The sequence below is a fragment of the Acipenser ruthenus genome, chromosome 11 (assembly GCF_902713425.1).
Source record: "Acipenser ruthenus chromosome 11, fAciRut3.2 maternal haplotype, whole genome shotgun sequence".
NCBI classification, from domain to species: domain Eukaryota; kingdom Metazoa; phylum Chordata; class Actinopteri; order Acipenseriformes; family Acipenseridae; genus Acipenser; species Acipenser ruthenus.
The window spans coordinates 3423045-3493372 of record NC_081199.1 but is presented as its reverse complement, the minus strand read 5'-3'; the positions used below and the strand labels follow the sequence as shown (position 1 = coordinate 3493372).

Below are 70328 nucleotides of genomic sequence, written 5' to 3'. Positions count from 1 at the left end.
ACAGACTTGGCTCCGGTTCCGTATTACAATGATCCGGGACTCTTGGAGGAAACTAAGAGCTGGCAAGTTTACAAGGAAAGGAATGATCAGCAGTGCTCTTTTCCCCCAGTGCTCTCCTCAGTAGACAGGCTTGTAGAAGATCTCTCCGCTCAGCAGCCGGCGCTGGAGCTCAGTCCAGAGCAGCAGCCTCTCCCGCTGGGACCCCTTCATGATGCCTCGGTTCTCCTGGGCTCGTCTCGACAAGTAGGGCAGGACCTCGTTCACCGGGCCGTACGGCACGTACTTGTACACCGGATATCCAGCCTGGCCTGTTACAGGAAACAAGAATACAGCAATAACTGTACGATCCACACCACCTTCATCCTGTACAGCCTCGTCCCCCAGGACCAGGACTCAACGACAGGACATTTCAACCACTTACCCAGAGGGAAGCTGATCTGATCGCACATTCCCAACAGCTGGCCAAAGTAGACCTTGTTTTCCGACGGGTGGATCCCGAATTCATTCATCCTGTTTAATAAATAAACAATGACAGCACAGATGATTTCAGTAGCATGTGCAGAAATCAGCATGAATAGAATGATGGAATATTGCATTTCTTCTGACGTGTGCATGGCTACACAATACATGATATGCCCAGTTTATAAATATATTCGTCTGTCTGCTATGCCTGCAGTACCTCTGCAGAGTGAACTTGACAGTGTTTTCATTGTGCGACGCCACCATCACATTGGCCTTCCTATGGTGCTTAATCTCTTCGAGAACGTAATCCAAGCACCTGAGGGCAACAAGACAGAAAGAACAGGGTCTCAGCGAGACGTTGACAGGTGCCGTAGACACAATGGGGACACACATATATTGTGTTTCTTGATTAAGCTCCAAGTGTTTTCTTCACAGTGAGATCTGCTGTCATCACCACCACCTTACCTGTGGTACATTTGGTTGGTCGCCTCGTAGTCTGGGTTAATGGGATCCGCGTAGCCAATCTCTGCCGCTCTGCTCCTCTCCTGGTCCATGTAGGCACCTCGTACCAACTTGGCACCGAAGTACCAGCCCTCGCGGCGAGACAGCTCCACATCCAGCGACACGTTGTCATAGGCCTCCTGTGAGAGCGAGGAGAGGGTCACTGAAGGAACGCGCCTAATTTCACATTTATATTCGATCGCAAGAAGTCTTTACTGAGTAAAATGGTTTGGTGTGAAAGAACTTAATTCCTTCCCAAACTCTAGCTGACTGTCCTTTAAATACGTTCTCACAAGCCCCGACTCTATCCACTGATCATTAAACCTGAACTACCTCACGCTGTATGAAACTGTTTGGACTGTGTAAGGGACTGTCCATTGCCAGTTCAATGGACAGTCCCTTACACATTACTGGCTGTGTAGTGGTTCTCTCCAGAGCTCTTACTCTGAGGTAGCACTGGTAGGTGTTGAAGATGATGGGTTTCTCTTTGTTGAATTTCCGCTGCATCTCCAGGGTCAGTCTGCTGATGGCCGGCTGGAAATAGGTCTGCTCTGCGTCCACCATCAGACGCACGCCGTGCTGTAAAGCTTTCTGAAGAAACAAAGCACAGCAGGATACGTTACAGTACTTTCAGTTTTCTGTATTCATTTGTCCATAGTTAGCTAGCTACAGTCATCCCCAGCCCTTGGCCTGTGTAATCTCAGACTGCAGGGTGTCACCTCACCTTAGCGAGGACGTCCATTCTCTGCAGCATCCTCTTCATCTGCATCTCCTCCTCGTCAGTGAACTTGCTTAGCAGGGGCTCCAGCTGACCAGTCTGAGGGGGGTGAGAACTCTGTCAACACTAGAGCTGTGCTCAAAACACCACTCGCAAATGCACACCGCTAAACTAATCCAATACAGTCGTTTGTACATGTCTGTAAATTTGCATGCATTTATCAGTATGATACTGAAACTATTTAATTGCTTAGCCCATGATATACTGACCTTTCTTGAGAAGACTACTACATGGACATTTACTGGGGGGCACATTACGATTTACAATACATATATTAGGTCTTATATCCGGGTTAAAATAAAGCAAAATGCTGCGGTGTGTCTGAATAGTTTCAAGGGCAATTCCTCAATTTGCCAGCAGATGCTGTCATGTTTTCAGCTCGACACAGAACAAAACTGGAGAACACCAAAGACTCTGTCATCACCTCCAGGTTTGGGACGACCAGCAGGTTGGAGATCTTGGTCCTGCTGTCAATCAGGCTGTTCCAATCCAACAGATCTACAGTGCTGGGGACCAAGCAGTGGAAAGACAGAGAAGAGCTTAGTGTGCCAGAGGAAGCAACATGAGAGCGTATTGATCTCTTGAAATCTGTAGCTCTTTAAACAGGCAGATCCAGATTCCTTACCCAGACATGCCCAGATCCTCTCCAGTAAACCAGTTCTGTGTCTCATCTTTAGCTCCCAGTCCAAGTTTTGCAAGACTCTCCTATAGGGAATGAAAGCAAAAAAAGGCTATAAAAATCTAGCTATGTTGACTCCATTCACAAGCATAACTCTGGTTAAAAGCCTGATTTGTTCAAATAATGTGCCACTGGAAAGATAAGCAAGACTAAAGAGGCCAACTGATTCAACCCCTTAGTAATCTTAACTTTAGACATGAAGTATAAAACCCATACAAATGTGCTCAAGTGCATTCAAGGTAAAAATGTTTTATATCTGTGGATTTTTAAAAAGTACTCCCTTCTAACTTGTGCGATACCAGAAGGTTAAGATCAATTGCATTTAACCAGAATCAGCAATAACTACTGAAGGTCATTAGCAGCAGAATACCTGCAGCTGCTTCATCTCCAGCTTGATGTCTAGAGCTGAAAGCCCTGCTTTCCCCTGGTCTGCTGCCAACAGATGAAAGACCCGCCTCCATTTCACCAACACCTCGGAAAACTGGAGCTGAATAAAAAGAAAAGAGCACAATCACACGGCTAACCTGTGCTGTCCTGCAGTGTTATCAGGAGCTACGTTTCTCAAGTGCAATAGCCAAATGTACTGCCACCAGTGTCATCAAGCACACACGCTGAGGAGCGAGCGACTTACCAAGAACTGTGGCCTCCCCAAAGCAGTCAGCTTAATAGCAGAAAAGCCATCTTCTGAACTTCCACCTAGAGGAACGAGAGCATGTCACGTACCTTTAAAAAAACAAAGCCAACGCTCAACTGCAGAGGTCTTTCAGGAGACATTAAGACGCTATGGCGAGTACACAGAACCTTTAAAGTTCAGGTCAACCAAGACCACAACAGTATATATATATGTGGGTTTATAATCTTTTAGCCTTGTTCTCCAGTTCCCCTAGAATAAAAGCGATTGTGAGGATGGTTTATGGAACGTAGACTAGTGTCCATGGAGAAGGAAGGCAAGACTACCAGGACCCTGAATGCAGGGTCAATGTAACTGCACAAGCCTGGTTAATACAGGTGGAGCAGGTGAACGGACCCTTGCGTGCAGGCGTTAGTATGAATGGTGCCATACATACCCGAGGCTTCGATGCACTTGAGGAAGGTCTCCATGTGTTGGTCACACTTGGCCTCGTCTGCGTAGAAATACGTGCGGGCGCTTATAACCCCCCCGCGCCGGTCGCCAAACCGCCGATGAGCCTTGTACTTCTTCTCTCTGTGATCCACCCCTGAAAAGAAACCAGAACCATCAGGACGACCAGGAGACAGCAGCATTAACAAGACAGGGTGTCTCTCCTCGCCTCTATGACGGAAATGAAACTCAGACAAGCAAATGATACGATTAGGAATGATGTTCACTGCAAATATTTCACACAGACACAACGAAGGTCTGTTGTTCTGATGCTCTGGTAGGCTGGCATGTGTTATTTATTTGTAAACAGAAATCTGAATGCAGCAGCAATAATATAGATTTAAAAATGTGGAAATGACTGAAAAAAAGGACACAACAGAAACTGCCAATACCCTGTAAAAAGAAATTAGAGCCATCAGTGGGAAGATAAAGCAGATGACAAGGAGCAACATGCCCTGTCTGTCCATGTCAAATTGCAAAGGTGACAGAGGTAGGGATGTCATAACGATGTCATGTTGGAGTAAAAAGAAGGGAGTGGCATGCAGGAGATAAGACATGATTTTATAACTCCAGATTACTTCATATGTGCATCAACATTAGTGTAAGGACTCACCATGGCTTTCTTTTTCAGCCTCAGAGACACACGACCTGAAAGAGCAGTACAGAAAAACTAGTGATTATGCACAGTCATCATTTGTAGGTGAATCAGTTCAAACAAATGAATAAAAAAGCACTGTATCATAAAACAGTAATATATCAGGAGTAAAGCACTGCACCCAATCAAATAAACAGTTACAGCTTGAACCAGGGACAGGCATGTCCACGCAGCAGCTGACTTTCCATCGCCCTGCCATGATCCGTCAGCCGGATTCAGGTGCTGGCATAGGCTGCAAACATCACGCTATCACTACAGAGGTCCTATATTTACACAGGGAAAACCAGATCAATCTGGAAGCAGCTGGCACCCAGTAACTTCAGCGTGTCCTGCTGTGCAATCCAGACCCAGTAATGTTGTACACATGCCTCCCTTTGAATTAGGCAAACAAAGAACACTTCAATATTGTAGTGCAGGGACGGAAATAAGACTCCCGTTGCCCAGAAGGAACAAAAGCTCTGTAGGTGAAAAACAATCAGCTTTTCTTGCCTGATCTCGCTGACCCGTACTTTTACAAAGCCAGTGGAACACAGCGTGACTCTGGGCACTTTATCTCTGCCGATAGTGTTGATCTGCACATAAGCAGTAACAATCTCTCAAGATAAGGAGACTGCCTCAGACCTGGTTTTACTAGGAGTTTAACAAGACACACCTGAGCTTGTTACCTACACACTGTGGCAAATCAAGCTCGTATTAAAACCTGGAATATGTGAAACTGCAATGCAATAGGAGTTGTATTTCCATCCCTGCACTTTGTCATTCTGGCTGCCTGTTGGAAATAATGCATGGAAGAATTTGGTTTTGTATCTGAAGTAAAGGGCTTAGACTAACAGATGAACAGAACACAAAAATAAGAAAGAGATTCTTCACAGTTAATCTTATCTGGCAAAATCTTATTTATATTTACTAACAGCACAGGCCTTCCATGCTGGCATGTTGCATTTTGTGCCACACGGACGGAAAAGTGCTTAAGCCATCCCTCTTCAGAGCTTCACAGCTTCATCAAACACTATTTAAAGATCCCTGGGTTGCTACACCTCGCTACAAGTGGCAGGAAGCATCAAGCTAGGATTGGGTGGTTTGGAGTAATAAGATCACACAGAACAGAGTGAACTCTGTGGTGTCACATTAAAAAGGTCTGGGTCACATTGATACACTCACTGTTCAGATTGGGTGATGCAGGCTGGTCAGGTTACTGGGAGGCCAGAATAGAAACTCTCCAGTTTCATGTTAGACAATATGGCACTCAGCATTCTCCCAGACACTGTACTGCAGCCTCTTTCAATGCAGTTCTCTATCTCGACCACACAATCTAAATGAAAGATGCTACATAAAACCTACTCCGAAAGAGAAACCCCTGATAATGTTTTTAATTGAGGTTTAACACAATGAACAAATCCTCTTGCAGCCCTTATTCAAAAAGCTGAATTCAGAGAGCACTGTTGACCCCTGCAATCTGATCCAAGGAATGCATCTATCCAGCCGACAAGAACACAGGTTGCGTAACTTTTCTTGGCACCCTGGTTATTTCACACACAGTACTGCATGTGACTGCGTTCTTTCCCAACTGGGCACTGCAGAGGCTCACCCTCCCAGACAGCTAATCACACAGTGCAGGCTTGGTCTCAGGCAGCCAGTAGCATAGCATCCATTTATAGCTCTGATGTGTGAATAACCTGCTCAAAGGAAGAGCAGCTCTAGTGTAGCATGGAAAACTGAAGGTGTTGTGTTACATAATATCGAAAATACTCAAAGGGACTTGTCAGTACCTGTGGCTGATTCAGACTTTAGAAGGCGCCACCCATTCGTTAATAAAAAGCACAAGCTCTTACTGTTGGGATTTATGGCAGGGGAATGTTAGCAATGTAAAAACGTATGTGTTTTAGTAAAGTCAAAACGAGGAGCCTACAGTACTTCTATCCAGAGAGTCTGATAATCAAATACCTAATCTAAAAAGAATGTCCTCACCAAGTTTCATTACAAATGGATTTTCTAAATGTAAACATAAGTAGGGACGCTACTATATTCCCACTGTTTGGGATTCGAATCCACATTTTTTACAAGAAGAAAGTGCCTGTTCATTACATTTTCATGTGTGTTGTGTCTAGAGTGTGCCAGTGTGCCTGCGGGGAGCTACACACATTTAAGGCAGCTCACATGCTTAACTAGTGGGATAATGTGATGCTTCACAAGCCAACACAACTCCAAAGCAGGCATGACTCCACATATTGTACGAACCCTTCCGAAATTGTATGTCCACAGTCTAACTACATGCTTGATACCTTACCCCCCGCGTTACCCATTCTGTCTCCTGTGCATGTGCAGCCCCTGAAGAGAACACAGAAGCAAAGCTCTTTCTTACTCCATCTCCTTCTTCTCAGCCTCCTCCTGTGTCAGGTCCTCCTCCACCCCGTAGTCCAGCACAGAGCCCACCCCGAACGCACGGTTCCTCCTGACCAGGGGCTTGATGGCTTCCTGGTCCTCTCCGGCCACAAACTGCCCGTAAAAGGTCATCTTCATCAGCTGCTCAAAGAGCCTCTTCCCCAGGACTTTTCTGCTCAGGTTTATCAGCTAAAAGAAAAACAGCAGAAACTTCTCCTTAAGCTACAGGCGACTGCGAGAAGACATCAGTGTTAGTTCCAAGTGTAAACAGACATATAGGTTAATTGAGTTACAACCTATTAAGCCAGTCCTGAGGCTGAAAACTGGAGCTACATGGGGAAAATGTTTTGGTACAGCTAAATATTTCAACCCTGCTACTATTTGGTGCTTCAATGAAAATATATATTTATATATATATCAGCTAATAAGCCTTTTTGAAAAGCTGGGGGAAAATGCCAAACACATATTTCGTGCAGATAGATGCTGGCAGCGACTGTAATTCTAACCTTCATTATTGAGGATGATACGCAGCATCAATAATTAGGAGTAGGCTTCAGGGTTCGTGGAAATAATTCAGAGCCAAAACAAACATGCTTATAATTTAAATTATACCAACTTTGTAAATATTATTGCTGCAAAACATATAATATGTAATATTTTGACAGTCTGTTAGGCAAATTGTTAAAGGAACCGTCAACCACCTGGCTAAACTCGATATATAACGATCTTTCCAAAAAATTTAAATAAAGCATGTCGCATGAAAACTTACCTCCTTGTTTTTGTCAACCAGGAAGTCAAAAGTGCAGAGCCTAAAAACCAGCAAACTTCTCAATAGCTCCGACGTCTCTTTGCTCTTGTACGCTTCCTTGGTATTTTCGAAGTCGATAAACACTTTAGACTTGGACCAGGCATTTTCTGTATGGGAGATGTGATCTACCTGGGCTTCCGCCTTCTTCAACACCGAGCAGGTTGCATCAACCTGCTGTTCCTGACTCTCAGAGCTCGGTTTGGTTCGTGGAGACGCGACCGTGGACCGGAGCCTGCAGGAGACTACTGCTCGGGTCAAGCAGATATCGGAACCCGCTCTCAGGGCTGGAGCTAGTTTAGTGTAAGACATTAGATCTGAAGATGTTGTCCTGTGTAATTATATAACGAAGAAGTACCCACGTGGACCGATGCTGGATGTGAGCAGACAATAACTGATTTGGAAAGCTTAGTCACACATATGTAGCAAGAAGGCACGCCCACATATACTTGTATTGAAAACGATGGGTTAGAAACGCCCAAGACGAGCCCATCTACTCTGATTGGAAGTGCGTTGCCTACGTCATCATTATTCTATCTGGCGCAATAAACAAATATACAGAACACGTGATTTGTGAACCAGCTGCGCAGGTGAAATCGAAAAAAAATGTTTTTGTTTGTTTGTTTGTTTTTTACTGTATAGCCGGCAAGCACGGCCAACATGAGGTTCCGCTGGCTGCCATTCTTTCTGTGTTCCTGTCCCCCACGGCACACATCCTCACAAAGGCAGACCACTCAAATAGCTCATTCAACTTGAATTATACAGAGATACGCCATACAGTAAACACCATGCGCAGAGCAAGATGTCCTTCAAGTAAAAATACATACATACCAACTAATAACGTGGATTATAGGAACATAACTGAAAGTGAAGACAGGCTGCAATAACAGAGACATAAACAGAGCCAATGGAAAATATTATTATTATTATTATTATTATTATTATTATTATTATTATTATTATTATTATTATATAAGCTTTTGTCAGGCTGTGTACTGTATTTCGGCATTTGTGAAATTCTACATTTATTCATAAGCCATCGTTCAGCTGTAATACAACATACAAAAGTGAATATTACATGGAGGGGCTGTGTATACCGTAGAGCTGTCACATGTGAGCACCATTTGTTGGACATGCTGTATTAGCTTCATTGTAGGTACTGGAGCCCTAAAGCCAGACAGATAGTGTTATCTCAATAACTTCTGATAGCATTGCAGCTACTTGGCGTATTGAGGACATGGGGGAAACTCAAGCTACCTCACAGTACTGCTTAACCCTTTGTGCATGAAATACTGAAAATAGCTGTAAGATAGTGTTGGTCACATATGAGGCGATCATGCGTTTGTATCTGCCATGTATCCCCATATAAAGACAAGAAGAGACGGTTTATTTATTTATCAGTCCTCATATGAGGCGATCATGCGTTTGTATCTTTTTTTTTTTTTGAACTAGTATAGATTTAAGGACTTGGATCTCCAATTTTTAAACTGTGTAATGAACTAAATGCTGCGTGCAGACTTCCGTTTCAGTTGTGGAAGATGCAATTGACAAAGCCTGATTTTACAAAGTCGACTGACACCTAGTGGCAACATTTCACATTTTATTTGTTATGCAATAGTTTAGCATTAGTATTCGTAGTAGCATCTATAAATATCAACATACAATTAGGTAACAAAATCAAATCAAACAGAAATCAGGGCATTAAAGGGTACATAAGGACCTTTTTATTTTATTGTGTTACATGTTCCCATGTGTTGCTACAACTGTTTATATAAGGTGTGTGTGTATTTGGTGTGTATTTATTTATTTATTTATTTATTTACATTTTGACCATTTTTTTAAACTTTTAAATTGCATTCCCTGACTCAAGATGGCTTCCCACGTACCCGCATGGACGTCTCATGATTTCCATTAACTTCATGCTGATCTGAACTCGGCTCTCGCCAAGATAAGCACCAACTAAGACGTAGCTTTACAGTAGACTAATGTGATCCATCTGTGTCTCCATCCATTTACGTTTCCTTCCATATGATGATGTAGATATCCTTCTGTCTGGTGTTAATGGCTGAAGTGTAATGCTGGCTCCAGGGATCAGCTTATTTAGCCTCCCTGGCGCATCAGCACACACAACGTCCAGAACTCTGCTGCCTCATCCAGAACTCTGCTGCCCGCCTGGTGTTCTCTCTGCCTCGCTTCGCCCACGCTACTCCACTACTCCGCTCGCTCCACTGGCTCCCGATCACCGCTCGCATCCAGTTCAAGACTCTTGTACTAGCCTACAGATGCCTTGACCAGTCTGCACCCAGCTACCTCCAGACCCTCATCTCTCCCTACACCCCCACTCGACCTCTCCGCTCCGCCTGCACTAGAAGACTAGCTCTACCACCGCTACGCTCCCCTGCCTCCAAAGCCCGCTCCTTCTCCACCCTTGCTCCGCAGTGGTGGAATGACCTTCCTACAGATGTCAGGACTGCCCAGTCCCTGACCACATTCCGGCGCCTCCTTAAGACTCACCTCTTCAAAGAGCACCTGTAGAACTCCTCTGTTTGTATCCTGGGACACTATCACCCTTCATGTAAATGTGCTTTATTTTGCTCTTATCAGCCCCTATTTTACTGCATTTAATCCTGTACTTCAGAATACTGTAATCTGCCAAGTTTTTAACCTGTAGTACTTTGTATTTACTCACATCCTGATGTAACTATCACTATTTAATCATATCCTGATGTAACTATCACTATTACCTGCTGTATTATTGAATTGTGGTTTGTCAAACTTGTACTTTACTTGAACAAAAGTTATTGTATTTCTTGCTCTTATTGTATTACTTGTATTGTAACGCTTGAAATGTTTTTGCTTACGATTGTAAGTCGCCCTGGATAAGGGCGTCTGCTAAGAAATAAATAATAATAATAATAATAATAACAACGGCTGCGATGCTGGCCCCCGGGATCAACCATAGTGCGGCCTCCCCAGCGCATCAGCATGACAACCGTCTGGATTGAGCTAAGTAGGGTACTGGGGTTTTCAAGTGGGCACCTTCCATCCTCAGTGTTTCGTCGACTAGACCACGACACCTCAAGAGGGCTCGACGGTGATTCTGGCGTCCCAGCATCACCCCCCTCCGTCCCCCACTCAACTCAGCCCAGCTTACTTACCCATACATCAGCGTTTCTTTCTTTCTATTGTGCTTGAGATCCCCAGCCAGAATCTTTCCGTCTCAACCACAGCCAGTTGCTGCTCCTCTCTGCTGCTTCAGATAAGCCTCAGAACTACATTTCCCATCATCCTCCTGCTCACACATGTAACTGACATGGATTTATCAGCTAACCAGGAGGTCCCCGGTTCAAATCCCAACTCAGCCACTGTCTCATTGTGTGACCCAGAACAAGTCACCTCCTTGTGCTCCGTCTTTCGGGTGAGACGCTGTTGTAAGTGACTCTGCAAATGATGCATAGTTCACACACCCTAGTCTTCGTATTTCCGAATCAGGCTGCCACTCCACAGTAAACACCAGGGGGCGCCAGAGTTACACGGCTCGTCACTATTCAGTGGGGTTTTGAGTCTGTCCTTTCGGGACAGCGGAGGCCGCTTATAATGGGGTTCCCCTCTATCTATGCAGAAGATACTATATATATATATATATATATATATATATATATATATATATATATATATATATATATATATATAGTATACTGCATTTGCATGTAACCTAAATCATAAAGTCAAAGCTTTAATTGTTAACAAAATCCTACAATATTATATCAAATATATAAAATTGCAGAATATGCAGCAGGTTTCAGTGCGGTGTTAGTTGCATTGCATGCATACCCTGATTCAGCCTCTCTGAATGACATTTCTGAAGAGACATCTCCAGCTGTAGACTGGGGAAATGCTTCTGCAGTTTGAAATGAATTGCAGTATAGCAGAAACAAAACAAACTGCCATTCTGAAACGTTGTGTCAATTTTCAGAGTTATTTACTTTTGGGGAAAAAAAATGTTAGGTATTATAGTACTAATAATAGTAGTTGTGCTAATTATTATTATTATTATTATTATTATTATTATTATTATTATTATTATTATTAATAATAATAATAATAATAATAATAATAATAATAATAATAATAATAATAATAATAATAATAGTAGTAGTAGTAATCTAATGCATTGTGAAATACTATCCAGGCTAGCTAATGTGACAAATAAGACTTCATAAAATAATTATAAATGTTAAATACTGACAAGTAAGCAAGCTGCGCAGACAAAGGACTCCAAGAAACGCGGAGCGTGAAAGACTGACACGTGCAGCAGACAGCAGGAAACTAATGAGCAGCGAGAAACAAAGTGAAGCCTTGCGCTGTACGAAACGCAGTCTCTCTTAATTCCCTAAAGCCTGGGCCAAGGAATAGGGTAACAAATCAGGAATTTCCTTCTGCCACTCCTGCTGCTAGGAGCAAGCAAAAAACTATCAAGCAGCCCGACTCCCAAGCTCCCATTTCCGCTCTGAAAACGCAGATCAGGGCTGCTAGACCTACTTCTGCTAGCATTTCTACACGTTCTTCGTGGGTTATTGAAGTTTTCTGGAGTTTTCTTGTTTCCCCAGAGCAAATTGCTAAACTACGCCGTTAGTTTTTTTTGTTCTTTTTTTTCTTTTACCCCTCCTATCCCCACCCAAACACAAGCCTGTGAGCTGCTTATAAAAAAAAAAAAAACTCATGACGTTTACAGAAGTGGGCAAGCTGGGTTTTATTATTATGGATGCATTTGGGTACAACTTTGTAACTTGACTTTTAAAAGTTGCGCGAAGCTGTTCTGCTGCTTTATGTTTGACGTCGTGAAGAAGCGAGGATCCCAAGTTACACGTACAGATACGAGAAGGAGCAACAGGCAGCGGCTCTCAGAAGTTTGGATTGTATTCGTTCTCTGAGTGTACGGAGACGAACCCCCGTTATTTCTTTTCCTTTGGGGTGGATTGGAGTCGTGTTGTTCTCTGCACCGCTGCGATGCGTGGATGGTTTTCAGTTTCTCTGCTTTGGGGGTCTGGATTACTTCAGCACGTCCTTGGATTCAATTGAACTCACACACACACACACACACACACACACACACACACACACAGACACAGACACAGATACACAGACACAGACGCAGATACACAGAGTCGTGCGTATTTAGAATTATAAACCGAGCGTCTCCTTTCTGAAGCAGAGGGATGAACGCGGAAAGGAGAGTTTGGAAGGATGTTCTCGCTTGTAAAATGGAAACGAAAAAAATCTTGGCTGTTTTTCTGGTTCTGTATTTAGGCGTTTGTCTGAGTCACAGCCAGGAGCTCAACCCTAAAGGGAGAAACGTGTGCAGGGCAATGGGGTAAGTCAAATTAAGCAGCCGGACATGTTGCAATAAGTTGTTGTTACTTCCACGGGATGTGTTGTATATGGGCCAAACTATGGAGAAGCTTTTAGTAACACCTTTCTCTTCAAAAACGTTAACTGTAGCAACGTCACAATTACCCATACAGATATTATTTCCGGGGCATTTGTACTTTTATTTATTTATTTATTTATTTATTTGTTTATTTGTTTGTTTGTTTGTTTGTTTGTTTAGTTATCTATGCATTTATTTATTTATTTATTTATTATTAATTAGGTAGTACAAACAGCTAGGTGAACTCTCTTTTTCTAGTCTGTTCTCTGAGCTTCTCACTGTAGTGACACCCTGGTTTGCTGTCAATCACGGATGAGGTCCATGCCTCCAGATGTTCACAGCTGTCTTGTTTCCATGTCTAACGGGGCCCACACGGGGGCGCTCTTGTCACTATTGGGGTACGCGCGTAAATCAGTTATTGTTACTAAACAACCTCACTTCCAAGCAGGGTGAACGAGTGAGAAAACAGTACTGCTGTTCGTCTATAATCTGACCAGTATATAGAAATAAGTGATCACATTTTTGTTGTTGATGATGATGATAATAATCATCATCATCATCATCATTATCATCATCATCATCATCATAAAAACTAATAATAACAAAAAAACATTACTATAAAGAAAATGAACTTAATTGTATATTGTTTTAAACACATGACTAATGGTTTCCAGTGCTAAATAAAGTATTCTCAGCTCTTACTGGTCAAGCTGTTGGAGTTTACAGTAGGGGTACCCTGTTAATGATGACCTGTAGCAGCGTTGCAGGCAAAGAATCGCGTAAAACTTGTAGATTCTGTTGCCTCCCAGTCACAAAGCTACAGAACAGATTGTTATATTATAATATTATACAGGGTTGCTCCATAAATTTGGTTCTAAATAGGGGCCCCAGTAAAGGGTACCCCCAGCGCTCTGTAATTCAATTCCCCTCACCCCTGCTTCCACAGGCATTGGCGTTTCCACGTGTGTCCTAGTTTGAAGACTCACATTAGTATCTGGAGGGTGGCTGGCACTGTGATTTAGGTGGAATTCTAACTGGAAAGAAAGCAATAGGGAACTGCACTAGGTGTGGTACACCCAGAGTCCGCTCAATTTATTAATAACAAGTCAAACTGCACAAAGGAGATAAGGACAAGGCCATAGTACTGATGGTGTATTGTCCTTCTACTGACCACATGTGATAGCGGTCACTCCTTAAAAGACATCAGAAGGTGCATTTGCATGAGCTGTCAACAGAGTTCTGTTATAAATAATAGTTTACCAATTTGAAGGTATTCAGGAGCCTCAAGTGAGCAGAGTTCACATTACGATTCAGAAGCTCCTTGGTCCATCAATATCTCGTCAGTCTTGTGCTGACTGCAGTTGCGAAGTTCCTTAAACAAATACATTGAGCCATTGAGTGGAAGAGGCTCAGCTCCCCAAGCTATACATTAACCTGGAGTACATCTCCTTTCTATCGTTCCATTGTCTTTTTAACAATAGATAGCCTTGAAGAATTTTTGCAGTGCTTTACAAAGCAAACGACCTTCGTAGGTGGGCAACCAATGACACCCATTACAAGACAGAGTTTTTAACATTGGGATGATTTTCCTTAATTATTTGCCTTTTCTAACTGCCTTGTAGCCAAAATTCAGGAAGAAACTAACATGTAACCCCTAACTCTGGTGCCAAATGGCCTTAGGAAAGCAGCCAGAAGATAACAGTGTAGTGAGAATTAGCGATCTAGTTTACTAGTGCAGTTATACAGGAGCTCTGTGTCACTGTGTGTCCGGGTTTCATTTAGGAAGATATCCGCTCCACCACGGAGAGAGGGCATTAACCCCTTCTTGATGAACATGTGTGTGTTTGAGCTGCAGAACATTCTCTGAGGGCGTGCTTTCAGCTGAGCGGTTTGTTCATTTCATTGAAGACAAATAAGCAGGATGAATCGCGAGAGATGCAGCTTCTCCATTCCAGGGCAGTCCTGCCCCTGAGCCCAAGGATTTCTGACCTACAGTACCAGCACTTAGAAATACACTTCTGTCTGAAACACTGCACTATATTGTATCGTACTTTTCTAACTGACTGTTTTTCTTATAGTGCTTGTTTGAGAAGAAGCCAATCTTTTTCACTGCAACTTTGCTCCAAGGCCACATTTTAAAACATGCAATTTACAGGAGTTAAAATTGCATTTAAATGCTTCAGTTAAGTAACTTAACTTTCTGTAAAGAAGTATTTACTTAACCAATTGTTTGGATATTATGCCACGGAAGTCCCTTTTTGAAGTGTGAGGTGTAGAGCTATCCTGAGTCCTAACGTTGTGCTGTATGGAGCTGCACCGTGCTGGCTCTGCATAATCAAAGAAGACAGTTAAGAATGAGAAAAAGTGGTAAACATGTTGTGAAACAGCCCAGGTCTAGACTACAGCCTCACAGAACCCACATGGCACTGGTTTGGTGTGGTGCCCACATCAAAGCGAGCAGACTGGCGTGCTTCTCCATTCACTTGACTCTAAACAACATTTAACGCATTGGGGGTGAGGAGTGTGCTTGCCAGAGTCGCTGTGAGCGGTGGACTGTCTCATCCTGTGTCTGAATTTCAGATTACGTTTCTTTTATTAGGGTGCATTAACAAGTTAGCTGAAAGCTAGTGCAGTTTGCTCTGCAACCCTGCCGCTTCTTTAACAGCTCAGGATATTGAGAGCCACTCCTCTGTGTCAAGTCAGGAGACAGTCACATGAAGTAATGGAATGGGAAGCTACATACCTTTTATCGGGTCTTTGTATATTAAGGTTTTGAAAACATTGGCATTAGCAATGTTATCTCTGGCCCCACTTCTCTTCTGTTGATTGTTTCCTTGTATGTCATACTGTACTCCAATTTGAAACAATTTTCAGCCAGCCTAGGTGGGACTGGCCGAGTTGAAAGGTCACATTGTCACCTGATTTGAATGGAGTGAGGAAGGCGGTTCAGTCCTGGCAGTTAGGGTTCTCCAGACAAGCTCAAAGCAGTGCAGAATGGTAGCAGCTCAATATCAGAACTGCAGATCCCAGATCCACTCATGGTGATTGTAGACACCATGAAATAGTAAGGGATCCCTTTTAAAAGTTTCCCATAGTAAAAAAAATGAGTTGAATAAAGCATAGTGAAAGCATTGTGCATCCCAGAGAGGTATGGTAAAACAGGGTAAACCATGGTAAACTATGCATAGTAAGACTATGGAAAAAGCATAGGGGCGAACTGCAAAAAAAAAAAAAATGCATTTGTAAAATGGTAAACTCCTATAAGGGATGTGTTTCAAAGAAACAGTTCATTGTGTGTTGATCTGCTGGGGCTAACGCTAAACAACATTGTTTTAGCCTCAGACAGAGCTCTTCATTTGGCCCTTTCTTAAAGTAAGAAGAAACAATTTAATCAGCACATATAAAAAGCTATTTAAAGAGGAAATGACTCAGTGTATCACAAGAGCAGTCATTTCAGTTCTGGACAGCTTGCATCTGTTTTAAAGATGCTGCAATACACACGAGTTTCCTGAAGTAATAGGAATAGATCACATTTTACTGATGCAGATTTAACTATTTATTACACTGACAGCAAAAAACGTGACTTGCAGTCACACAGAAAGTATTGTGGAACTTCACTTTAGCACCCTTTTCAGCACAGGTCCACATTCCCTTCCCCTATTCCTCAGTTACAGTAAAGCAGGATTGGGCAGGCACATGTTAAAGTGTTAGCAGCTGGCACAATAATGGAATAACCCTTACTTGCTGTCCACTTCCTCTCACTATAATGGTCTCAAATGTGCAGTGATGAAAGAAGCACATGTTATAGTAAACAGGGGTTTACTTTTTAAGATAGTAACCTATTGGCAAGCCATGCTTTCAGCTCATGTTGCAATTCTTGAAATTGTCCCCAACACCCCACAGCCTTCAACCTGCTACTTCCCATATGGACTGACACACTTCCAGCCAGTAGCATGCTTTGTGAAGCGAAGCAGTAATAGACTTCCTGAGAGCAAGGCATGGAAACTGAGAAATTTCTTTAACCCTAAGTACCAGATATAATGGTGAACATACACGACTGCTAGGTGATTCTTTCAAAGCTGCACAGTTGAGACCTGTGTAGGCACAGCATGTCAGATTTATAGAATGATGTTGTAAACTGCAACCCTTTGGTCCTAGCAGAGTCTGTGGGACATGCGGGGAGCATGTACAGAGCAACATGTGAATGCAAAGTACCTCTTTTGCAGTGTGTCTCAGTGTTAATGAATGTCTCTTTCATGCTGTAGCTTCAAGTCCCCTCAGTTCGCTATGGGAACTCATTTAACAAAATAGATTATGGGTACAAGGTTACTTGCTGTATATCTTCACTTTGCTAGAAAGCTTGACCAGGAACCCAATCTTTAGACATCATTTTAGTACACTGTGTGTGCCAGCATGAAGGTGCATGAACACATGCATGCAGCTGTGTGTAAAAGCAGGAGATTTAAACAAGATGAAGTTTTAAAGCAGATTCAACACATGTTCTTTGGTTACAGGCATCCATGTCCTCATTCGAAAACAAAAATGCAAAAAATACAGTATGCAAGTTCTGCCAAAATCTGTATTTACATTTTTTTGTGTGTAGGTAGGGGAGCGATTGGATTTTTGGCAGCGCGTAGTAAGATATATTATTATTTTTTTCGTATTGCAAGTGCACAGAAGCAGAGGTTATAGGAAAATTCAAATAAACTTGGCTTGTCTTTTATGGAAAATTATGTGGGAGTTCAGACAACTGGGAACGCAGGCCTCTTGACTGCTTGCTATTTAAAAGATGGTAGCAGTTAATGATGCCGTGGAGAAGCCCTTTAATGCTTAGAGCAAAAACCAGCACACATGGAGTTCAAAGTCAAGCGCGCCTCTAATTGTTCTGTAGTGTTTGCAACTACTGGGTATTTTCTTATTCTGATGTTAATTAAGAGATTACGCTTGCTAATGGAGTGCTGTAGTTATTCCACAGCATAGCCAAATAACCCGCGAGCTGCTGAATAGTGAAATAACCAACACGCTCGAGGAGCGTTCATGGAATGTGCTGTTTGTTTAACAAGGATCATGTATGGAAAATGAAGTATGTTTAACCCTAAGCTAACTGCGTTTGGAGATTTGATTTCCTAAGATCAGGCTCCACAGCTTAGCAATGTCATTCGGAACAGTGTGATTTGTCTTTCTGTCGTTGGGTTGGAAGGAATGCATGGCAGGTTCCAAAACGAGATTCGTTTAACAAAAAAAAATAATACAAATCACTCAGCACTAGCAAATATGAAAACTTTATTTTATGCTTGATCTCTCAGCGCTTGATTGTTTCAATCAAAGGTTTTAATAAAACAGTATGTATTACCCATTACTAAGAGAATAATAATAATACAAGGTTTGTGGGTTTTCCAAGTAACTATAAACTCTGCCATCCCTACATTTTTATTAATCTCTGTTAATGGACTCTGTTACCCGATATCCGACATAATGACAGCTTGATTTGATTCAGGTTTTCTAGTCCTCACCACTCCTGAGGTCTCATTCACCACCCTGGTGCTGCTCAGGCTAGGGATGAATCGGACCGCAGTACCATCAGTAAGGATGTGGTTGCTGTATTAGAATGAATGACTGCAGTGAGGATATTGCCAAACTTCTGATTTCAGTGTTTAACGGGACAGACCTGAAATGTAGACGTGTGTGTTACTGTTGTAAATGCCAGTCGAGTCAATAATCTGCTAAAAAAAAAAAAAAAAGAAACCAAAACCAAAACAGTCAACATCCTTAATCTCTGAAAACGCTGCTTGTGTCTCTGTGTTTACTAGGAAAACCACAATAAAACACAGGCTGGTTTCACAGACCAGGATCAGCACTTCACGCACTCAGAGTACTTTATCTAAGGAACCATTGGGTTGTCTGTGAAACCAGCTGGTCAGCAATTGACTGATTGTAGCTCAAGGGTATATACTATTATTAAATAAATGAATAATGTTGGTATTTTCTTCTTGTTCAGTTCATTTGTATGCTGCCCTGGATGGAAGCAGCACGTGGATGAATGTATTACACGTAAGTATGTTAAGATGATATACAGTGTGTTCTACATGCTGCCTACTATAGGCAACTGCTGAGCACATTTTTCTGTCAACTTATGAAGCCAGCTGTTGATGGGACCATTTTCAAACAATGTTCATTGTAATGGTCCAAGCCAGAAATCTGGATTAATCTTGATTTGAGCTGCTTTATGAAAATGTCCCCTACAACAAGTTGCATGGAAAGTTGCCTGGTGTCACATGGTCTTAAGTTATTGACACATCTGATATCACTGTTATCTTAAACTGTTTTCATAATGAATGATGGGTAACAACTGGACAGTAGTAGGTTGACCCATTTTAAAAAGCACAAAGCTTTCTTGAACCAGGATAGAACTAGTATACATACCAGCCTTTTATTACTAGTGATCCCCTAAATGACTAGTGATACTAGTGATTTAGAGGAGAGAATCATGAACGTTTTCCTTAGCAAAAGCATAGCTACGTGTAGTAAAGCATAGTGAAATCACGGTAAAGCATAGGCACGCATTGTAAAGACCAGCAAGGTATAGTAAAGCATATTTAAAAACACAGCAAACCAGGGTAAACTATGGTAGATGCATAGTATAGCCATGGTAAAACTCCAAAAATACCATGCAGAAATACTGTGGTAAACTTTTAGAAGTAGACAAAACCCATTTGGCTGGGATTGTGGGACGGTTTGCTAGAAGTTAGTTGTAGCACGTTGTTATGATGAGTTTTCTATTTTAAACAATAAGAAAGACCAGTCAACATGGAAGAAAGGCCTTTTTAGTTTGCAATGCTGGCATTTGTGCACCCTGCTGAACAAGGACAGTAAATGTTGACGTACAACTGAGTGAAGTTTTCTCATGCTATCTATCCTCTCATACTGTCTATCTGCAGCCGTTTGTGAAGGGAATTTTACCTGCAAAGAGAACGAAGTGTGCGTGAGACCCAATGAATGTCGCTGTCGCCATGGATACTTTGGAGCCAATTGTGAGACCAGTAAGTGCACGGATGTGTTTTATTTAGTTTGCTTGCTTTGTATTTACCTTCCTGTGTAGCCGTTTGTTTTCCTGAAGTTTTCTCCGGGGAAAGTCAGATTTCACTTTTTCTCTATGTATTCATTTAGGAATAATTATAGTTCCTAATTCAATACACAATGTGTGTGTTCAGTGAAGCAGTCAGAGGCCCACACACCCCAAAGCAGAAACTAAATAGTGAGACATGGCAGAAAATGTTGCAAGCACATGGCTAATTTTGATACATCTTTACAACTAACCAATTAATACTTGATGTTTTTCTTCCCCTCCAGAATGCCCTGGTCAGTTCTTCGGCCCGGACTGCAAGGAAATGTGCACCTGCCACCCGAACGGGCGCTGCGACGACGTGATCGGCAAGTGCACCTGCAACCCCAACCGCTGGGGGGTCAAGTGCGAGAACCAGTGCCTCTGCCAGCGGGGGAAGTGCGACCAGGACACGGGCAAGTGCACGTGCGACACGGGCTGGTGGGGCCCCCAGTGTTCCAACACGTGCTACTGCAGCAGCAGCTCAGTGTGTGAGCAGAGCACAGGGCGCTGCATCTGCCAGCCGGGCTGGTGGGGGCGTACCTGCAACAGCCAGTGCCCCTGCAGCAACTCCCCCTGCGAGCAGTTCAGCGGGCGCTGCCAGTGCCACGAGAGGCTGTGGGGCACGCGCTGCGAGAGGTACTGCCAGTGTGTCCATGGCAAGTGCAACCAGGCCGACGGCTCCTGTACCTGCAAGCCAGGCTACAGAGGAAAGTTCTGCAGGGAACCCTGCCCCGCGGGCTTCTACGGGCAAGGCTGCAGACGCAGGTGGGTGCTGCTTGTATCAGAACCGTGATGGGGCTTTTATCAGATATATGCTCCAATGCTCGTGGGACCTAGATTTGTAAGTGCAAAGGACTATGGGAGTTTTTTCGAAAGCACTCAGTGAGTTTCTCTTTTAGATGCGGGCGGTGTAAACAGCAGCAGCCGTGCACAGTTACAGAGGGGCGTTGTCTGACTTGTGAAGCTGGCTGGAACGGCACCCAGTGTGACCAGATCTGCAACCCTGGTTTCTTCGGGGGAGAGTGCAAGGAAGTGTGCCCGCCCTGCAAAGATGGCCACCCCTGCAACCACGTGGATGGGAAATGCACACACTGCAATCCCGGCTGGATTGGAGACCGGTAACTGGGTTCATTCGCTTAAAATGGGTTTCAAGTTATTTTGTGGCAATGGGACTTATATATATGCGTATCTAAACTCCAGATCCACAGGGACCAATTTATATGATGTGTTTTTGTAGGTGTGAGATAAAATGCCCCAATGGAACGTACGGAGAGAACTGTAAAAACATCTGCAATGATTGTTTTAATGGGGAATGCCATTTCGCCACTGGAGAATGTCTCTGCAATCCGGGCTCCTATGGGACCAAGTGAGTATAAATACTTTTCTGTTCAGCTGGGGGAATATTCTGCAATGGTGGGCTCGCTAAAAGCAGTTGCCAGATGACTGTGAAAGGGCTTAATAATCATGTGTATACATACCGCAGAACTTTCAAACTACATTGACTAAGCAGGGGACCCGTAAACATAATTCAAGGTCCATTATGACAGACAGGCTCATGTTGGCATAAGGTCTGTTTAATATGATAGCTAGAAAGCTACTACCACCTTGCAACAAAAGTGAAATTGGTGAAGCCACCTTACATGCTTCCAAACAGCTGAGTTAGTATTGTTAATCCACGTGTAAATAAAATGCAATGTCACAAAACGGTGTCACACATCAGTCTTTGGTCCTATAATATCGCATTCTTTTATGCAGTAACTCCAATAGTAAAAACATTGACAATAGCTTATGATTTAAACTACACGGTAGTTGTTTTTTCTTTTCCTATCTCAGAATCATTTTGAACATGTGTAAGCTGTCTGAGTATATCACATATCTAGCAGAACAGCCCAGTTTATTATTGACCATATGTATGTTAGCAGCTGATTAGAGGTTGTTGCCATGATGCTGTAATCATCTCCCTGCAAGTTAAGATTTCTTCAAGTTCTGGTCTAGGGCAGCAGTGTGGAGTAGTGGTTAGGGCTCTGGACTCTTGACCAGAGGGTCATGGGTTCAGTCCCACGTGGGGGACACTGCTGCAGCAAGGTACTTTACCTAGATTGCTCCAATAAAAACTCAACTGTATAAATGGGTAATTGTATTTAAAAATAATGTGATGTCTTGTAACAATTGTAAGTCACCCTGGATAAGGGCATCTGCTAAGAAAATAATAATAATAAACCGAACAATGACAAAGAAAACCCCAAGAGGTTCCCCCCCCCTCCCCCCCAAGCTGGAGACAACACAAAATTATTAAAAAAATAAAGCTGTCTAGTCTTTCATCCAGAGGTCACATAATTTACATCCTGAAGGACGGTTGTTTGTGTTTATTATGTTTTCCAGTCAGACACAAGCTATTTTTCTCACTGCCCTTTTTATAACTTCTGCTGGAATCTCAAGGGCATAGCCACTGCTCTCGGGCACCTCAGACAGTGATGAGTCAGGGTCCCCCCGAGCCAGTCTGCTCTACTTATTTATTTCATAGTCTTCTTCTTCTTCTTCTTCTTCTTCTTCTTCTTCTTCTTCTTCTTCTTCTTCTTCTTCCCTTACACTAAGCCTTTTTTTTTGTTCTGTTTCCTCTCCACAGCTGTAACATGACTTGCCCAGCCGGTCAGTATGGAGTGAACTGTGCCCATGCCTGCTCCTGCCATGAGAATACCTGTAACTCCACCACTGGGGAGTGCTTCATGCGTGAGCCTACTTTATTACCTCATTTACCGTGCTATGATTCCCTCACTGAGATTGTAAAGTCTGCTGTCCCTTATTCAGGGATACACAAGGGTTTCTTTAGAGCCTCTGTTTATACAATAGTGATCCATTTAAGACACATCCTCAGTTACCCTTGAGAATGAAGCTTAACTTATTCCAGCTACTCATCAGCTATAAATTTGCAGTTTGGTAAAACGTGACCTTTTAAATTGTTTTCTAAGTACGATCTGGGCAAAGGAGGTAAAAACTCAATATTTTTAGCTTGTAGTAAAAGCTGGGCATGCACCAATATTTGAAAGCTAATCTATTTAGACAGCGATGAGTGGCATTCTTTACAAATCCCAGAGAATCCAAATTCAGGGTTCAGGTTCATGCTCAGTCCCAAAAACTGGTACATTTAGATTTATCTATAGCAATAACTACACAACCATAATGACGTACACATGTGCTTTTATAGATAGCTCTAGCTGTGAATACACACCCAGCAGACTTGACGTTGCTACCAGAAGATCTCCCCTCTTTCTCACGGCTGTGTTTGTTGGCTGGGTTCCCCCTGTCCGCGAGCGAGGGTGGAAGGGGATGGCTGTGTGTTCTCCTGCTGAAAGGAAGAGGGGATTTATTGGGATGTGAGGTCAGCTGAGGTCACGTGGGCGGACATGCAGGGAAATCCAGGGCAGAATGATGATGTCACAGTGTCAGAGCTTCACAAGCCCTTCCTTGATCCAGCTGTGAACACAGGCGGTGAACTTTAGCCTTGCGCAACAATTCATTGACAGGAGCAGAGCTTGGAGCCAAGTTGCTCAATGAAGCCGTATTCTTCCTAACTTCGTAAAGGATTCTCAAGGGCTTTTATTGCACTTCCATAGAAATGCCGTCCAGCTGCCTTGGTTTAATTTGAACTGTAACAAAGGCACAAAAGTGCCAGCCCTTAATAGAAATCCTTAGTACCGGTAAACAGGTAGTACAGAATCAATTTAGCCTTGCAACCTCTTCACGATCAGTTTCTACTACAGGGTTAGGGTTAGGGATGCAAAGGGTTTGCAGTTTAAAAGTAATAACTGTACACAGTAAGGTTGTGGCCTTTTAGACACAGCATGGCTACAACGGTGCTTGGGACTGGAGTCTATTCTGTTATTATGAATCACTGGACTGCTGTATATGTTGGGGTAAAATATACATTATCTAAATTCAAGGAAAATACCAATAATTCCCACAGTAGGTATCACACAAATGATGACTGTGAGTAATAGCCAAAGTTTGCGCGGCTCAGTGAACGCTTTGCTGTTTTTTTTACAGAACCCAACCAGAGAATGGGCGTGATTGCAGCGGGGGCGCTAGTGATCTTCCTCCTCATCCTCCTCCTCTCACTCTTGTGCTGCTGCTGCGTCTGCCGCAAGAAAAACAAGAACGAGTAAGTCTGGCTGGGTGTCTTGAGAACATCACAGCGCAGGGAGACCCCGGGTGCAGGGAGACCAGCGTTCACATATCAGCTCGCTTCTTTACACATTTTAAACAGTCGAGCAAAAGTATTTATTTGTTTTTTTTTTTAATCTAAATTTGCACCAATATCATGAACACATCACTGACAACGTATTACTCCAGTTAATAAATGATTGCTCTACATTGATTGTTTATTGCATGAAATTATAACTTCCTAAAAAAAAAAATTACTAAAATGTTCATTGCAGCAAGTATTTTGATTATGAAGGAATAGCGAAGCAACCATGTTTTTATGCAGAGGTGACGGACATGTACAGCTGGCGTGTACATTATATGTTCCACATTTTCGTGAACTGTGTTCCTTTTTATCGTGGGTCCTTATGCTTTAATTATTTTCATTTCCTTGCAGCCCAGAGCATGACAACTCTGCGAACAGCAAGAAAGCTCGAAGACGGCTTTGCGGCAGGTTCAGCAGGATCAGCACCAAATTCCCCCGGATTCCGCTGAGACGCCAAAAACTGCCAAAAGTTGTGGGTGAGTCCAAATGATTTTCAATTGTCAATTCCTCTGTTCCTCAGAAAATCTCTGGTTTTAGATCAACTGTGGTTTTTCATGGCCATCCAAGTTCTGTTATTGATCTCCATTATAACTCTGTCCAGGGCTGTTATATAGCCATGGTTTATAGCATGATATAATAACAAAACCAACATAAAGGCTGGAGGATATGGCTAGATTAATCCAGCACCAGCACACATTAGGTTCTGCAAGCTGTTATTGTTAGTTGATTCTGTTTTCTCCAAGGCTGGTCTATGTCAGCGATGCCCATCATCCTAATAATTGCTGCCTTTTGCTCAGTGATTGAAGCCTGGCATGGGAGGTTTGCCATTGAACTGAATCTAAACTGAAATGTACTGAGCCTACTGTATGTGCTGCAGATTGTTCTGCACTGGCATGTATTTCGATGCTGTGGAATGATCAGAGTATTTATCAGTGGCTACAGAACCTGAACCTTTACATCTCCTGTAGGGAGAGTCTTAACACCTTGCCTCCTCCCTGGCCCATCAAAATGAATAAGCAATGTCATCATGGAATTGCCTTTCAGAATCACAAAGCAAACTATATACATTTCTAGCTGAACTGCACCCTCTATCCATGAGGTGTGATTGCATTGAGCCTTGGTCTGCCCGACCTCCAGAGCTCAATCCAGTTTAAGCCATATGGTATGAACTGGACAGACGTCTGGGGTTAAGGCTATCCCAGCCTGCAACACTGCACGCACTGTTTGAGGTTTTGGAAGATGAATGGTTACATAAATATTAGTAGCTAGCTAGCTAGATATATTTATTAACGCAGCATATTTTGGATGTAGCTAATGAAATGTTTTCATTGTAGAATAATTTTTCCACTGAAAAGAGAGTTGAAAATGTCTGTTTTTATTGCCAAATGGAGTATGTTATTTAATTTGAAAGGAATGCTCTGGTTGCAAGCCTTATTATTCTTGGCAGTCTGCACGTGCCATGTGTTCATATTATTACAAGCTTAAACAGTCCCGTTTTCAAAAAGGAGCCGAAGAGCGAAGAGCTATATTATTAAACGATGGGGGGGGGTTAGTGGTGAGGAGTGATGGTTTATCAAAGGCTGCTGTGTTGGTCCGACTGCATAGCTCCTGTTTGGGGCACTTCTGTATTCGTGTGTTATTGGTAACAGGGTTGCAAATTTTAACACCTCGCATGGCCTGTCGGTTGTGTGGATTTCAGGTATTGGAGGGGAATCTGGTGCTGGTCTGGTTTCCCCCAGTGTTTTAATTTGCGATGCATTGTCTTTATCATGCCCCACACTTGCTGGTTTACCAGGCTATTCTCTAAACACTGCAGTCACTGTAGTTGGGAATTATGTTGTCTGAGCATTGACTTGTACCAAATTTACTGAGCATAGCACTGCAGTCCTGGAATGCATGAGAATACATATTTGCTATGTGGGTATTTTTCAAAGCGTATGGAAGTGCATGGCAGTTAACACTGATGGGACTGTTTCATTAGCTATAACCCCTTTCACTGGTTCATTGCTACCCAGCACCAGGTTTCAGCAGCTTCTGGGCAGTATTTGTTTAACAGTAAATATCAATGTAAACAACAGTCAGTTGACTATAGAATTGTACACAGGGGACTTAACCAGATGCTGAACCAACATTCTAGTTTTTTAGACGAGTACTCTGAATACCTCAAGCCACACAATAAGAGTATTAAAACAGATACAAACAATGGAGGGGGGGGGGGGTTCAATAGCTAGCAGATGTTACAGATTGCAAGCTTAACACTTCATAATAGAAAGAATGAGACTGCAATAAAATGTCGGCCAAAAAAGAAAAAAAAAAGCTTTTGTTTCAAAAAATGTAATTATGAGGTTAAGAAAACAATGTGTACTTTTGTAAAGCCTTCAGGGTAAAAAAAAATAATTCACCTCGAGTCAGTCTGGCCATTGTGCCGCGTATTACAAATTACAGGAGCGCTTCATCGCTGCATATGATTAGTGATCTGACACAGAAATGAAAACCTGGTGAAGAAGTAAGCACGGAGCATCGGGTATGATGTGCTTCTTCTGAAGAGCCGTCAGGCTCGGAATTGCATGTGCAACGGCAGCTGGAATCACACTGTGCTTGAGTGTCTAAATGTGTTTTAGAGATAAAAACATGCAGTGCTAAGATAACACCATGCATGCTCTATAATCACTTTGTACAAGGAATGGACATAAAGTCTAGTATGTGCTCTTTTTTTTGTTTCCTGCAGTTGTTGGGAAGTTGGGAAGAAAACGATAAAAAAAGTATCATAAATAAAACATTTGTGGGGGAATATGGAACCAGTAAAAGTAATCATGTCAATGTAATCTCACTGGGCTACCCTTCTGGCCCGTAGCCCACATCCGCTGAGCTGAATGCCTCCTGCCCTGTCCTGCAGCCTCCTCAGTTCTGCGTCTTCTCTGTCTGTTTGTGTCGCTCTGCTTTCCTCATTCCCTGCCTCTGCACTGAACTCTCTGTTGTTTGAAAGCCTCTCCTCACAGGGAACCTGAATCCCGCGCATTCCACAGGGGGGCCTCCGGGCCTCCCACAGGAAGTGGCCACATTTATCCCAGCCTGTGTCAGCCCCATGATTTATCCGGCGCAGGGTCAGTAGCAGCAGATGTGTTGAGACACAGGGAGGAGGCTGGAGGAAATGCTGCACTCCTGAGAGCTTCTCTCCAGTTGCTCAATTCGTTCTCCCCTCCTGATAAACACAGATCCAGCTTTCTTTCTTTGTTGTTTTTGGTTAAGCAGCTGGTATTTTCAGTGTGATAGTTTTACCGTCTGGCAAGCTTTGAGTTCCACATTGTCACCTCTTTCCTCTAAATGAAATATCGGAGGCTGCTCTCCCTGCTCATTGGATCAGCCTGGCCTGTCACAGAATTCGAACAGCACTGCCTAATGTGGACACCTGCTGTGAGAGGCTAGGCTGAGCAGCTGTGTTTTCCCACGGCTGGGTCATGTCAATGCTTTCCAACAATATCTATGTCTAGTGCTGCATTAAAGGGAAAAGGACAAGGAGGGGAGATAGAAGGTCCAATTTCAGACACTCCCCCTTCAGATAGTAAATTAACTTTACATTCAAAACTAATGCGTTCAAGTTTGCTCATTCTTGTTTTCAAACTGGATTTGAAATGGATGCCACTTTGATTCTTTTTACATTCCAAAATAATCCAAAATAAATAATACTGAATGGATGCATTTGTGACACAAAATGCAAAAGAATTGGTCAGTGGGCTTGCTAATAACGAAATAATGTAAATAGAATATATTCTGAACCCGTCAGTGCAAGAAAAATAATTTCTTGCACAATGCAAAGTTACAGTATGCATTATTTTCAAAGGCTTAAAACATAAAAAAAAAAAATACTTCCCAGTCCATATAATGTCTGAGATACATTTTTTTAAAAAACCAGCAATGCAATAACATTTTAGTTTAGTTTAGTGATGGTAATGAAAAACAGCAAACAGTAACTCTTCAGACAAAGCTGCAGTGACAGCACTAGGCAAATGTGGATGCCATTATGTGATCAGCAACATCCCAAATGTGCATCTTCTAAAACCATGAACAGAGACCACCAGGACGCATTTCACTTAGGATTTCAATCAGGTCTCGTGGGGCAGCCATGGGTGTCCTAAACAAGGTCATTTCCACTGTGCCACCCAGTGCAGTGCTGCAGGACTAGGAGCGGAATGTCAGGGGGCTACAACAGCCCCACCCCAGACCCCGACAGTTGTTACTGACAGCTGCTAGAGAGCTCTGCAGTGAATACGAAATTAAACAAAAAAACATATCTCCCCCAGAGAAATTTCACTGTAGGGTTTTCAAAACAAAAAGAGACATGTTTCATGTTATTGCCAAGTTAACAGGCATGTCCTGTGTGGTCACGCCAAAATACCATCTGTGGGTGAATGGCTGGTTTCAGGTCGCTATGAAACATCCACATCAAAGGAGCTTTGCAGGAACAGAAAGGGCTCCCTGCGCTCCCGGCTTATACACAGTGTCTGGCCTTACCACCCATGCAATCTTTGGTATCGTCCTTGCATGTTTTACAATGTGGATATTCAATTAAAATAAAAAACAGTATAGAATTTTGAGTTGCCTTGCAAAGCATTTGTACAACAGATGGTATGATTTCCTTATAATGTTACTGTTCAAAATGCACACATGTTACCGGAGGAGAATGCTGGTGTAACGTTGGTCTTCTGCTGTTTCAATTCTAGGGATTTAAAAAGTTCAGGGTCCCCATGTTGAGCGAGTACGAAGGCAGTAATAAACTACAGTAACGGCATAAAGCCAGCAAGCAGGGCGTAGCAGTTGAACTGTTGTTCTTGCAAGTTGTATACAGTTTCTTGCTAGTTGTATACATTAAAATAAATGTATTCCTGTCTGAAGATTTGCCAGCGAGCTTGATTCAAAATAGGGTCTTTCATGAAGTGTCTGCTATTGAGGAAGCCAGGGAAGCTGTTGCTCGGTTTACGTTTGAAAAAACAATATTTTTTTACTTGTATCGTAAATTATGAAGAGAGTATGAAAAAAAAACTTGGGTTTTCAGAAGACTGTACAAACTGTAGGTCCTTTGGTCTTGCAGTTTATGGCATCTCTTAATCTCCTTGCTTATGCATTCCTCTCAGATAATGGACTCCCCAGACACTTTACATAAAGTGTCAGAAAGTCCAATGTAATTATGTGTGAAGTAAAATACTATTCCTGAAAGTAACGCTCAGTTCATGATCAATGGCACATGGTTGTAAAGTGTTTGTATTAGTGGTAGTATTTCTACTAATGTTTATGGGTTTTTTTTGTATCTCAGTTGCTCACCATGACCCTGAGAATACGTTCAACTGCAGCTTCATCGAGCCTCCTTCTGCAGTGGAGCAGCCCTCCCCCTCCTGGTCATCGCGGGGCTCCTTCTCATCCTTCGAGACCAGCGACGATGGACCCGTCTACTGCGTCCCCCATGAAGGTAGAGAGACACTCCCCTGTTTGAGTCATTCCTGCTGCTTGGGTTGCTAAAGAGAGACAACAGCTAAAATGACTCCTTCTAATAGACCGTGTCTCCACAATCACAATGCTAATTAGTTGTATAAACAAAAACAGGAAATGTTACTAAGAGCAAAAATGTTCCAGGGCAACCTTCCAAAAGTGGGACTGAAACAGGAAAGACCGGAGGGAAGCTTTGGTCTGACATAAAAAAAATATGGGATCTTGCATCAAATACTTTAATCTGACTAGTGGGAGGATTGAGGACGAGACAGGAAGATGTATAGATAAAGCTGGGGGTTTAGTCACTGGTTGCAGGGCATTGCACGATTCAGTTCTGCAGCCACTGAGTTCATATTGTTCTAGCTTGTAGTTTCTGTCGGTAAACTGGCTTATATGTCAAGAACACTTAAATACGATGTCTTTTCTCTATTCAGAATCTATGTCCGAAAACAAAGAGAAGGGAAGCTCCCACGTGGTGGAGAAGATAGCTCCACCGATCAGCGAGGAAGATGCTGGGGAGTACACCTCTTTGAAGGACACAGGGAAGGCCTTGCCGGGGGACACCAGCGAAACACCCTTGCTGAAATCCTCTGACAGCGAGGGATCCACAAGTGGCTCAGAATCCACCAGCGGGGCTCTCTATGCTAGGATCGCCAGGCTGTCCAAGCAGTCCGAGGATGAAAACAGCAGCAGCAATGTCAAGGGCAACGGCAAACCTCCGTCACCAGAAAGAGCCAAGCCTCGCCCTCCGGACCCTTCCACCAAGCCCAAAGTCTCCTGGATCCATGGCAAGGTTGGAAACGGCCAGAATCCAGAATCCAGCCAGGGCCCTGTGCCCACAAAGGACAAGAGGAGAAGCCACAGTGAGACCTCAGGGAAGAGTGAGGAGAAGCACAGCAGCAGGACCAAGGAGAAAGGAGCCAAACACAGCAAGGAGCAGAGCTCACCTGAGGGCAAGGGCTCAGAAGAAGCACACTCCCCAAGCAAACACAAATCGCACAAGACCAGGGCTGGCCAGGAACAGATGGAACACATCAACGGGGCGGTCCAGAACGCTTTAAAGAAGATCGGGAACTTTCACGGGGACAAGAAAGGCAGCGAATCCAAAGAGGTACCTAAAAGCCCCAACAAGTCCCGCTCTGAGGTGATCCACCCTCACATGAATTCTGAAGCTGCCACTTTGCTGGCCGCCCAGTTGAAGGAGAAGACCCAGAGCATCAACCGGTGCGAGGGTATGACGAAGCAGAATGGTGTGGCCTCTCCGCAGTCCCACAGGGAGAAGCCCACCCCTCCTCAGAAGACCAAACGCTCTGCGCCCGCTGGGCCCAACCACAATTCCAGCAAGCCTCTGCTGCCCACTTCCAGCAGCCTGCAGAAGATAGTCGTCCCAGTTTCAGAGACGATACCTTCAGAAGCAAAGAACCCAGAAAGACAGGACTTGAATAACCTTAAACAGGACGGAGGAGACCCTACACCCAAGAAGACTCCCATCAAAAAGCCTCCTAGAAAGAAAGGTAAGGAAGGAACCTTGGACTCTCACCCAAAGACCGCAATAATGCCACCTCAGATGGTCAAGTAGAGGAAATATAGACCTTGTCATTCTTCCAAGTTTGTCGAATGATTTTTTTTTTTGTCTTTTGTTCAACTGACTCTTTAACAGCTCTTTTCTTGAAGGACCAATGAAAAAAAAAGTTGTTCAAAAGGATTTAATAATGTGGAGGTGATATCTTTTTTTCCAATGTGTACGCCATACAGTTAAAAGGACCAGATTATGCAGACTATATTGCCTGCTGAATTAAGCAGTGATTGTTGGACTACTCTTTTTTCATTATTTTTTAAATCATTAAGACGTCAGAGAGACGGATAAGGATAAGGATACGCAGACCATTCAGTATTACAAGGATTACAATGTCAGTACTATTTTTGTTGTTTGTATGTTGTTGTTTTTTTTGAAAACTTCTCTTAAACCTGCAATATTCTAAGCATTCACTGTTATCTTGAGCTGCCAAAGGTTTCGAGATCAGCGTCGAGGACAGTAAACGAACAGCAGTGAGGAATCTGCAGTGTTTTATTTTTCAGTTTTGTATGTAATGTATCGCCAGTCACATGCTGGTTTCAGAAATATGATATTTCATACATCAACACTTATCTACGTGTATCTAGTGGCCATGGTTTTGGTGATTATTGGTTTTGAAGGTACAAAAACTATTTATGCTCCTTGCTGTATTCAATCATAAACTTACCTTCCTTTCCAGTGCAAATATCACTATCAATGTGAACCATTTCCAAAAGCCACCCGATATTACAGACAGTCATAGTTGGATCTTTGTCAAAAACGTTGATATTTTCATTTCGGATATGGACCCGTTGGAAGGCTGTTTAGCAGTGTTTCTGACATGGATTAAAATTCCCTCTCTTCTGGTAATTGTATTTAGTTTTCTTTATAGTGAGATTCTTATTATTCTTCTTATTATTCTTCTTATTATTTGTCTGCAAATTGGTGCTCCACAGGCCTCCATATAAAGAATGTAAAAGATCAAATGCTTAGCCAACAGCCTAAATGATTATATCAGGTTATTCCACAGTCCCAAGAAGTGGTTTTTGACATTCAGTTGGGACAAATGGATCATTTTTAACAATTTGGAGTGCAGAGTTTCAATCATTGTCTATATCTGTGTTTTTTTGCCAGTGCTGTTTTATTCCAAAAGCAGTGTGATACTTAGGCTTTACTTCATGCTGGGGTACTGTAATCAAGTCCAGAATGCTTCACTGTGTCAATGCTAAGAGGCAATAATACAGTATGCTGCTTTTACATTCACCTGAAGCAGGCACCTAGAAAAGTGCTGATCGCATTTCACAAAGGGTCCCGTTCTAACAGTGACCTTAGCCAAGACCCTCATTACTCCTTAGACACCTCTCAGCTCTGAGAAACGTTTCTGTTGGTAGGACGTTTACCACCGTCATTCCCACTCTACTCTAATGACTTTGTATTTTGGGCTATTGCAAGAAGGCAGGTTTAATGTGTTGCATTTGTAGTGGGTGGCTATAGAGACTGAAAGACTCCCAATACCCCTCCTTTGACCTAATGTCTGTATCCACCTATTTTTCTATTTAGGTATGTGCTGGTCACTGTACAGATGTGGAACACAGTTCTTCTGTCTAGATAGACACCTGCTGCAAGGGACACTGTAGGAAAACCCAAATGCCCTTAACCACCTGCAGGACAATAAATGCATTACAACACATTACGTTCTGTGAAATTAGACCCCCATTGTTTCCTCAAAGGTCTCACTTTGATCATGCAACCTATAGAGTGAAAGCCTGTGTCGGGATCTAACCCTCCCTTTGAAATACAGTGCAGCTGAGGACACTATATGATCAATATGTTATATCCGCTGTACCTACCCCTTAATGCAGAATAACAAGCAATATCAGAACGCAATAAGAACAGCAATTTCCATGAGTGTTCGGTCAATAAAATGCAGCTGTCAAAATGCTAAATATATTCTTTTAAGGGTTTAAGGATCTTATTTGTCTTTGGGTACGTCAATAAGGCTCCTACTGTACAAAAAGTAAACAGAGGAACTACCCTGTATCTCTTCTTTGACAATCAGACTCTTTGACTGCTATGTGAATGCTAATTGAGTGTGTTAAGGTACAGCTGTTTTCTGGACTGTAAGCTGTCATGTGTTTCTCTGTATAAAGATGTCTTTTTTTGTTTGTATCAGTATTATTATAAATGTGCATAAGCAGTGCTTATTGATATAATTCCATGGCTGTTCCTTGTTATTAGATTCCAGTGTCGATAAGCTGGCTTTGGTGTTTTATTCTGGTGACTTGCATTATTTACATTTAAACTCCTGATGAAAGACAGTAAAGGCTGGAAGTTGAAAACATGCTCCTTTTTTTGGTTTCTCAAATGGTATTTGAAAAGGATCAACACGTTGACATGGAATTGGGAGTTTAATAGCGGATCAAAAATATTGACACATCAGTTCAGCCCCATTGTTCTCTTAAATCCTTTGGGACATATTCATTGAGCATGTTAGTGGGGTGTTTACATTTAGATGTGCCTGTGAGTTAAGTCTGTATAAAGGGGCTTTCAAAACAATGCCAACCAGTGTTCATAAGACTACAGCGTGAGCAAAATTATCAGGGGGACATTTTAAAATACGTACCCTGCCAAAAAATATTTTCTGGTTTAGAAAATGCCTTATTTTATGATTTTGGAACCAGGTGAAAAATCAGTTATTATTTTAACCTTATTTAAGAACTATATTCTTAATTTGTTTTCTTATTTTAGGAAACCATGCTTGATTTGTTTTTTTGTTTTTTCTTAATAAGAAAGCTCGTTTTTTGGCAGTGGAATATAAGAAAAAAAATATGATTATATTCAGGAATAGAAATAGTAAAACAAACAAACAAAAAAAAAACCCTTCTGGAAGTTTGTTGATTTCTGTCAGTTTCCTCAGCGGGTCCTTCACTGCCGTGGTAACCAAACCACACAAGGCCTTCACCAGAGAAATGCATTCCAACTCTTGATAGCAGGATGGCTGGCTTTAAAAAAAATGTGCTTCAATGTGATTATCGCATGCTTATCAATTCCAGTGCCAAACAGAGGCCAGACATAGAAAAATAATTACTGACTGCCGCATGGTTTCCCTTCAGACAATAGCAAGTCTTGACAAACTGCCCTTTAAAAAGCTGAATTACATTTTGCACCCCTTTTTGTGCATACAATGTTACAAGACACAAGATGTCTTTTACTATTTCTTCAACATGAACAGTTTTATTTTCCTTTCACAAAAAAATATTGAGAAACGGTTAAACGCACAACATTTATTTTTTTTTTTAAACACAGCGCTTTTATTGACTCAGATTTACCGTGCTGCTCTATAATGACACTTTAATTGAATTTGTGTGTTTATTTTATAATTACAGCTTACAGCAACCGGTCCTAGAAATATTGTGTTGCTAGAAAAGCCACACTGCCAGTCACAAGCCTTTTTAAGCAACGCCACTCTTAAAATAATTGCTGTTTTACAGCTTCCAGTCTACTCCTGGCTGCCCCTTTGGAAATCAGAGTATCTATTTAACCAGAGTTTGCTGCGGTCAAATCAAACCGGCAGAGAAATTGGAGCCACTGGCCCACTGCTGGGCTTCACGTCAGGACAAGAGGCCTATTCATGGCCTAACAGTCAGAGCTCTGTACACTTGTACCATGTGCCGAGTATTTGTACTCTTCGGGGGGAGAAAGGGGGCATGGCGGCAAGGAAACAGAAAATGTGGATCATGTGGTTTATAATTGAATCCAGACCGCGGTGTGCAACGCTGCTGTCAGCATGTTTTTGATGCCTGTTTTTTTTTTGTTTGTTTGTTTTTTGTTTTTGTTTAAACACAGACTAAACAAACCAAAAATTCCTCTTCAACTTGGTTCTCATGGAAAATCCTATGTCTGGAAAGCAAAGGAATGGGGCTGACAGCAATCTTCCAAAATGGAAGCGCCTCAACACTTCTCAACAGCCATTTTAGATACGCTGCTGGTCAGACTTTGGATACACTTCAAAATACAGTTGTATTAACTATACCGTATTTACCATTTATAGTGACTATAATTCTCTAATGGACAACATGTGCAACTTTAACCCTACCCCAGTCCCAACAGAAACCTGCCCTCGGTGGACCTCAGGGTGTTTTGATGCATTTCTCATAAGGTCTAGTGCACGGTTATTTTTGCCTCTTGACTTTTTACAAACGTCTACATGTAAAGCATAATTAAATTAAAATACAGGTGTATCAAATGGCACATGACGAGAATAACAGCACACAATAGCAGATTACTTTAGTGCCTCCACTATCAGTGTTACAGCATTAGTGTCAGCTGGCATCACAGGCACAGCTTTAAGGACCACTGCCTTAATTTAACCATTCAAATGATTCAGATATTACTCTTATGAAAGCCTATAGAAAAATCTTTCTCTTGGCCATTATTATACTTGTCAGAGAATATCTCCTTATGAGCACTATTAACCCACAAGCAGTAAACATATAAAGAGAACATACAGAGAAATAAGGCATTTCCCACATAGGCACACATGCTTTTATTCACAATAGTATCATAACTTCGAATCGTCACAAGGTTTTAGTTCTAGAATGACATGTTTTTGGTAAGTACTGTAATACACTTTCCACAATTAAATTCCACAGATTAAAGACTTTTTGTTTGTTTGTTTAGTTTCATGAGAAAACTTTACAAACTTAATTTTGCCAAGATACGGCAGTCAAAGTTCAGTAGAAAGGGTAGAAAAAGAGAAATTACTTGTTTGCTGCCAAGCGAAACATATCCTGGAGCCTGGCTTGTAATCAATTGCCAGGTTTCAGAAACAACTAGGCCTTAAGAGAGGCCTGTAAGTAAGCCAGCAGCCTAATGAGATCTCCTGGTTACTATGGTAGCGGACAGAGCATGCGATCCACATCTGGTAGCTATTTTAGCTCAAAAAAAAAAAAAAAAGAAGAAATTTATGTGGGGAAAAAAGGCAAATATTTTCTGCAAAGCAAAGCAGAATCAAAGCCAGGGTAATTTAACACTTAAAAAGACGTTGAAAAACATATTTAATTTGGGCTAATTTTTCGGAAAAAATCCTTTCTTTTGCTATACTGGAAAGAAAACCAACGTAACTATTCTATAGGCATTTGCTTGTTATGTGGGTTAGAATGGGATTGATATGAGCGTGCACAATAATTGGAAAACACTTTGAGGAAGAAATGGGATTAACAACATGGACTGAGAGGGAAATAAACAGTATTGCCATCCACACCTCTGCAGAAATCATGAGACAAACTCTTAGAAATCAAGAGATTTGTCATTCAATTCGCGAGATTTTATTTTTCAAAACATAAACCAATATTTCAATGCTAAGAGACAACCAATATTCTCAGCTGTTTTTTAAACCTTGTTAACAACAGCTTATATTGTGCCAATAAGTGTGAATTGTAGAGGATTCCCTTGTTTCAAGGTAAAATGACCTTAATAGAGACCTGGTCCTGATAGTGAAAGATCTTCATGGATTGACAGCATACTGGTCAGAATGGGTTTCTGTAATGCAGCTACTAAAGCAGCTTTTACATGTGATCACTCAACCAAATCCATTCAATTGGATTGCTATACAAAAATAATCAAGATCCATCAGTGATTCTGAAGGCACACCAGCCTCTTTCTCAGTTATCCCAGTTCTCTCATTAAACATCTGGTTTGGATTATCCCACCTTCTCTAAGTAAGACCGCTGGTATGGAGTCTGACTTTGACTAATGGTGGTTCAAGGGTAGATTGGATAAGGAGAGGTGTGAGTCGGAGTGTGAGTCAAATGTATAGGTTATCAGAAACAAATCCCTCTGTAACTAATGCAGAATCCCTGCTTCAGACTTCACTGTTTACTACCGCTTAGACATGACCATCTTCTTATAAGACTTTTCCTGTTAATTTCACGTTGATTATTTGAAGATATCACAGGCATTTGAAACCAGCTTTTAGAAAACACATTCCTAGCTACCAGTATTCAAACCTAAACCCCAGATCGTCAGACCTACTGAACATGGTGAATGGCAGTGAACTTCAAATTTTGGAAACTTTTCATTAACATTACAGGTTCTGGCAGCAGAACACCCTGGGAGCCCCGATAGGGATCAAAGCTAATCAATAACACCTTGAAGGGAAGTGCAATATTAGCAGTTTGCTGTTTGAAGTTTTTGGAAGTATCTAACACTATGCCATTGCTCGGATTATCCCATTGAGAGAAGCCACTGCAACTTCCTGTCAAACAGATCCATTCACTACGCAAAGCCTTCATTTACTGAAAACATCTGGAAGAAAATTCTCTCACCCCACATGAAAGCCAAAAATGAGGCAGGAAGTCACACTGCTTCCTGAACCCTGAACTTCCTGTGAAATAACTCTTGAAGACAACAAACGGTGTTTGTAGGCAACAAAATGTGTAATAATTTTCTATTTATATCGGCCAGTTATAATAATATTGCTACCAGTAATGCAAGACCAATTACTGTTAGCATTTTTGTTAACCTTTTCCAAGTGTTGTTTTAAAATGCCCCTTTAACACCCTTCTGATTCAGGTCTCACACAGTGGAACGCTGGAACACTGGAATGCTGGAACACTGGAACACTGGAACGCTGGAAGGCTGGAACACTGGAACGCTGGAATACTGGGACACTGGAACGCACAACTAGAAGTTTGTTAGCTAACCGCATTCTTTCCTGCCTACTTTACATTAGCACGATCACTTAGACTGATCTAAGCGATCTCATTGGATGGGGTATTGTAAAAAAAATGCTTCACTCCAAAGCTGGAAGTTCTGGAGTAAAAACATTGCAAAAAAAGATAAAGTACTAAAGTACACCAACAAACCAAGTCAAGACACACCAGATTTATAAATGATTCAACCAGCACAGCTTGTATCCACCTCAAGTCACAACGTCCCTCCCCATAATACACACACCTCCACATCAAATATAGTGGTTATTTTTGTTTGCATGTTTTAAGAATAATAAATGAAACAAAGTCTGCATTTTAATTAAAACAGAGTAAACAGGAGGCTAAAAAATAGATGAATACTCTGCCACCTAACCCATCGTTAGCTCTTCTCTGACATAAACAGTTAAAAAAAAAAGCGCTAATGAATTGCAATTTCCATTTCCCTCTTGTCAGCACAATTCAGGGAGGGTTTATTAAGGAGGATCTCTATTTAATAGAAAACAGGTCAGGATCACTCTGCAGAGGAAATTCTGTGGTTCAAGGTTTCAGTTTTCACATACTTTGGTAGCAGACTGGGGGCTTTGCATTCTGCACAGCCCCGACACAGTGCTGTAATTACTGAGGGCGGGAGACCCGGAGAAGCTCAAATGTTCAGTGTGATTCCAGCCAAGAAGAGGATCAGACATCAGGGAACTGGGTCAAACCCTAGTGTGCAGTTGTGGCTCCTTTTTTAAAGATGATGAAGATGCCTGGCACGCTGACGTTCTCTCGTTCTTGTTTCATTACTCTGTTACATTTCATTGCAGCTTCTTACTGGAAAACCAGAGAGAATTAAAGTGGACATTCAGATTGGACTGTAACTGTAGGATCTTAGCTGCAGTTATAACTACCAGCCACCGGGGGGCGCTTGTGTCAAGGTAAAATCACATTCAGTGTTCTTTCTTTTTTTTTTAAAGCATTTGCAACATGGGCATGACCACATGGAGTCAATACAAACCATACCAAAGAAAAGCACATGGAGTAGTTCATCACACCCCATAGACCATTAGCAGAGCTTACATTGAATCTGATTGGTTGTCAGTGGAACTGAGTTGGTTTGTATCTGTTAGTTCTACATCATCGTCATAAAAGTTTTATGACCACCAAATGCAGCAGTAGGCCCTTTTCCCAATAATTATTTACAATAAAACATTGTTTCCATCCAGAATAATTGATTCCTGAACTAAAATTCATATTTTTAGCTCACCAGTCATTGTTGGCCCATGTAATGTAAATAAACATTAACAAGAGAAATGCCCAAAGTTGGGAGATGGGACCGATTAAATTCACTGTAACTCTCATTCTTTCCTAAAAGGTTTGACTTGGGAGTTCGAAAACATAATTTGGCTCTCAGAAAAACAGCTCCATTCTTTGGAATTCTAACCAAAACCACAGCATAGTTTTGTCTTTTAATCCCAGGAAGCATCCACCATGTATTGTCTGTTTGATCGCCCGAGAAAAAGGCTGAATACATTTCCTTTGAAAGCTGCACAAAGATCTACTATGGATTTAGACTGACAAGTGTAAGCATAGGTATCCAGCAGCATGCTTAACATTTCAATATGCCAGGCTATGGTAATCACATTTGCTCATTTTGTGGGAGTACACATTTAATTGTTTTACACTGCAGATGTGTCACTAACTTTCCCCAGATGTGGAGGCTTTTGCTGGGAAATATACATAACTGTTGCTGCAGCCAGTTTCAAACAGCACGACACAAGACAGCAGACACTTGAATGGCAGCGACCCTTTTGCGGGACACAGATTGAAGATACAGATTGAAGCTATTAGTGCGCACATGCAATGCTGCATTAAATTAGCTCTCAGAGACTGGTAATTGGTTGTCAGTGGACATTTGGACAGAACACAGATTATTAGAAAGGACACTGATACTTTGTACTGTGATATTTTGTAACAATTGTAAGTCGCCCTGGATAAGGCCATCTGCTAAGAAATAAATAATAATAATTATTATTTGGGGGGAAAAAACTGAAAGCCTTTATAGCATGTTCTGGCACTTTTGCAAATGTATTCTGTGATGAGTTATAAATAACATTATTTCAGACCAACAGAAGTAAGTTCTGGCACAGTGTTCTTTTTCTTAATATATTGCTCACATTTTTTTTCACCCTATGCCGCTCATGAAATCTTCATATAAGAAAACAATATAAAAAATAATATCTAACACAGCTGCAAACAACTATTGCATCGTTCTGTAGAAAGGCAGAAGCCAAAGTATTATACTCCTTAATATAGGGAATGTATCTGTTCAACTGTCACCTATGCTCTCCGCATCTATAGATATACAGATTTCTCTTGCATATAAAGCAACACTTAGATACAGCTAAGGATGGACCCATTTTCACTTGAGTTCATATGACAAAGATACTCTATAAGATTAATATTGTTTGATGGTTTTTCATATGGTGAAGAGATTAAATAAAACCGTAGGGCAGTTCCTTCAATCTTCCTCAAGGATCATTTTAAAGCACTTCTTCATCCCCTTTAAAAATCCTGATCTTACGCATCTCACACACTATTTCCCAATCAATTAGGATTCCTGGAGCCCTTTTTCCCACTTGGGGCAGGGCATTCCAGGTCTGCCTCTCTGGCCTGTGTGTGATTTTGAGATTTCCTGGTGCCGACCAGCTTGGAATTCCTCCTGCTCTGTTCAAGGCTTACATTGTGTTTCACAGCACTGAGCCACCCTCATAACACACAGCCCTATTCAGCTCCAACACTAACTGTGAACCAGACCGTGCAATACAATCATCTGTTTTCATTAGTTAAAGTTTAGGTCAAGAACGTCTGACTTCTGTCAATGCGTGCACTCCCACAAATTACAACAACTGCCCACTTACAGTACTTTGAGAGTGGTCCTTTGTAGCCAAACCAGAGCAACGCACACAATCTGGTTTCCAGACCCGCTGACTGCTAGAAATTTTAAAGACAGACTTATTTACCCATCAAGTCTAAGAAACTTTGTTACTCTTGTTTTGCTTTAAGCACAAGTTGGCCTGACTGTGGTCTTACAGTAGGTAATTATTTTGGATTTGTAATTGGTAGGAAACGCTTACTAACGCAGAAACGTGCACATGAATCTCTCATGAGAGAATTCAATACTGTGCAGATACACTATTATTTTCAATTAAAATTGAATTCTGAACACATGTAATAGATAACTATGTACAGTACCATCGAGTAGGTCGAGAGCCAGTTCCCTCTCTTTTGCAAACCCTGTCGTCGTTCTTATCAGCAGTCTGCTCACAGGTTATGAGACACTTCTTTACACAGTGAGTGTCCCCAAGCCATGTTGATGATGATGAATCATTAGGATTCTTTAAGACCCGACTTGACAAAGTTTTGAGATCAACCAGCTACTAGGAACCGGACCGGCACAGATGGGCCTTCACTTGTTCGTAAATGTTCTTAAGTTCCGTGTTTCAGTTTTGGTGTTGGTTCTCACAATGGAGAGAGACTGGCAGTCTTCCACCTCAGCAGTTACATTGAAATGTGAGACATCGTATATGTGTGTGTGCGTGTGTGTATGTGCGTTTATTTGTTTGTGTGTGTGTGCGTGTGGGTGTGCGTGTGCGTGCGTGTGTGTGATTATGTGTGTGCGCGCACCATGCTGTTTTCGGAGGCGTCTCTAAGCCTCCTCCACACTGCAATCCAGAGCTTTAACCACAGAGCTTCTCATGCCCCAGTTACAGAATGGTATGTTCTCATTTCACAGGAAGCTGCACTCACTGACTTCATCGCTTTCTCCGCTGCTTTCCAAACCATTATTATGGACGGGCGCTGCTTATTAAACCAGGCCAAGAAAAGACAGCCTTCCTGCTTCACTCTGGGCAAAGTCAGAGATAATTACTGTTCATACGTTAACCCACTGTCACAGTCAACTATTCTACTATTATTTTTTTGTTTTTAGTATTCAAAATGTATAGTTTTTAAAATGTTTTATTTTGTTAAAGCGAATTATAATGAATTAAGACAAGTTTTAGCTCATAAGTCCTTTATTAAACTATTTTTGAGAGGGATTTATTTATTTTTAAGTGTTGTGTATCCTAAGAGAATATTCTTTAAAACAGTCCTTGAAATGTTGCAATTCACAACAAGTTTTGTGTGACAGCCATGCTACTTTTACTTGTGAGGGCGAACCTGTGTGGGCACGCACAGCATCAACCAAATCAGTTCCAGGTGCAGAGTGAAGCTGAGCTTTGCAAGGATAGATGTGTTACTGTGTGCGGAACATGACAGCACTGTGGACGTTAAAGCACCAGGTGAAGGTAAAATAGGATCATTCACACATTTACTCTAATCCAAGACCCCTTGCTTTTTGCACAAACACAGCTTTTATGTGGGTTTGTATGGAAACTGCCACATCAGCAAAAACTCTGCTTATTTTAAAATGAATACTCCCTTACTTCTAGTAGTTGGTGGTTTCTGTTGGTGGTTTCTGGAGGGGGTTTGGAAGCTTGTGTAATTCAGTTCCGTGTCCGTGCAGCCTGCCAAATATTTTGGTTTATTATAGATGTGGCACACTGTATGAAACATACAGCAGATGGCAAACAAAAAAAAAACATACAAAAACAAAGGGGATAAAGACAGTCTTCAGAATAAAAAAACATATAATTGCCAAAAAACATGTTGAGACTTCAGCTTTGGGCAATATCTAAAATGAATGTATAATAATCTATAATAAGTGTCTATTCAGATCACCATTTGTTTTTGAAAACTCGTACTCTAATGAAATACAGAAAGCCGCAAGTATTAAATGGGCTTTATCCAAATTGTGCACCTTTCAGATCTATGCAGTATTTCTGATGTGGTCAAAGCCCAATGTAGCAGCCAGAACTGATTATACACATCATTCCACAGTGCCGTACTGTTCACTTTTCTGTGCCCAAAAGGAAATGAAATGCTGCAATTCCAAACAAGAATATAACTGATGGTTTTCGGTTTGCTGCATAAACAGTGGGTTGCCAGCTCTCCGTGCATTCAGGGTCTTGCCCAAATATCCAGGACTGTTCCATTTCCCAGGGCGCTCTTTGCTTTTTGGTTTTTTGCCCTTGAGTTTTGGGCCTGTGAGGGCCGGTCCCTCCTTAGGGCTCACCATGGAGACACAAAAATGAAGTGCAAGCTGTCTTGCTTATTTATTTAGCAGACGCCTTTATCCAAGGCGACTAACAGACTAGGGTGTGTGAACTATGCATCAGCTGCAGAGTCACTTACAATTACGTCTCACCTGAAAGACAAAGCACAAGGAGGTTAAGTGACTTGCTTAGGGTCACACAATGAGTCAGTGGCTGAGGTGGGATTTGAACTGGGGACCGTCTGGTTACAAGCACTTTTCTTTAACCACTGGACTACACAGCCTCCTATTCAGCAATGTTTTCATTACACAAATGCTGTATTACTGGGGGGGCCCAGCCAACACATGCCAATGACATCCTTGGTCATGTACAGTATCTGTGTAGAAGTTTTGAATCAGGCAGCACAGGGTTGATAGTAGGCCCTTGTTTGGCTTTGTTTACCTCATCATTCAGCACACAAGGAGTTAATGAACTGTATCTGTGAATGGGCTGAGAATTACAGGTGCTAAACCACCACACCAGCTTTCTTTAAAGGGTACCCACCTATGTCCTGGCAAACAAGGTTTATATCTTTACAGTTTTATAGGGTCTCAGTTAGCCCAGAGGATTATTTCCAGACACCGGAGATCAAAAGAACCACCTTCATTTAAAGAGAGATCTTCCATGTTAACGAAGGGAAATAAATTGTAAAGAACATTACCTGCTGACATGGACAAAACCAAGCAAGGTGCAAGGAAACTTCATTTAAAATAATTCTGGTTTTGACCTCAGGTTGTAAAAGCACACTTTTTATTACCCTGGCTAAGACATGTGGAGGAAAGCATTAATATTGCATTGAGTGGTACCGCTGTGATAATGTGTTGCACAGACGAGGTCTGTCTGCGGACGCATCAAGGGTATTTTAGCAGCTGTCCTAACCATGCTGACGTGGTCACATGATCCATGAGCCACATGTTCACAGGATCTCTTGTCAGGAAACATGTTTACTCAAATGGAAGTCAGGACTGCTCTGGTAAACGTGTTCCCTTGTTTCTTGAAACTAGGAAGCACCCTGCATGCACGAGGAAACACGTTTAAAATATGCTGCTAGTAAGATTCATCAATGGGAAGGCAGGGAATCATTTGAAGCAGAGGGGGGCTGTTGAACATGCAGAAGAGTTCCACAGGCACTGAGCAGAGGGGCTTTTCAAGCTGTTATGCTCCCAGGTTACAGCTGCTGTACACACTTAGGTAATACTTTACATTAAGTGTGCTGATGGCCAGCATCTAAGATGTTAGAGGGAACATCTTAAACACTGCTTATATAGGAGCTGAACTGTCGTGTAGTCTGTCATTTAGCTAAGGCAGTTTGTTGCCTTTAAAAACACATGGCACACAGAAACATACAGAAACACAAGATAAACACGACTGAAGCCTGTTTGATTGAATTTGATCTTCATCATGGGAATAGCATCGGACAGCGCTCGGAAAATAAATGCGCTTTCCCATATCCATTAACAGTATGGGAAGAAGGCAGGTTCAGATCGCATCTGGAGCTGTAAAGGTTTTTTTTTTCCACTCTGAGAAGATGGGAACAGAGAGTTCTGTTACACATTAACTCCACGGGGACTAGTTACTGCGACCAAATGAGCCGCCCTCCGCCACGGATCCAAGTTTCCACAGTAACGTCAGCTGTGGAATGCAAGTGTTATTGCGTTCTCTGCCGTCTGACTGAAACCATGCTAACAAACTTGCATAGGCTCTCGCTAGCTCTCCCCTACTCTCTCTGCACCTCTGACTGACAGCTGTATACAGTCCTAATGAATATAAAGGTATGGTGTGCTGAAGGAAAAACAATTACTACAGGAGGATCAGCAGTGAATACAACTGAGACACAGTTACCCTTATAAAGGTTTCCCACAGTATTTTGGCACGCTGTTATTGCAGTTTTGTCATGCTTTTCTCATGGTTGTACTGTGCATTTACCATAGTTTACCCTGGTTTGTCTTATCTTAATTAATATGCTTTCCCATTCCTCTCTGTGCTTTACCATGCTTACACCATGCTTTATTACACATTACTAGTTTTTATTATGGGTAACTTTTATAAGGGTAGCTGAGAAATGCTCCATATGTGACCCTCTTGGAGAATAGTGACCTGGTAAAGTGGGCTTTATCTTTGCTAACCACATGTAGGTTTCACAGCGGCTCACTCCGGGTCTTACCGTTCTACAGTATAGTACAAACTGGCTGTGACCCTGAGAAGCGAGGCTCTGGAGCACCTGTCATCCGGTAGCTGTGCTTGGCCTGTAAAGAAACTATCAGGGCTTATTTGAAAAGGCAGAGCTGCATTCCTGGATCCATTGTTGATCTCCGCAGTAAAGTCACTCAAAGCACGAGGAGTGAAGCCAAAGCACATATAGTAATTATGGCATGTTTTTTTTATTTCCCAGATTTAAAAAGAAAAAAAAAAACACTTAAAAACTGGATCTGTTTACACAGGAGGCTTGACCTTTTGAAAACGGATACACAGCTAACCATCGGGAGGGGCGGGGGTAGAGGGGACTGAAAGCTGCATTCACCATTTTAAAAGGAAATGAATGTTGTTTAGAGACACAATATTGTAAAAACATGGTCAATCCTCAGATTCGTACCCGACTGTAGTGCTGGAGCGTTAGTAAAGTAAATGGCCAGTGCTAGCAGCCCGTACTGCAATAACAGGTTTTACAAGATTGAACAACAGTCACTCTGTAAACATAACACTGCCACCTAGAGGCTGAGATACAACTCTACAGAGGGAAGATTACAAGTTTAAGAAAGAGACTGACTGACTCATTTTAGTAACTATTTAATGTATTCAAATTGTGTTGATGGTTTAAGAAAGCTGTGTTAAATCGACACACACCTAAATGTTATTATCTAAGCAGAAGACAGTCAAATAAGTAAGCTGGTTCATCTGGCATTCTTATTTTCAAGTTTGGTAAGGTCAAAGTTCATATTGGCTGCAACCCCAAGTGATATGTCCTCCCCCTGGTGCTAGTTTCAGGTAGCTGCCGTACATTGCAGATGTTAAAAATTCAAGTTCCAGTGCAGTTCGGTTCTATTGGGTTGCGTTATGCACAGCTTTTTACTTAGGTTAGCACAGTATACTGCAGTACACTTTTGAGGCCCTATTCACAAACCTTATAAGGACTAGTTTGATTATTTAAATGCAGCTGTTTTTGAGAGGGTTCATTAAATTATTCTCATTTGTCAAAACACTGTTTAAACTAAGTGAAAGTTTTTAAACGCACTTAAACTTTTTTTTTTAAAAAAACAATCCTTAAAGTTTTTCAAATGTAAAAAATGAAAAGGCAACGCTCTGCCACGAACACAGAGTATAGAAGGACTCTTACTACAAGGCTCTGTATTAAGAACATATGCCTTAAAGCTGGTGTGTTGCAGGTTATCAGCAATTTAACATTCCATTAGACAGCCTGGCATGTTGCCTAAGGAAAATAGATAAGGATACACGTGTTATGAAGGACATCAGAAGTGGTTGGAGTAAACTATAGTAATGGAGCTGGAGGGGCTCAGAAAATAAAAAAATGGCAAAAAAAAAACAACAGTTACATTTTTGCTACTATCTGCAAACGATTTTGTTTTTTATTCTCTTCCAGTTTATTTCTCGCTACACTATAAAATATATTTCTACCTCCTCTTCGTAAAATTCATATTTACTCCCCCCACCTATATTGGTTTAGTCCATATCTATCATAATGCTTAAATGTTAATGTTTTTGAATTTCAGTTGGGTCCAGCAGGTGCGTGTAAAGATGATGTGGACCATACTGTTGTGTTTGCTGGCTTTACCTGTTCAAGACAGCGCAGCCGATAACAGTTCAGAGGGAGATGCTGAAGAAGTGCTGGAAATAGCCAGAGGAAAGCTGCTTGTGAGTAAAAGCTTCTCTCTTATCAATCTGTATACAGTGTGGCTGGACAGTAATGTAATATGTTGTTTCTGTTATTTACCAGGCTCCCAGTGTGGTTGGATGATCAATCAAGAAAATGCCTGAGCTTCAGCTATTCCTGATGGAGCGCGTGGCATTATAGTATCCTTATTCCTGATGAAGCGTGGCATTATAGTATCCTTATTCCTGATGAAGCGTGACATTATAGTATCCTTATTCCTGATGAAGCGTGACATTATAGTATCCTTATTCCTGATGAAGCGTGTGGCATTATAGTATCCTTATTCCTGATGGAGCGCGTGGCATTATAGTATCCTTATTCCTGATGAAGCGTGTGGCATTATAGTATCCTTATTCCTGATGGAGCGCGTGGCATTATAGTATCCTTATTCCTGATGAAGCGTGGCATTATAGTATCCTTATTCCTGATGAAGCGTGGCATTATAGTATCCTTATTCCTGATGGAGCGCGTGGCATTATAGTATCCTTATTCCTGATGAAGCGTGGCATTATAGTATCCTTATTCCTGATGAAGCGTGACATTATAGTATCCTTATTCCTGATGAAGCGTGTGGCATTATAGTATCCTTATTCCTGATGAAGCGTGTGGCATTATAGTATCCTTATTCCTGATGAAGCGTGTGGCATTATAGTATCCTTATTCCTGATGAAGCGTGTGGCATTATAGTATCCTTATTCCTGATGGAGCGCGTGGCATTATAGTATCCTTATTCCTGATGAAGCGTGTGGCATTATAGTATCCTTATTCCTGATGAAGCGTGGCATTATAGTATCCTTATTCCTGATGAAGCGTGGCATTATAGTATCCTTATTCCTGATGAAGTGTGACATTATAGTATCCTTATTCCTGATGAAGCGTGTGGCATTATAGTATCCTTATTCCTGATGGAGCACGTGGCATTATAGTATCCTTATTCCTGATGAAGTGTGACATTATAGTATCCTTATTCCTGATGAAGCGTGTGGCATTATAGTATCCTTATTCCTGATGGAGCGTGTGGCATTATAGTATCCTTATTCCTGATGAAGCGTGGCATTATAGTATCCTTATTCCTGATGAAGTGTGGCATTATAGTATCCTTATTCCTGATGAAGCGTGTGGCATTATAGTATCTTTATTCCTGATGGAGCGTGACATTATAGTATCCTTATTCCTGATGAAGCACGTGGCATTATAGTATCCTTATTCCTGATGGAGCGCGTGGCATTATAGTATCCTTATTCCTGATGAAGCGTGGCATTAGGGTATCCTTATTCCTGATGAAGTGCGTGGCATTATAGTATCCTTATTCCTGATGAAGCGTGGCATTATAGTATCCTTATTCCTGATGAAGCGTGTGGCATTATAGTATCCTTATTCCTGATGAAGCGTGGCATTATAGTATCCTTATTCCTGATGAAGCGTGGCATTATAGTATCCTTATTCCTGATGAAGCACGTGGCATTATAGTATCCTTATTCCTGATGAAGCATGGCATTATAGTATCCTTATTCCTGATGAAGCGTGTGGCATTATAGTATCCTTATTCCTGATGGAGCGCGTGGCATTATAGTATCCTTATTCCTGATGAAGCGCATGGCATTATAGTATCCTTATTCCTGATGAAGTGCGTGGCATTATAGTATCCTTATTCCTGATGAAGCGTGGCATTATAGTATCCTTATTCCTGATGAAGCGCGTGGCATTATAGTATCCTTATTCCTGATGGAGCGCGTGGCATTATAGTATCCTTATTCCTGATGAAGCGCATGGCATTATAGTATCCTTATTCCTGATGAAGCGTGGCATTATAGTATCCTTATTCCTGATGAAGCGTGGCATTATAGTATCCTTATTCCTGATGAAGCGCGTGGCATTATAGTATCCTTATTCCTGATGAAGCGTGTGGCATTATAGTATCCTTATTCCTGATGAAGCGTGGCATTATAGTATCCTTATTCCTGATGGAGCGTGGCATTATAGTATCCTTATTCCTGATGAAGCGCGTGGCATTATAGTATCCTTATTCCTGATGGAGCGTGTGGCATTATAGTATCCTTATTCCTGATGAAGCGCATGGCATTATAGTTTCCTTATTCCTGATGAAGCGCATGGCATTATAGTATCCTTATTCCTGATGAAGCGTGGCATTATAGTATCCTTATTCCTGATGAAGCGCGTGGCATTATAGTATCCTTATTCCTGATGAAGCGCATGGCATTATAGTATCCTTATTCCTGATGAAGCGTGACATTATAGTATCCTTATTCCTTAAAGCCACAGCTGTCACGATTATAAGCTGTAAAGTTATTTAAGAACATCCATACTTTACCTTAACAAGCCTGCGTTAGCCATAACCTGGAATATGACTCCGGGGAGGAAAAGGAGCCCCAGCTCATCTTTTACAATGGGAAAGAGGAGGCTGTGAAGGTAAGCACACACAGTCAGCTTAACTACGGTGCAGTAAAACAGTAAGAGCTCCAATACGTGTTTCTGAATCAATAAAAAAGTGCCTTTGTGTTCTTGATAAAGAGTTCTCTTATTGTTCCAGACTGTTCTAGTTGAGGATATGACAGCGGATGAGATCAGTGCTCTCCTGGAATCTCTGGGGTTCTACAAAAGGTCACAGAAAGGTGAAGAGGTCCCCAAGGAGTTCCAGCATCTCCCTCTGAAAGCTCCTAGAGATGAACTCTGAGAGCACCTAGTGTTCATCTTGAGTATTGCTGCAGGAAGCAAGAATGAGGTTGGGGATCGAAAGGCAGCACCGTGCCTGGTCTCAGGCTGAGGATAAGCTTCCCGTAGTGAGAAAAAATGATGAATACATTCATTGTTAGACGCAAAAAATAATAATAATAATCATGATGATGTAAACCAAATTGGAGCAAGTGTTTTATTAATAAAAAATAAAAAAACTTTTGACATGGTTTCTGTGTTTTTATCATTAGTTGAAATGTGTATTTCAAAGAAATGGAAAGGCATAGTTTTTCAGGGGAACAATTACATAGTGAGCTGCATATGAATCATTACCACAATACCAATTAGAGTTTGGGTACTTCCAGTGATTTTGGGACAGTTGTCTATATTATACCAGCATCGTACATTGTGCAAACTGCTGACTAAACTAATGACAGATACCTTTAGGCCAACTGCATGGTCAATATTAGCTGCCATACTACCATCAAAATATACTTTTAATTTTTAAAGACGCACACACCAGCATCACATTGAGCTTCCCCATTTTAAACCTGTTTCTGTACCATTAAATAATTGGGGTTATAGAGACAATCGACCATATCTATCTATATATCTACACCACGCCCTGTTTGTTTGGAGGACGGCTAATCTCTCGTCAGACTGCCTTCTTTTTACTAATCAGATTAGCAGCAGGGCTCACAAGGCTGATCCTGCTGCTCAGGAGCAGACAGGCTGCAGGTTGCATGGTCTCTCAGAGTCAGTGTCTTCAATGAGAGCCCGCGATGCCTGTGCTGTACACACCCATCCCTCAGAACCTCCGCCTGGGCCTGGCTCACTACAGCAGCTCCCTCTTCACTAACAACAGGACCAGGGACAGTGGAGACGGGCAGGGCAGCAAAGCAGGTAAATCACATCACCTGCTTTATAAACAGCAGCGCTATCTCCCAGAACACACACCAGACAGGAGGCCTGGCTGACTTTCCTTGGTATCCTAGCTTTTTCTTTTGTGAAAATGGCAAAACCGTTGAGCTTGGGGTGAATTTCCAAAACTTACAGTAGTAAATAACGTTGAGAAATCTTTTTAAATAACTCAAATAAGGAGTGTTGTCTGAGTGTGTTATTATTCGGTTTACTCTTCTTGTTTTCAGCACATGAAATGGTGTCCCACCTACCTCTGCAGATGCTGCTCTACTTCAATACCTACTATTTTCCTTTCTGGTGGATTTCCGAAGTTCTTATGCTGGAGTTAAAGGTATGCAAAGATGCCTTAATTCTCATAAGCAATAGTTTCGGTTACAGACACCTGTGTGTCTGGATCATTATTCAGACCATGCGCAGATTGAGCTTTCTTCATGATCTATAATTCACTGAGCCACAGTTCTAAATACCTTTCGTACGTGTACTGCATGTTGAAGGCTTTAATAACTCGTATAGTCGTATTGTCACAAACACAGAGCCAAGACTGAAATGTCCACACCAGTATCTTTCTCTTTTGCAGTACTGCTTGTTACCAGGCTACTACCAATCTCTCCTGGTCATTGGGATGGTCATCATCACTCTTACGGAGGGCCTGAGACTCTACCTTGGTTATGTAGGGAACTTGAAGGAAAAGGTAATATTTGAATGTGTGGCTTTACTTAGGATCTCTTGATATACAAAGATTTATAAAATATTTGTTATAACCTGCTTAACTGTGATTGCATCAGAGATTAGAATCCACTAGGTTATAGCTGCATAAATATGGCCTACAATGGCCACCACCATGTTCCAGAGCATATCGCAATATTGGTTGTTGAAGGTATTTGGCTTCCAATACGATCTGAGATCAGAATAATATTCCCGTCCTCAACTCATCTCATCTTCTCAGGTTCCAGAGCTAGCTGGATTCTGGCTCCTCACCTTCCTGTTCCAGCTCCCCATTCTCCTGTTCTTCCTGACGGACGAGGCTATCATCATCCTTCCACTGGAGAGGGCTGTCCACGTCATCTACCTGCTCTTCCTCCTTTCTGAGGTGCTTGCAGCTTTCCTTGCACTCAGGGTGATGACCCGGAAACTTACCCTGCAGTTCCACCTCAGTCAATTCGAAGACACGGACAAAACCCTAGACATCAACCAGGTGGTCCCCATCCCACCAGGCAGAAGCAAATTCCCCTGGACCAGAAATATTCATGTTTATTGAGAGGTTTATTTAGCCTTTTGTTGCATGTATTGGTAAAAACGGGCTATCCCCCAGGAGCTGAACAATACTGTGTATGATGAATGGTTAGCTCAATTCACTCTATCACAGAGCTAGCTCTTTAGCAGAGGTAACACTTTTAAAGACCTAAACCAAGTAGACAACTCTTTCAGCTAATGCCTTAATCAGTCCTAAGCAACAAGTCCCATCAATACTTACATCCACAAGTAGTTTTTTTGAAAAGTAACTGGACAAAAGAACCTGCAGCAGAGTGAACATGACTGGTTCTACACCAAAAGATGGAATCTTACACTAGCTAAATGAACAGTTCATTGGTATTGATGATTACAATGTAGTTTTTCATTAATGTTGGACAGATCAATATTCATGAATAAAAATATTTTCAAAAGACTATCTTACATTCCCTTGCTGAATACTAAAAGCTACAAATCCTATATTGAAATAATGCCGAGACCACTAGCGTAATTTGAATGCAAAGGATGTCAGATGATGGTAATATTTTAATATCCAACATCAGTCTAAAGTTTTATTAATATGGAGTGTGATAACCACTGACAATAATTACTTATACTTGTTAATTTTAATTACTTGTACCTGCATACAAATGCTTAATATTCATATCTCTGAGCATCCCTTAGTTGTTTGCCACAGCGTACATATCTTAAACAGCTCTTTAATTAAATGGCAAAAGAGCAAACTATGGCAAAAAAGTTAAAATAACATGGTTTAAATGAATTTATTAACAGCATCTACTCAAGATTTACAATACAATTGACAGATTAAACAGAACAGATGAAACAGACTGAAGGCCAGCACTTTGATTAGCGGTGTTCTGAATGCCTGGAGAAGACTCAGAGAGGCAGAAAATCAAACGCAGCACCAGTCCCAAAAGATTGAATTTCTGGGGTCTTCAAGATCCAGTGAAACATTGATGTCTTCGACTGCTCATGCCTGTCAGTGGAGCCCCAACAAACACAGCAGGGAATGGAGTCATCACACCAGCAAACCGCCACGTTACTCTTTATCGTGACTCTCATAGTTGTGTTTAATGTGCTTCCAAAGTTTCTAAAAAATAAAAAATAAACAATAACGACACACAGTACTGACTAATGGGTTATTTAAACTTAAACAATTCATTTATTTTTGTATTAATCGTATCACTATCATTGTCAAGTATAATTCTCAGAGAGAGAGGCAACTCGGGTAACTTGTCTGTCACAATGCAACTCTGTCAGACAGCCCAGGTATGCTTTGGTTGACACTTTTCAGGAAGCAGATTCAAAACAAAATACACTCTGGTGGTGATATACTGATGATTTTAAAGCATGTTCCAATATAACTCATACAGACGCATACGAAACACTACTATACAGTGGCTATAGACATGTATATGCCAAGGTTATCATATCAGTTCAACTTACTAGATTTAGCAGAATGGGGAGTAATTCTGCAAAAAAAAAGTCCAAATATCACACTATATTTTATTGGGGGCGAGCTGCTTTTGAAGACTTTGATATAATCTACCATAACAACGGTGGCAAAGGTCAAGTCTGACAGTAATAACATTCGCTCTCATTTTGAAGCGGTGCGTCCTAAATTAATCGGTTAACAATTCAGCGAAATAACGAAGAAACCATCATGTCTCGGGTCTGTTTTAAAATCTGAACAATAAGTAATTTGACAATGGTTGCACTATTTTAAAAAACACAACCACCCGTTAAGAAAACACTGCCCTTCCTACACGGAAAGGTCAGGCCTGCTCTGCGGTGTGCATTGCTGGCTGAGGTGAAAGGTAAACTCAGAGCCCTTTCACATCGACTTGACTCACCCCTTTGTTCAGGTGTTCAAAAATCGCGTCTCCGCCCTGGTCGAACATCCGCTCAAACACAACGGCTCCCACCAAGATGGAAAGCGCGAATGTTGAGCTCCTCCTGAAGACCAAATTATAGACCTGCCTACCAAACGCCATGTTGGTTGCTGCCTTGTTCACAGAACGAGGACCGGAAACGAATGTGGGGGAAAAATGACGTATTTGCCAGTGCACTGTGGGTTTGTAGTCTTAATACCGCGTAGACTACTGGGAGATGTGATCTTTTGTTGTGTGAGCCGAAATAGTAAACTACAACTCCCAGAATAACATTAAGACCATTACAGGAAATAAGCAATGTATGCAGGATAACTGAACTGTGGGTTCATTTAATTTACGTTGTGATAATGTAATATACATTAGAAAACATGGTCTACAGATGAAAAAACAACAACACTACAGATCCTAATATAATATATGATGATAGACATATGATAAATGAGATGTTATGATTTAACGTGAACGTGTACATATGGAGCATCTGTTGTGATGTGTGTGTCCTGACAAGTGTTGTTACAAACTCGCACTCACACAGCCAGGAAAGCACCGACTCCGGCGGCAGACTCTCACCACAGCCATGGGAAAGAGATACTTGTGCGACTACTGCGATCGGTCCTTCCAGGACAACATGCATAACCGCAAGAAGCACCTGAACGGAGTCCAGCATCACAGAGCCAAAAAGGCTTGGTTCGACCTCTTCAGAGGTAGACTCTCTCCACGCTTGCAGTCCAAGTTCTTGCTTCAGCCAGAGCATAGGCATTTAGTTTAAAAGCTCTGTGGCTTTCAAGTGCAAATACAATAGAAATGTTAGATATTATATATGTGTATATATATATATATATATATATATATATATATATATATATATATATATATATATATATATATAGTAACAGGTTGAAACAAAAACTTAGGTGTCATCTTAGCTCCATGATTTAGTATTACTGCAATATATGCTGGTTTGATTCTGAGTAGGAACATTAGTGTGTGTGTTTTTTATCACTTATTTTTTTGGATTTTCAACTAGGTATCAACAATGTCATGCATTGTGGTTTAACTGCAACTTTGGTGATAACAAAATCAGGTTTAAAATGAGATTGTTACATTTTACCGTTGGAGCTCTGGGCCGTGTGTAGTATTTTACATATATGTATTTATTTTGTTATAGATGCAGCACTCATCTTAGCTGATGAACAAGCTAAAAAACCATGCAGGAAGTTTCTGCAGACAGGTGAGAATGCATCATTGTCCCCCATTGCCAGTAAACGATACAATGTAATTCCAACACAAGGAGGTTTGATAACTTAATGGATCAACAAGGTGTAATTGGGTCTGTTGTCTTGTTTCTGTCCATTTTAAGGTCAGTGTGTATTCGGTATGAACTGCAGATTCTCTCACCTGACAGAGGAAGATATGGAAAGATTACAAGAACAGGTAGAAGGTAAGTGAGCTTTTTCTCACACTAGGGGTAGCTAGTGCGCTGTGCACACATTTCCACAGGACTTTGGGGGGGAAAAAGTGACATCGAGCAGACAGTTTTCAGAATTGTAGCTGCTTCTATTTGCTGAATCCCAGTTTGGCTGCTCACGCTTGGAGAGGAAAAGGAAGGGGGTTGAAAGTACCAAGGAAGTGTTCATCAGTAACTTAACTCCTCAGAACTGGGGAGAGTGGTGACCTACATTCCTATCTCCTAAGGGAACACAGTGTATGCTCGTGTTTTACATCATGAGAACACCCCCACAGTTCAGAACTGCTGCCAGTTTCTGTTTGAGAGAGGTCCTGGATTGAACAGATGAAAGTGCAATCAGGAAATTCATTTTGTATCAGTATTTTTGACTGGGGTGCAAGTTGCTTTAGGTACGTTATGGTGATTGTTTTAATACAAAAAAATTCAAAATTTATTTCAAACAATTAGACCCTGCCTGGGCCCAGTGCTGCCTTACGCAATTTGTTACTGAAGAACAATACCAGGTATTGATATTGCTGTTCATTGTACAGCCTATTTGCCCCTAAACCACAAGTTTATAATGTATGCCAGTAAGGTTACTGAGAGTGTTTGTGAGTTAATGTATCAGCCTGAAATTAGATGTCAGTGAAATGGTTAGACAGTGCTGGATGCCCCACATATGAACAAAGTGTCACAGACATGAATAATTAAAAAAAAAAAAAACTAAAACTATATATATCTGTTTTTATTGAAGGCTAATACTCAGCGGAGAGTAAACTGATACAGGAGGTAAAACATATCAATACAGCTGAAGTTGTCAAGCCCAATAAGTGACAGGTCACTTAGTATCAAAGCACAGTGTATTACAAGGCAGGGAGCGTGCCTGCTATTGATGTTCACATTACAGAGATGTCAGTAAATATGATTCAAGTTGGCATTTGAATGATGCTCTTTGCCCTAGTTAGTCTCCCGCTGACACATATGGAACCCCTGTGCAGCCTAAGTGATTCCCTTGGAATGAAGACAGAGTGTCTCTTTGTGTTAAACAGAGGAACGAAGAGCCAGAGAGGATCCCAGTGAGGCCAGGAAATCCACTGAAAGGAGCATTGAGGACTGGCTGGCCAGGAGAGAGAAGAGGAGTGAAGCCACAGACAGCAGCAGGTAAAGAATACTGAGCACAGAGAGAGCATCTTATGAAAGGCCTGTAGTTTTATTAAATGAAGGAGGGAGATTAAATTGCATTGAAGGTATTTCATAAATCACTGGTGTTAGTCTAAACTCACTGTACTTAAATCGGATGCATCTCCATATATCTCTGTGAAAGCGTGTCCATTTTTCTTTTGTGCACTCAAACTGTATGAGAGCTGCTGTTTTAGTAATCCATTCCCGCCTACGTTGCTTTTAGCAGTTTGCGAATATGAGTTTACAGCAGTAAACCTCCCCATGCTTCACTGATACACGCACGTCAATTACCTGACTGTGCAAAAATATATTAGGGCAATACTGCTGTATCCATTCTCAGCGCCACAGGGTAGATATATCAACTTGTTTTTTTTCCCAAGAGATTGAAAAAGGGAAAGTCATTTCTGTGAAACGGGTCTTTTATTTACTGCCTTGTGCTTTATGAAATGTTAATAACAGTTCTTGAGTCGCAATCCCTCTTTGTGAGTAATCCTCGTCAAATAGGGCTGGTGTGCCTGTGCTTGATTGTGACACACTGCAATATAAAGCCTCGATCTGCTGATTCGCACTCTTAAATGCCTTCCCTGTTGTAAATACATGATATGTTTTATCCTGGGCAGGAACTGTTATGAATTACAAACGATGCCTCCCTCTCTTGACAGCATTCTTCAAGTGGAAGGAGCGGAAAGTTCATTTGGAAGCGAGCTTCCGGCACAGTTCATGTCATTCCCAGATCTCCCGGCCTCCTTGCTCCCTCCCCCTCCCGGGGGGTGGAAGGACGTACCTGTCACAGAGTGGGGATGAACAAACGACACAGCCCTGAGATGCTGAGCTGCGATGGGTGCACAGCCTGGGTTTCCATTCTTTCAACTCTCATACTGTGGGTGTGCACAGGGACAGGGACTAAACAAATGCATGGCAATGACTGAAAGAGTTCTTGCCCGCTGCCTCTCTTGCACTGTGCTGGGACATTAGTTGTACTACAAAACACTTCAAATGACATACAAACTCCTCCTCCAGAAGAAGGCAGCAGAACAATTAATGGAAATGAATCTGGCCTTTTCCAAATGTCTATGTAGAGTCTATTTTCACCCAAAGGTTGAACCACACAAGTACGCTGTCACTGCCCATGCTTGTCAGACATTCTCTTAATCAACACCTCATGAGTTGTGTGGAGCCCACAGGTTTATCAAGCCCTTGTCGATTTTACAGTGTATTCATTTTTTACATTTTGTTTCTTTTTTTTTCTTGATGGCATTGGTAAAGTCGTGTTTGCTGGTGTATAGGGACGAAGAAGCAGCTACTGTTTAAAAATAACAAAGCACAAAACCCAGCCATCATTTTATTTTCCCTTTCACTCTGGTATTGATTGTGACACCATTGACAGTAGAACAGAAGAACGCCCCCCCAGATGTGCCGCAGTATTGATGAAACGGTCCGATCCTTCCCATCTGCAGGGACCGTTGCTGTTTTAGTTGACTGAGCCAGGGTAGGTTTATCTGAAATAGATCCCACCTGCGGTGGTAAGCAAATTAATGTTGTTTTTACTGGACTGCAGAAATATTAGTATGAGTGTATAGTACGAGGGCATTAACCGAAATAGTGGTCTACCTGATTTAGTTTCGTATAGAAGTTTTAAAAGTTTTAAAACTAAATTAAAAATCTGTAGAAAGTGCTTTCAACAGCAAGGGACCGAGGTAAGAAAATGACTTGCTGCAAAACCAGTTATTTTATCCTTTAGGGAGAGGTGGCAGTCTCAGTTCTGCTGTTCTAGGTGTGATCCAATTCTTTTCAGGTAATGGGAATGTGATGTATTGCAACACTTGTGGAGCGCAATCATTAGGTGGTATTGTCAGTGGAGTAGAAGTGGTAAGCAGTTTAAATTACTCCAAATTGCTGGGTGACTGGGGTACAGATCTTGCTGTTTTATGATATAGAATGTCAAGTCAGTTGGGGGTTGATTTCAGAGTGAGAGCTCATACCTTGTTTCTCATTTGTGAGTGTTTAAAACCCATGTTATTCTCCATAATCCACTATATTGATAAAAGTTAGAATGTGTTAAAGGAAAGTGCTATTCTGTGTTGTTAACTTCAAAAGGTGTATTAAAAAAATAATCCGCTGAAATGTGTCCAGATTTCAAGACCATAAAGCTGGCGTCTTCAAGAAGAGAGCTGTGTATTGAAATTGTGTTCTGGTTGCCTTTAGAAGGACAACGCCAAAATAATTCACTTTTCTGCTTTTTTCTAAATGCTCTCCTTACATTGATGAATATTACTACGGAGCCGACTGTAATAAATTCCTTGGCTTCGTGACAAGAGTGTAGACTGTGTATATTAGAGCAAAACCAAAGTAAATGGCTTGTCTAAAGGCTTTAGTGTCTCTGTGCAACTGGGCATGAGGCTTTCATTAACTTTCTGCTGACAGCCCAAAGAGGTGGCTGAGTAATGTGACATGATTTCTTTGACTGAGATTTCTACCCTGAGCACAGTGCCACCAGGTGGCCCAATGTTGCAAGTGCAGCGAAGGCCTAAAAGGAGATTTAAATTGTGCAGTATTTCTAAATGAACTTCACTCTAGCCTTTTCAAATACAACTACATACAGTTCAAATGCCATTGAAATATTATGTTTGCTTCTATGGTCACAGTTTAGCAGTTTAAATGCAAATCGTCATTTACATTGGAAAACAAGTTGAATAACTAGCATATGGATATAAATAGTACACTATAAGTGTCAGTACCATGAATTGACAACAGAAACTGACAACAGATTGCAAAGGGACAAATAACAGTTTTGCCTTGATGCTGTTTTCTACAGCAGTCCATTTCAGGAAGCGTGGTGCTCTGTTTATTTAAAGGTGCTGCTAACTAGACCAACATCACTCTGCCAGTCAAAGCTCAGCTCTAAATACAGACTGGCTTGTCTGAAAGAATTAAACTGATTTCATCTTGTCCATCTGAATCAGACCCTGCCGCTGTGCTGAAACTGTGAACCTGCAATTTAACAGAACCATTACGTTCTAAACTGGAGGTGTGCAGGTTTGTGAAATAAAGTCATAGGTAAATATGTGGCAGTTCTTGCGTATTTCCCTCTTCTGTGCTTAATTTCAATCAAAATATAATAAGAAGCCAAAAGATAACTGGTGACTGGGCAGGACTCAACCACAACCCTAATGCCATCAGAATCTACCTTGATGCGACTAAAGTATTTATTTCTAAATATTATAAGTAACAAAGTTTCATTTAATCCAGACAGATGTGTCCCAAATGGATGTGAAGATAAACGGGGTATGATTTTTCCTTTCCAAAGGACGGGCTTACAGCCCCCTGATTGTTTTTGCGAGAACCTCAGGTTCTAACGTTGATATCATTGTAACGACTTTGACTTTGAACCCCCAATGGCAAGCTGATTTGCAGAGCTGCGTACTCCTTTGACACCCGTTGCTGCAGAGGTGTCCATGAAAAGCTTTAACAGCACCCTGTCATTTGACGTGAACGTGCTTCAAGGAAGCCCCATCACCAGACAATGGGAAGAGTTAATAAAACATCTTCTTTGATTGATTCTTTTTTTTTCAGGCTCTGTGTACTACATTATAATAAACTACTGAAACACACTTCTGTAAAATGTCTATTAGTAGGCACTTGGTACAAACATCTATTGAAAAATTCATGACCGTAGAAAGAGCTGCTGACTTTAATGAGATGAAGCAGCTGTCAATAATTCATTTACCCCTCAAGCCCAGCTGCTGATGTTTTTAATGACGGGAGCTGGGGCTGATTGTAATGTACAGACCTGGCGGGAGTCTTTTCATTGGGTTCACAGGTATCTTCTGATTTTGTATTCCTACAGCTTTGTGCTGGGAGTGTCCTCTGGGGTTCCTCACCTCATTCCCTCGTTTCCTAGATTTAAAAAAAAAAAACCCAATCGGTGTACTTCGCTGGAGTTTTACAAAACAAAACGTATAAATAAATAAATTAAATACTTTTATAGAAGATTATTTATACACACATCTGTACTGTAATCGTCTCAGGGATCCCAAGGAGGGAAACCGTCACGGGCAGGGGTGTCCAATGGTGGTCCTGGAGCGCCATTCCACTCCAGGTTTAACAGGTACAATGATTATAATTACCGACTTCAGGGTCTGGAATGAGGGTTTAATTGGTTCAATTAAACGATTTAGAACAAGTGGAAGAGTCTGCTTTGGCCACCCCTGGTCTAGGGATGGTTCACGTCATTGTACTTTAGTGCCCCCTAAAGTCCAGGCAAACATTTCACTAGTAGCTTGGCTCCTGGTGTTATGTGTCATTTTTATTTACTATGTTAATGCATACATTTACACAGCCCAAATTCCCATTGAGAAGGAGAGCATGGAAATCTGGCCAGTCCTGCCATTCCCGGAGTGATAGAATGATTTTCCAAACAAATCTTCTTGCTGGAGCGGAGAAGTCCCTTGTAATTAGAAGAAAAAAACCCAGAAAAATCAATAGCCGTCAAAATCATATACTGAATGACTTTAGCATCAGCCTCTTTTACACTGTTAAATACACACTGAATTCATTAGTATTGAATGCTAGCTAAACTATGTAAGTCTTTGCCAAGTTTTTACAGGGAAGAAATGATCAAAGTACCTTGGAAAGGAAAAAGCATACAGGACTGAAATTACTCCAGGTTGCATGTCGTACTATTTCTACTTGATAATTGCAGATACCAATAATATATTAAAACCAGTGTAACCTTAAAACGAGCAAAACTGCCAAGTGGGCCTGCATAGAATCCGATACACGAGGAAGAAATAAGAATGTGTCAATAGAGTTCATTTCTGCAAATGCATCTTACGTTAGTTCCGTCTTATAGGTCCTTGTCGTTTAAGATGCAAGATGTCTCACAAATAATCATCGAGATACACATCGTTCATTAGCCATTAATAATGCTTTGTTGGGACAGCTTGTAATCAGCAGGCACCGGAAGTGACTTCTCTTTACAATTAGGAGTCACAATCATTCCTAAATCACAGATCATTAAACAGTGCTTCACGGTTTGGTTTTAAGATGAATGGAAATCCCTTTGCATTGCCTTATTAATGACTTCTTTCTAATCATTTGTATAAGAGTTTATTAAGCGTGCATATGGAACGTTTCATCTACTGCATGATCCGATTAGTTTAAATTATTCTCCCTGGGAAGCCGTAGGTTTGGCCCATGGATTAGAGAAAGCAAACTCCCCCAAAAAAGTTGAATGCTCTTCTGCAGAAAATAACCTTCAAACTGCCATCTAGTCTAATGCTGAAGATCTTTTTGAAGGGTATAGAGTGGGCACACTGCAGTATACTTCAAAGTAAAAGTCCCAATCCAGTTCCATTTAGTGCTAAATTTCTCATTTCTGAAGCCTCATGTATGTCATCAATGATTCCAGAAGCTTCACATACATCCTATCCTATTTGATGTTGCTCCAGGTTTGTGCTGGAGAAAACAATTCTATTTATCACTTTGCCCAGCTGAGTAATACACCTGTCACTGTAAAGGGATGTCTCAAGCAACAGATTGACTTGTGACAGAAGCATTGCATTGAGCTGGTGGAATGACTGCATCCACAGCTAACCAAAAGCAAATGTGATTCCTCCTCTGCAAACTGAAAGATTGGGCTTTAGCTCAGTGATACTCAATTCTGTCCCTCAAGATCCAGTCCAGTCCAGGTTTTTACTCCAAGCAGGTAAAATAGCTAATTTTCTCTGCTTGGAATAAAGACTAGGACTGGAATAGATCTCAAGAGCCAGAATTGAGAACCACTGCTGTAGCTAATGATGCGAGTTACAGTCCAGTTCATGTTTCATATCTCTAGTGACCAAAACAAAGTTTGGCCTGTTTACTTAATAACTCTGGACACATTTTTAACCACAGATACATTTTGTGTATTTTTCATAAGGTCAGATACATTTCTTGCGTGGATCAACAGTCTGGGATGCGACGCATTATACTGTCAAACAGATCATGGGGGAAAAAAATACACACACACACACCCAAAAGCATTTTCAACAGCCATATTTAAATATGGCATTTAACAAGATAATATGGTTCAAATGTCACTGAATTCCAGCCATGTTTCTGTGTGCACCTTTAAGATGTCTAGTGCAGTGCCTGCGCTGTGTGTCTCTGCTCTCTCCCTCGTCATTATGAGCTTCTCTTTCCCTTGTTGACAGCAAAATGAATTTGCCCTGGGTCACATCTGATGCATTGCTTCTAAATGAATTTTATCGAGCTCTGAAATCGTTCATGCGTTCCTCTGCTTGTACGTTATGCACATCATTTAAAAGGCGCTTTTGACACGAGAGAAAAGGGGGAGAATTAAATGGAAACATATTGTTCTAAAGGCATACAAATACGAGCTGGTTTTATCCTGTACTGTCAAACTCTATCATGGTAATTGAATATTGCTTTTGAATTCCTTCGAATCAATCAGTGTGCTGTTGTGTAACCAAATACCACTCCTCTCCACTCTTTGACAAGGGAAGGCTCTCCCACGCTTCAGTCATATTGATTATTGGTGCTCCTTTTTCACTGGACTTCACACTAAGCTCCAGTTGGTCCAAAATACAACAGGGTGTAACTCTTTCATTTTATCCAGCATAGCACACTTTACCCTTATCTGCAAAAATTACTAACAAATAGTCTTGCATTTGATACATTTTTCTTTTTAATATCATGCCCCTTATATTTGTCTGTAGTGTTTATTTATTTATAAATAGTCTTGACAGCTGAGACAACCCACTTGTTGACTGTCCAAAGAGACCAGTATTATTCCCTTGAGTACCGCAGTGGCTGACCTGAGTGCCAAGGTGTGCCGACCGCCTTCTCGTTCATTATCTGTCTTTGATTACCTTTCCAAGCAGTCGGCACTACATTGATTAATGAGTCTGCATTTGTTTCCCTCCTGAATAAAAGTCCCTCGAGTTTGTCCTACTCATGATTATGAACCCAGCTAGTCTTTGTGTAGAAAGGGGGAGGCCAGGTTGTAACCGAGGCTCTGGACGGAGATCAACAACTGGCTTGTTGCTCCAGGCGACTTCACTTCTAGTTACTTGGGATTCGAAACAGATGGTACAATTGAAGACTGGAGTTAACGCTCTGAAAACTTGTCCTCGGTGTGTCATGTGACTGGAGTGAAATAGGGGCACGATCCATCAGTGCATGGTGACAGTAAATACATTGCATAAGCAGTTTAGGGGGCTGGTTAACTGTTCTGCAAATGATGATTCATAAAGGCTGCTGTATTTAATAGATCCATAGGGTGGAGGTGCCATTAAACACCGTAGTTAATCCTGAGTGAATCTGGCCACTGGGGTTTTCTGCAGTTCAGGGCCAGAGAACCTGTGAACGGAGATGAAGGATCTCCACAAGGGTTTAGCCTCCAGATCTGGGAAAAACATCACAGCATTCCTGTGACCTGCATATTTAATGACCTGGAACTCCGCTGTCAGTTCTGCTCCACTGTCTAGTCGGAAGCTGGAGTGGAGCTGTCTGTGTTTTCCTGGGGATTAGACTGACAGTTTAATATTCTCGAGAGAAGCAGGTTATCAGCGCTGTCTCTCAAGCTAAAACTTTTCACGAATTTGGACACATCCTGGATATCCTGGGCCCCAGAAAGCAAGTATGTCAGTTTCCAAAGATGCGCAGGTTTGAGTTAGAGCAGGGGTGGGCAGTGTGGTCTTAACACTCCTGGTCTTTGTTCCAGCCCTGTTGTACATTGTTTAATTGACTCAATTAAACACCCATCCAGAGCCTGAAGTAGTTTATTGTACCTGTTAAACCTAGAGTGGAAGGGCCCTCCAGGACTGTGATTGAGTTAGAGCTTCGTTACTGCTATAACTTCACAGGGCCAGATCACTAATTCACTGCTCTCAATATAAATTTTTCTTGTGTTAGTCAGATAGCTCCAAAATGACGTTGCGCTGTATACATATATACTGTTTTTTTTTTAATCTGTTTTTTTTATTTTTTAATTGTTGCTCTATAAAAAAAAAATACCTTCAAATACCAGCTAAGGAACGACTATTCCTCAAAGCATCACCTTTTTTCTGAAATAAAATGATCTGAAATATCATTCAAGATCATTTTGGTTCCAGACTCCCATCATCCCATCCATCCCTGCTACCTAGTGAAAGGTGAGTTTGATGAATCACCATCATTAAAGCACTCAATGCACTGGCAGCCCGCCCCCCCCCCCCCAACACACCTGCCAATTTGTTGAATATGCAGCAATCACTAATGATGTCTCTCTGCAGTTCAAAGGGATCACAGGCTCCTCTGGTGGGATTAAGTCAACAGACGTTGGAGCCCTGAGAAACTAAAATACAACTGGAGGGCAGAGTTAGCTTTTTATAGAGCCTTCACGATTATCTTATAGTAACGGTCCCCAGGGCTCGGCAGTAATCCTTCGTATAATCAGGTGGCAACACAAAGACGGTGACAACTTTCGGTCACCCGTAAGAGAATAAAAACAGTGACTGATAATGAAGAACCTCAGCACCTAGCAACTCTGAGATTGAAAGGTCAGCGAGAAGGGGCAAAATGCATTGAAAGGGAAATGTCAGGTATTCACAACAATACTGTAAAGTAACTGCCTAAACCGCATACACCTGTGTTGCACTTTTGAATAAATGTGACTGATTATTGTGTTATGCAAATCACTGGTGGGTATCATGTAATATATACAAGAAGCATCTCTCTGCTGCAAGTTAGTTTTATTCAGTTATTCTAACTGACTTTAGAGGGCTGATGGTAAGCAGGCAGGTGCTTATGTATGTTAAAAAATATATTCTATGTTGTCTTTGTTGACTATTGAAAGCAGTGGAAGATGAGAATATTGTTATAGGATTTTCAAAATCTGCAACAGCAGCAGGACCATTGTTACACAATGTCTCCACTCCATGTGTTAGTGTTAGTGACCCAAATTCACATCAAGATATGAACCTCTGACACAATTTCAAACAGTCAGTTTGAAAAATCTCTCTCTCTCTCTCTCTCTCTCTCTCTCTCTCTCTCTCTCTCTCTCTCTCTCTCTCTCTCTCGCTGAGGATTGTGGGATTGTGGGAGGAGCTTGCGGAGAGGCGGTAGCGTTTGAACGCTGGTGCGGTAGGAGAGTGTTTTCGTTACTATATTTTTTGCAAATTTATATATTTAATTGTTAATTGTTTAGTTCGTTTATATATCTTTGTTTCGTTGCTTTGTTTGTACTTTACCGTGTATAGAGTAGTGTGTGTGTGTGTGTGTATAGGTCCCGTTATGGGATCTCACTCTGGAGGGCTGGGGGCTCTCAGCCGCCGACACGGGGTCAGCTGCTTGCCCGATGCCGGCGTGTCGGTGGAGGAGTGCCTGCTGGCAGTGGGAGAGGTGGTCGGGTGTGATAATATAATATCGGCATCCCGTATGAATAAAAGGTTTGTCGTGTTTTTAAAAGAGGTATCGCTGGTCAATCAACTAGTGGAGGAAGGTTTTTCAGTGAAAGGAGATTTTATTCAAGTATCCCCCTTAGTAACCCCTGTTACCAAGGTAATCATGTCAAATGTGCCGCCGTTTTTAAAAAACGAGACCTTGGCAAATGAACTTGCCCGATATGGCAAACTGGTGTCCCCAATTAAAAATATACCATTAGGGTGCAGAAATGCAAATGTTAAGCACGTCCTGTCTTTTCGGAGACAGGCGTTTTTGCTGCTGAATAACCCGGGGGAGGTGATTGATGTTGCTTGGAGCTTCAGTGTGGAAGGGACGGGCTGCGTAGTGTTTGTCAGCTCGGATACAATGCGGTGTTTTAACTGTGGGGAACAGGGACACCAGAGGAGAGCCTGCCCGAGAAAAAACAGAAATGAGGAAAGGCAGGAGCAGGGTACTGATGGCAGGGAGGAGGCTGGGGATGTTGGGGGTGAGCGGGAGGATGAGGCTGCTCCCCCATCGCAGCGCCAGCCGGAGTCTGCAGAGACCAGGGAGCCGCCGATCGGGATGAAGCCGCCCACACCACAGCCGAGGCTGAAGAGACTCAGCCACGGTCCGTCACAAAATAAAACTACCGAAAATGATGAGGGTTTTGTGATGGTAGCTAAAAAAAGACTTAAAAAACAAAAAAACAAAGAAGTTGCAGATCTGCCTAACAGCGAGCGGGGGACGGAGCAGAGCCCCGAGCCTGTGCTGGAGGGGAGCCTGCAGTCTCAGGCAGGGGGGTCTGTCCCTCCTGATATGGAGGGAGAGGGGAGCGGCACGGCGACGGGCTTACAACCCGGCGCGGTGCAGCGCTCTTCTCTCTCTGAACCCCAGCAAGCGGAGGCAGAGGCAGCGGTGACGGCTGTGGCTGTGCTGGGAGGAGGAGAGGAGAGCGGCGCTGCAGAGGCGGAGAGAGCCGCGGGGGAGCTGGCAGCCGTGGACGGCGGAGCAGACAGCGAGGACGGAGCAGAGGAAATGGAGGGGGAGCTCTCTGACTCCTCGCTTATCTCTGACATCCCCGATAGCCAACCCGTTAACAGGGGGAAAAAAATCTATACCCTAGATGAATTTAAACAGTTTATGGAGAGTACAAAAGGGAAAAGGGGGGTTGAAATTGAAAACTTCTTCCCAGATCTGAGATTATTCCTCCACTCAGCACACATCGTCACACGAAAGGCAACATTAGAGGAGTTTGACCAGCAAAAAAGGTACCGTCTTAAAAAATATGTTCAAATAATTAAGAAAAAGATCGCTAATGTTGCCAAACAATAATTTTAAAAATGGATACTTCTTTTAAGAATTTTTTTATTGTTGCTTGTTTTACTCTGTCAGTTTTATTTTTTTTAGCCGCTATGGAAAAGTGCGTTTTTATTTCTTTTAACGTGAATGGCTGCAGACAGTCTTTTAAAAGAGCGCAGCTGTGTGAGTTTTTAGAGCAGAAGCGGGCGTGGGTCGCGCTGCTGCAGGAGACGCACTCAGACAGGGAGAATGAGGCGGCGTGGCTGGCAGAGTGGAGGGGGCCGTGTGTGCTGAGCCACGGCTCAAGCACCAGTGCAGGAGTGGCAATTTTATTTAAGCCCAGCCTAGGAGCAACAATTTTAGATATTGAAGAAATTGAAAAGGGGAGGTTATTAAAAGTGAGAGCAAGGTTGGGTGGTACTGAATTTGTTTTTATTAATATTTATGCACCAAATAAAGGAAGGGAACGCATTTTAATTTTTAATAAATTAAAGCAAGCTCTTTTAAATATTGATAATGATGATGTGGTGGTGGTAGGAGGAGATTTTAACTGCACTATTGATTTTACAATGGATAGAAATAATGAGGAACCCAATCCCCAATCCTCAAGTGAATTAGCTGCAGTTTTTCAGTTCAGTGGCCTGGTTGATGTCTGGAGGTGTCTGCACCCCAATGCAAGACAGTACACCTGGTCTCATTGTCGCGCACAACAAATATATAGAGCCAGGTTAGACCGCCTCTACACATCACACACACATTTGAATAAATTCATTAAAGCCAATATCATCCCCAGTAGCCTCTCTGACCACCACTGCCTGTTAGTTACAGTAATACTCACCACTGACTCTCACAGCACCTCCTACTGGCATTTTAATTTAAAGCTATTACAGGACACACTTTTTGTAAAACAGTTTAATGATTTTTGGAACATTTGGAAAAAAGAAAAAACAAATTATAAAAATATTAGGCAGTGGTGGGACATTGGCAAAACGCAGATTAAAATCTTTTGCCAGCAGTACACACTCAATTCAACCGGGTCACTGAACGCAGCAGTGAGAGAGCTGGAGTTGAAAATTCTCCAGTTAGAGAGCAGCCTGGACACAGACCACCAGGAGCAGACCCTGCAAACGCTGAGGGAGCAGAAACACATGCTGGGCAGCCTGCTGAAGGAAAGAGTGAAGGGGGCGCTGGTGCGCTCTCGCTTCATAGAGCTTAAAGACATGGACACCCCCTCCAGTTTCTTTTTTGGCTTGGAGAGGAGGAGAGCAGACAGCCGGAAGATGCACTGCGTCCGGACGCCTTGCGGCAGGGAGCTGTACAGCCGGGAGGAGATCAGCAGGGAGGCAGTAAAATTCTATTCTGAACTATACAGCAAAGAGCCTTGTGAGCAGAAGGATACAGACCTGCTGCTCCAGGATTTGCCCACCCTGAGCGAGGAAGAACAGAACCAATTAGACAAGCCACTAACATATCAGGAGCTGACCACTGCTGTTACACAGCTTTCAAGTGGAAAAGCTCCTGGCATTGATGGACTGCCCACTGAATTTTTTAAAAATTTCTGGACTGTGATTGGTGAGGACTTTTTGCAGGTGCTGGGAGAGAGCCTCCGAGATAAAGAACTGCCCCTCAGCTGCAGGAGGGCAGTAATCACACTACTGCCCAAGAAAGGAGACCTGTGTTTACTCAAAAACTGGAGACCTGTTTCGCTTTTATGTTCTGATTTTAAAATTATTTCAAAATGTCTGGCCAATAGACTAAAAATGTGTATAGGAGCTGTAATACACACGGACCAAACTTACTGCATACCGGGACGTTCCATTTTTGATAATTTGTTTTTAATTAGAGACTTTTTATCAATGGCTAAGACATGCGATTTGAATGTTGGTCTGGTTTCTTTAGATCAGGAGAAAGCGTTTGACAGGGTCGACCACACATACCTTTTTAAAACCCTGGAAGCCTTCGGGTTTGGCCCTGTTTTTATTTCTTATATCCAGCTTTTATATTGGAATGTTTTTAGCATTTTAAAGATTAACAATGGGCTGAGTCAGCCCTTCCCAGTGTGCAGGGGTATTAGGCAGGGCTGCTCCCTGTCTGGAATGCTTTATTCACTGGCCATAGAGCCCCTGCTGCACCTGCTGAGGGGCCGGCTGGTTGGCTGGGCAGTGCCCTCCTCACCCTCCTCTGTCGCAGTGAAGGTGTCCGCTTATGCAGACGATGTGAACGTGTTTGTGTGCAGTGACGGAGACATCAAGGCACTACAGCAGAGCCTGCACACATTCCAAGGAGCCTCTACAGCAAGAGTTAACTGGGCAAAGTGTGACACCTTCCTGTCAGGCAGTTGGCATGATTGCACCCCCCCTGTCCTGCCTGAGGCGCTGAGATGGGACAGGACAGGTATAAAAGTGCTGGGGGTGTTTTTTGGAGTGGAGATATATATGCAGAAAAATTGGGAGGGCCTAGTGGACAGGGTGAGGGGGCGGCTGCAGAGATGGAGGGGACTGCTGGCCCAGCTGTCCTTTAGGGGAAGGGTCCTAGTGATTAATAATCTGGTGGCCTCCATGCTGTGGCACAGGCTGGTGTGTCTGAACCCTCCCCGGGGCATGGTGCAGGAGATCCAAAGAATACTGCTGGAGTTTTTCTGGAGTGGGAGACATTGGCTGAGGCCAGCGGTCCTGTATCTCCCCACTGATGAAGGGGGGCAGGGGTTGGTCTGCATTGCCAGCAGGGTGGCAGCCTTCAGACTGCAGGCGGTTCAGAGGCTCCTGTACGCTGGGGAGGAGGCTCATTGGAAGAGGCTAGCTTGTTTTTTCCTCAGCAGAGTAGGGGGGCTGGGGATAGACAAACACCTGTTTTTAATTGAGAGTGCCAGACTAGCTAAAGTAGGTCTCTCTTCTTTTTACTTGAGTGTTTTAGATGCCTGGAGGGCAGTGAGGGTGGCGAGAGATGAGGGGTCCCTGACAGGCAGGGTCCTGTTGGAGGAGCCCCTATTTTTCAATCCGCTCTTCCCTGTACGTTTCTTTCAGTCAATGACGCTCTGTGCCAGCTTTGTGAGGGCAGGAGTGACCAGGCTGAGACATCTTATCAACTTTGAGCTCTCCTGCTGGCTGACTGCTACACAGCTGGCTGGGCGGCTGGGCTGGCACTCTGAGAGACTGGCAGAGAAAATGGTCAGTGAACTGAGAAGTTGTCTTTCCCCCGAGCTCAGGGAGGCTGTGAGAGAGGAGATGTCCAGCGGCACAGGGCAGAGACAAGACT

The 70328-nt window shown here is 42.1% G+C and overlaps 5 protein-coding genes and 1 pseudogene across 6 annotated transcripts in view; 4 read left to right on the top strand and 2 right to left on the bottom strand.

The window, feature by feature from the left end:
• Window positions 1–7825, bottom strand: part of LOC117426898 (proline dehydrogenase 1, mitochondrial-like) — a 10958-nt gene extending 3133 nt beyond the window's left edge. Inside the window, exons 1-14 of the mRNA XM_034045078.3 lie at window positions 7347–7825; window positions 6558–6766; window positions 4154–4188; window positions 3488–3637; window positions 3052–3116; window positions 2791–2907; window positions 2367–2446; window positions 2166–2247; window positions 1688–1780; window positions 1408–1554; window positions 928–1103; window positions 680–778; window positions 422–510; window positions 1–308 (exon numbers count right to left, since the gene is read on the bottom strand). The exon at window positions 1–308 is cut by the window's left edge and continues 3133 nt beyond it. Coding sequence (XP_033900969.2) covers window positions 118–308; window positions 422–510; window positions 680–778; window positions 928–1103; window positions 1408–1554; window positions 1688–1780; window positions 2166–2247; window positions 2367–2446; window positions 2791–2907; window positions 3052–3116; window positions 3488–3637; window positions 4154–4188; window positions 6558–6766; window positions 7347–7694 — 1881 coding nt within the window. The 5' untranslated portion in view covers window positions 7695–7825 and the 3' untranslated portion in view covers window positions 1–117. The remainder of the gene's footprint in view (window positions 309–421; window positions 511–679; window positions 779–927; window positions 1104–1407; window positions 1555–1687; window positions 1781–2165; window positions 2248–2366; window positions 2447–2790; window positions 2908–3051; window positions 3117–3487; window positions 3638–4153; window positions 4189–6557; window positions 6767–7346) is intronic.
• Window positions 7826–11741: 3916 nt separating this feature from the next.
• On the top strand, window positions 11742–33542 carry LOC117427108 (scavenger receptor class F member 2-like). Its single transcript, XM_034045487.3, has 11 exons — window positions 11742–12756; window positions 18812–18864; window positions 19752–19853; window positions 20164–20683; window positions 20818–21036; window positions 21156–21284; window positions 22545–22648; window positions 23963–24077; window positions 24516–24640; window positions 29476–29628; window positions 30083–33542. The coding sequence occupies exons 1-11, from the start codon at window positions 12602–12604 to the stop codon at window positions 31225–31227; spliced, it is 2820 nt and encodes a 939-aa protein (XP_033901378.1). The 5' UTR covers window positions 11742–12601; the 3' UTR covers window positions 31228–33542.
• Window positions 33543–38266: 4724 nt separating this feature from the next.
• On the top strand, window positions 38267–49884 carry LOC117428267 (selenoprotein M-like; annotated as a pseudogene).
• A 481-nt stretch (window positions 49885–50365) lies between these two features.
• Window positions 50366–52261, top strand: LOC117963082 (transmembrane protein 17A-like). The gene is made up of 4 exons (XM_034901644.2): window positions 50366–50576; window positions 50822–50925; window positions 51172–51285; window positions 51541–52261. Exons 1-4 carry the CDS (start codon window positions 50456–50458, stop codon window positions 51850–51852), a joined length of 651 nt encoding a protein of 216 aa, XP_034757535.2. The 5' UTR covers window positions 50366–50455; the 3' UTR covers window positions 51853–52261.
• Window positions 52262–52592: 331 nt separating this feature from the next.
• LOC117963215 (cytochrome b-c1 complex subunit 9-like) lies at window positions 52593–53886 on the bottom strand. Its single transcript, XM_034902418.2, has 2 exons — window positions 53699–53886; window positions 52593–52935 (listed from the first exon to the last, which is right to left on the bottom strand). Exons 1-2 carry the CDS (start codon window positions 53837–53839, stop codon window positions 52885–52887), a joined length of 192 nt encoding a protein of 63 aa, XP_034758309.1. The 5' UTR covers window positions 53840–53886; the 3' UTR covers window positions 52593–52884.
• A 133-nt stretch (window positions 53887–54019) lies between these two features.
• On the top strand, window positions 54020–58490 carry LOC117426509 (zinc finger matrin-type protein 5-like). Of its 2 annotated transcripts, XM_034044150.3 has the most exons (6): window positions 54029–54060; window positions 54273–54441; window positions 54906–54968; window positions 55098–55178; window positions 56234–56345; window positions 57029–58490. In XM_034044150.3, the coding sequence occupies exons 2-6, from the start codon at window positions 54315–54317 to the stop codon at window positions 57168–57170; spliced, it is 525 nt and encodes a 174-aa protein (XP_033900041.2). In that variant the 5' UTR covers window positions 54029–54060; window positions 54273–54314; the 3' UTR covers window positions 57171–58490. The 2 variants fall into 2 exon arrangements, with proteins under 2 accessions (XP_034780948.1, XP_033900041.2); XM_034925057.2 differs by having other exon boundaries at window positions 54020–54441.
• Window positions 58491–70328: the final 11838 nt, after the last annotated feature.

Bases quoted from the DNA above. Each gene is read 5' to 3' on its own strand.
- LOC117963082 (XM_034901644.2), top strand. From the start codon at position 50,456: ATGCCTGTGCTGTACACACCCATCCCTCAGAACCTCCGCCTGGGCCTG. The intron at 50,577-50,821 runs GTAAATCACATC...TCTTGTTTTCAG, and splicing joins CGGGCAGGGCAGCAAAGCAG to CACATGAAATGGTGTCCCAC. The intron at 51,286-51,540 runs GTAATATTTGAA...TCATCTTCTCAG, and splicing joins TAGGGAACTTGAAGGAAAAG to GTTCCAGAGCTAGCTGGATT.
- LOC117426509 (XM_034925057.2), top strand. From the start codon at position 54,315: ATGGGAAAGAGATACTTGTGCGACTACTGCGATCGGTCCTTCCAGGAC. The intron at 54,442-54,905 runs GTAGACTCTCTC...ATTTTGTTATAG, and splicing joins TTGGTTCGACCTCTTCAGAG to ATGCAGCACTCATCTTAGCT. The intron at 55,179-56,233 runs GTAAGTGAGCTT...TGTGTTAAACAG, and splicing joins ATTACAAGAACAGGTAGAAG to AGGAACGAAGAGCCAGAGAG.
- LOC117427108 (XM_034045487.3), top strand. From the start codon at position 12,602: ATGAACGCGGAAAGGAGAGTTTGGAAGGATGTTCTCGCTTGTAAAATG. The intron at 19,854-20,163 runs GTAAGTGCACGG...CTTCCCCTCCAG, and splicing joins TGGAGCCAATTGTGAGACCA to AATGCCCTGGTCAGTTCTTC. The intron at 24,078-24,515 runs GTAAGTCTGGCT...ATTTCCTTGCAG, and splicing joins CGCAAGAAAAACAAGAACGA to CCCAGAGCATGACAACTCTG.
- LOC117963215 (XM_034902418.2), bottom strand. From the start codon at position 53,839: ATGGCGTTTGGTAGGCAGGTCTATAATTTGGTCTTCAGGAGGAGCTCA. The intron at 52,936-53,698 runs GTGAGTCAAGTC...TTTATTTTTTAG, and splicing joins TTGAACACCTGAACAAAGGG to AAACTTTGGAAGCACATTAA.